Source organism: Chiloscyllium plagiosum, unplaced genomic scaffold (assembly GCF_037043375.1).
Source record: "Chiloscyllium plagiosum isolate Xiang-an unplaced genomic scaffold, Cpla_swu_hap1 HiC_scaffold_40, whole genome shotgun sequence".
In the NCBI taxonomy this organism is placed as follows: Eukaryota; Metazoa; Chordata; class Chondrichthyes; order Orectolobiformes; family Hemiscylliidae; genus Chiloscyllium; species Chiloscyllium plagiosum.
In genome coordinates, this window is record NW_028270178.1 from 21412853 (window position 1) to 21484941 (window position 72089).

At 41.0% G+C, this 72089-nt stretch overlaps 1 protein-coding gene across 1 annotated transcript; it reads left to right on the forward strand.

The window, feature by feature from the left end:
* The first annotated feature begins 34788 nt into the window (after positions 1 to 34788).
* Positions 34789 to 39589, forward strand: LOC148138397 (putative G protein-coupled receptor 139). Its single transcript, XM_087981703.1, has 2 exons — positions 34789 to 34855; positions 38679 to 39589. Exons 1-2 carry the CDS (start codon positions 34789 to 34791, stop codon positions 39587 to 39589), a joined length of 978 nt encoding a protein of 325 aa, XP_087837829.1.
* Positions 39590 to 72089: the final 32500 nt, after the last annotated feature.

Sequence of the window (72089 nt, forward strand, 5' to 3'; positions counted from 1 at the left end):
ACCCGCAAGCAAAGGTGGGATCAGCATTTGTTGACCAGAATGAGTGTATTTACTGTATGTGCAGAGGTCATTCCAAAACGCAATTTCATGACTAAAAGAATTGTAAAGAAAGTTACTCTTTTTTTTAACTTGATACGGACTATCTACAAGAAAAAAATACAAATCAAGGGTTATGTTTTTCATCAACATTATTCAAACAAGTTATGGATAGCCTAGGAACAAAACCATTAAAATGAGCTGAGTAAAGTTCATTGTTGAGAGAAAACCTTGAGTATTGTGTGCTGCCTTTGGCTTGTCAGACTGAGGAAGGAGATTTGTAATATTGAGGGAGGCCAGCAAAGGTTCACCAGACTGGTTCTCGGGATGGCAGGACTGACATCTGAATAAAGGTCCTATCGACTGGATTTGTACTGGCTGGAATTTAGAAGAATGAGGGGAAATCTCACAGAAACATATACAATTCTGATGGGACTGAACAGGTTAGATGTGTGAAAAAATGTTCCCAGTGTTGGGACGGTCCAGAAATACAGGTCTAAGTCTACAAATAAGGTGCACACCATTCTGTACCGAAATGAGGAAGGATTTCGTCTCTCAGAGAGTTGTGAATCTATGGAAGTCTCTGCCACAGAGAGCTGTTGGGTCCAGTTCACGAGATGTATTCAAGAAGGAGATAGACCTGGGCCTTGTGGCTAAATTGATAAAAGTGTATGGAGAGAAAGCAGAAATGGGATATTAAAACTGCATGATCACACATAACCATATTGAATGGTGTTTTAGGCTCAACGGGTCTCTGTGTTTTTTATTAATTTATTATCAAGAATCACAAGCAGAATTAAAATTGTATCATAAAGCGGTAAGTCCATGCTGTGGGACTATAGGCAACTACAACCAATGGACTCTGTAAAGAAATCCCATCTGCACTTTTATTTCCAATTATGTATTTACCTAGTGATTCAACTGACTTCATCCCATTTGAACTATTCTTTGGACATGAGATGAGAGGACCAGTGAGTTTCACTCACGAAAATTCGTCTGTCTGAGTTCAGAGACTATATATTTGAACTATGGGCCAAATTTTGTGAAGTGTTTAAATGGAGTGGATGAGTTGGCTAGCCCGCATTGAAAGTAGCACAGCATGTCATGAAACTGGAAGTAGACAAGCGATCGAAAATTCATAACGTTGCCAGTGGTAAAAAGTGTTAACGATATGACCAGTGGTAGGTGAACCTTTAAAGGTAAGGTTCAGTGGGCGTTTTCAATTCGAAGCGAAATTAAGTGAGCTGAATTATTTAACGAGAACAGCAGATAGAAGGAAAATTCACAGAATCTGCCATATGATGATGCTCAAATAGTATTTTGATAGTGAAGGCAAAAGGAGAAGGTATTACTGCTTAGAACACAAAGTGAAGAACAACATTCAGATAATTCTCATTCCTCGAAATAAATTAAACAATGATGATTTTTTTGTTATCTTCAAGAAGAAAATTAGAATGATCTGAAAGAGTTTTTAAAATTGCGTTGAGCGAAATGTGGGAATAATCTGGGAGGAACTAAACTGAATACGAATGAAGTAGGTATAGGATATTCTTTTCCAAATAAGCTGCATTCTTACAGGTTTAACCGACTAAAGGTTGCACGGTTTCAAAAGAGAGTGAACACATGTGCAGAGGCGACATAATTGAAGTGAATTGCAGCGATTGGAGCATATGTAAAGAGTAGTGTACTGCGCCAATACCCGCATCGCCCACATCAATCACTACAATTTGTCTGTTAAAAATAGTTACATGTTGTCAGCATTGGAGCAGTGGTCAACGCAAGTTTCAGGCTGTAAAATGCCTCTTGCAAATCCACTGTCCATTGAAATTTTGTTCATTTCTTCAACAGGTCAGTCAGTAAAGTGACAAAACCACGTGATATCCAACGATTATGTGTGGACTGTCGCAATGTCAATGGAGTTAAAGCGTTCTCGTGCATGTTTGGAAGACTGTACTGAGAATGTAGGGCAAACAACTTACATTACTGAATTGGCCTTACTCAGAGCATTCAGAGGACACAAATGAAATTTCAAAGACCACTGAACATAATTTACCAAGTTGTAGTCATGCCATTTATTGTGAAGAGTGCAACAGGCACTTTTCAAACACTAACCAGTAAGGTCATTTCAGGATTACCCAGTTGTGTCGATTACATAGACTATCTGACGATATTTAGTCAGACTTGGAAGGACCACTTAAAACATCTAGCAGCATTCCTCAACCGACTTAGGGAGACGGGTATAGTGAGATGCGTGGTTCACTCGATCAATGAGTGAATTTGAAAAGGGCAATTTAGGTTCCTAGGCTAAACCATTTGACATGGATGGATGGCCCCACAGGACGTGAAAGCACAGCGTACCGGAGAGTTTTTCATCGATAAAAGCAGAGTACTATAATTGCTGGGACTAATTGAAAATTAAATGTTAGCAGTGTGGTTGCTCTACTGACTGAACTGGTGAGGAAGTGCACATAATTTCAAAAGACAGTGGATTGCCAGGAGGCATTTGACAGTGTTGACCACCACTCTAGTATGAACAAGCTATACAATATAGCTATCAATGTGAGTGGTGTGGTTGTTGGTGCTGTACACTAACAAGAAGTCAATGAGAGCGTAAAAAGACCTATTAGATATTTGTCCTGAAAGTTGAATGTTCATCGACAGAAATATTCCACTATTGAGAAAGAGACTTAGCGTTTGATGTTACTGTTGCAGCATTTGTTTTGCCAGTGTGTATCCGAAACTGTTGTATGTCTGATGATAAGGCCTTAACAAATACCGTTTAAAAACGGGTTTTAAAATAGGTTGTTTATGTTATTGTTCAAGCCTTCAATTTGAAAAATGCTGATGTGACATGGTGAGAAAACATAACCACTGATACAGTGTCAATATATTGATGAATGAAGACTGAAGTGTGCAGTGGCAGAAGGAATGAATTTACATGGACATGTATTGAGGTTTTGCATGCTTAGGTTTGATGTAATGTACATATTTATAGTATCGCGATAACACAAAATTAAAGGTTTTGAAAATGAAGGCATCTTTGTACATTTTTGGTTCAGTTTTACTTGGTGGGAGGTGGTGTGACAAGATATGCATTTAAAAACGTTTTTTTCTGCCCCGGTTCCATTGAAAACAATTGTTGTAAACCTGGTGTAGACATGTCCACTTTACGCAAAACTGAGTAAATAACTTCGTGTTATTTTTAAAGTAAAAGAACCAAGTATGAGTGACAGGAGTCAGGCTTCACAGATACAGGATTTTAGTTTGGCTTTCATTTGTTAAAGCTGGAGTTTGAGAGGAACCTGCTAGGCACAGCTCCCTCTTTCTCTGCTGCTGAAAAAAAGCTTGAGCTATGTCTATTTTCTTCTACATACATTCTTTGAGTTTTTCCTTTCCCCTGGAGTGGAGGAGATGACAAGTTAGGGAACTCTGTTGGTTGAATTTGTCTTTGCCACGTGTGTGTTTATGGGATGCTGTTATATTGTAACAGTTAATAAGTAGTACGTAAAATACATTATTTTCTTAAGAATTTCAACCGAGTGAAAATTATTCTAACTCTTCCTTATTGTTTGTATTTTAATTGTGGTGTAAGTGAAGCGAAGTATTTTCCCTAAAGCCTTCAAGTTTGACCAATTCAGTCACATCAGGAATACAGGGATGTACACTTGCCTTCGACTAAGGAAAACAGCTTCTCGACTATCTCCTTGATATGATTTGAATCTGTTTCTTTTGCTGTAAAATAGGGATAGAATATTCTGGAAGTAGAATACATAATGGGAATGAAAGGTGAGTGAAAAAGCATGCTGAGGGAAATGATGCTCCAGTTCATGGTGCAGGAACAAAAGGAAATTGTGATTGACTGGAGAGTTCCCTCAACGTGCTGGGAGTGAAAAAGTAGACTGAAATAAACAAACGGACAGTGAGAAATGAGTCCTGGAAGTCCCTGAGGTGGTGCATGTTATTTCTTTAAAAATGAAAAGATACTTCCTCAAACTCTGTGTGCTAATGTATGCACACAAGGAGACAGCCGTGTGAGATGAAGAGATGCCTCTCGGTTCCAAAGTAAACAGTACTTCGCTGGGTTCTTTGGCCTGATAAGACGTGGATACGTAATTTTTACAAACACCTGCTGTATCAGAATAAGCCTTCCAATTTGATTTGACTTCATTTTTGTTCACGAGTACCTAAGTACAGTAAAAAGTTTTGGTTGAGAGCAATAGGTAGATCACAATACACAATGAAATGTGGATCATAAGATGAAAGAGAAAATTGGACAGAGTAAAGCATACAGGTTACTTCACAAGGCCGTGTGCTAGGCAAGATCAACATTCATAAGATCAGATTTACTTGAAGTTAGCGGGTCTGTTCAGCACTTTAACAACGGGAGGGAATAGGTAGTTCTTGAACGTGTGGATGCATGTATTCAAGGTTCTGACTTTTCGGCCTGACAGAAGTACTTGCAGGACACCATTACCAAAGTTGAATGTGTCTTTGATAATTTTGGGAACTTTTACGCGGTAATGAGATATCTAAGTAGAGTCCGTGGATGGGCAGTTGGCTTGCATGATCGTCTCTGTCGTGGACACAGCCTTCAGTAGTTTCTTACGGTCATGGGTAGAGCAGTTGCCCCACCAGGCGGTTGAAAACTTAAACAATATGCTTTCTGTAATGCATCTTTAAAAGATGTTGAAAACATTTCAAATTTCCTGAGTTGCTCGAGGAAGCAGAGGCGTTATTGTCCCTTCTTGATGATCACATTTACATGGGGAGTCCAGGAAATGTTGTCAGTTATGGTTACTCCAGAAACGTGACGTTCTCAAACCTCTTAACTTCCGCTCCATTGATGTAGCTGGGGACGTCTTCTCCTCGTTTCTATCTGAAGTTAATCGTCAGTTCTTTTTGATTCTGACCTTGAGAGAGAGGTTGTTAGTTTTGCACCATGTCAACAAGACCTTGTACGTCCTGGTTTCCTTCTGTGTGTCTAATAATAGCCAGTACCTTTCAGCAGGCATCTGAGAGTAACCGAGTTACCGCATGCAATTTATATGATAAAAAGAGACTGTTTCACCTAATAGGCTGGAATGCCAGTCGAACATAAAGTGAAATGCACTGAAATTTCTCAGGATCGTTCTTTCAAACAGTTGTATTTTCCATGGTTTCCTCAATATTTTGCAGCAATGATTACTGTTTTCCTAAGTTTTTACTTTAGTTTTGGAACTTTAAGGAAAACATCAAAAACAACAAAACTTAAAACACAGTGAAACAGAGAAAGCAGGAGTTTTGTTTGAGACCACACGTGAGGTACAATTCGCTCCAAGAAAAGCAAAGAAGCAATGGAATTTCATAGCTGACCTTACCAAGACCTCATTACCAGAATTGCTCCCAGCTGGGAGTCTAAGGATTTCAATGATCAGCTCAGTTTTTTTTTGAGAATTACAAATGATATGAATTAGATTAGATTCGATTACTTACAGTGTGGAAAAAGGCCCTTCGGCCCAACAAGTCCACATCGACCCTCCGAAGAGCAACCCACCCTGACACCGACACTTCCCCCTTCACCTAACACTACGGGCAATTTACCATAGCCAATTCAACTAACCTGCACATCTTTGGACTGTGGGAGGAAACCCACGCAGACACGGGGAGAATGTGCAAACTCCACACAGACAGTTGCCCGAGGCGGGAATTCAACCCGGGCCTCTGGCGCTTTTAGGCAGCAGTGCGAAATGTGCCACGCAAAATCTTGATTTTGTTTTTTGTAATTTCACAATATTAAGTAGGGCGAAGTTGCTTTTTATATATTGCTGAGCCATATCTCTTGGATTTCTTTTAAATTAGCAAACATAATTATTAGACAATAGACAATAGACAATTGGTGCAGGAGTAGGCCATTCAGCCCTTTGAGCCTGCACAGCCATTCAATATGATCATGGCAGATCATTCCTAATCAGTATCCTCTTCCTGCCTTATCTCCATAATCCTTGATTCCACTATCTTTGAGAGCTCTATCCAACTCTTTCTTAAATGAATCCAGAGACTGGGCTTCCACTGCCCTCTGGGGCAGAGCATTCCACACAGCCACCATTCTCTGGGTGAAGAAGTTTCTCCTCATCTCTGTCCTAAATGGTCTACCCCGTATTTTTAAGCTGTGTCCTTTGGTTCGGCACTCACCCATCAGCGGAAACATGTTTCCTGCTGCCAGAGTGTCCAATCCTTTCATAATCTTATACGTCTCAATCAGATCCCCCTCAGTCTTCTAAACTCAAGGGTATACAAGCCCAGTCGCTTCAGTCTTTCATTGTAAGATAATCCCGCCATTCCAGGAATTGACCCCGTGAACCTACGCTGCACTCCCTCAATAGCCAGAATGTCTTTCCTCAAATTTGGAGACCAGAACTGCTCACAGTACTCCAGGTGTGGTCTCACCAGGGCCCTGTACAGCTGCAGAAGCACCTCTTTGCTTCTATACTCAATTCCTCTTGTTATGAAGGCCAGCATGCTATTAGCCTTCTTCACTACCTGCTGTACCTGCATGCTTACCTTCATTGACTGGTGTACAAGAACACCCAGATCTCTCTGTACTGCCCCTTTACCTAAATTGATTCCATTGAGGTAGTAATCTGCCTTCCTGTTCTTGCCACCAAAGTGGATAACCACATATTTATTCACATTAAACTGCATCTGCCATACATTTGCCCACTCACCTAACTTGTCCAGGTCACCCTATAATCTCCTAACATCCTCATCACATTTCACCCTGCCAGCCAGCTTTGTATCATCAGCAAATTTGCTAATGTTATTGCTGATACGATCTTCTATATCGTTAACATATATTGTAAAAAGCTGCGGTCCCAGCACGGATCCCTGCGGTACCCCACTGGTCACTGCCTGCCATTCCGAAATGGAGCCGTTTATCACTACCCTTTGTTTCCTATCAGCCAATCAATTTTCAATCCAATCTAGTACTTTGCCCCCAATACCAGGCGCCCTAATTTTACTCACACACCTCCTGTGTGGGACTTTATCAAAAGCTTTCTGAAAGTCCCGGTACACTAGATCTACTGGATCTCCCTCGTCCATCTTCAGAGTTACATCCTCAAAAAATTCAAGAAGATTAGTCAAGCATGATTTCACCTTCATAAATCCATGGTGACTCTGTCCTATCCTGTTACTACTATCTAGATGTGCCGTAATTTCATCCTTTATAATAGACTCTAACATCTTTCCAACCACTGAGGTCAGACTAACTTGTCTATAATTTCCTGCTTTCTCTCTCCCACCTTTCTTAAAATGTGGTATAACATTAGCCACCCTCCAATCCTCAGGAACCGACCCCGAATCTATCGAACTCTGGAAAATAATCACCAACGCATCCACGATTTCCCGAGCCACTTCCTTCAGTACCCTGGGATGTAGACCATCAGGCCCCGGAGACTTACCAACATTCAGACCTAACAGTCTCTCCAACACCAAATCCTGGCAAATATAAATTCCCTTAAGTTCAGGTCCTTCAGCCACTATTACCTCAGGGAGATTGCTTGTGTCTTCCCCAGTGAACACAAATCTGAAGTACCCATTTAATTCTTCTGCCATTTCTTTGTTTCCCGTAATATATTCCCCTCTTTCTGTCTTCAAGGGCCCAATTTTAGTCCTAACCATTTTTTTGCCTTGCACATACCTAAAAAAAGCTTTTACTATCCTCCTTTATATTATTGGCCAGTTTACCTTCGTACCTCATTTTTCCTCTGCGTATTTCCTTCTTAGTAATCCTCTGTTGCTCTTTAAAAGCTTCCCAGTCCTCCGTTTTCCCACTTATCTTAGCTATGTTATACTTTTTCTCTTTTAACTTTCTCTGTTTCTTAACTTCCCTCGTCAGCCACGGCCGCCCATGCCTCCCCCTGGGATCTTTCTTCCTTTTAGGAATGAACTGATCCTGCAACTTCTGCATTATACACAGAAATATCCGCCATTGTTCCTCCACGATCATCCCTGCTAAGGTATTGCACCATTGAACTTTGGCCAGCTCCTCCCTCATAGCTCCATAGTTCCATTTATTCAACAGAAGTACTGTCACTTCCGACTATACCCTCTCCCTCTCAAATTGCCGATTGAAGCTTAATGTATTATGGTCACTACTTCCCAATGGCTCCTTCACTTCGAGGTCTCTGACCAATTCTGGTTCGTTACACAATACCGGATCCAGATTTGCCTTCTCCCTGGTCGGCTCCAGCACCAGCTGCTCTAAGAATCCATCTCAGAGGCACTCCACAAAGTCTCTTTCTTGAGGTCCAATACCATCCTGATTCTCCCAGTCTACCTGCATGTTAAAATCCCCCATAACAACTGTAGTAATATCTTTGCGACAGGCCAATTTCAGCTCCTGATTCAACTTATATCCGACATCCAGACTACTGTTTGGGAGCCTGTAGATGATTCCCAAGACGGTCTTTTTACCCTTAGTATTTCGCAGCTCTATCCACACTGACTCTACATCCCCTGACTCTAGGTCCCCCCGCGCAATGGACTGAATATTTCCCTCACCAACAAGGCCATCCCACCCCATCTGCCCTTCAGTCTGTCCTTATAATAGCACGTGTAGCCTTGAATATTCATTTCCCAGGCCCTGTCTACTTGAAGCCACATCTCAGTTATCCCCACAATATCGTATCTGCCAATTTCCGAAAGAGCCTCAAGCTCATCCATCTTATGTCTAATGCTTCGTGCATTCATGTATAGTATTTTCCCATCAACCCCTATTTCACTCAACCTTACAGCATGATCCCATTCCGAGTTTTCTGCCTCATTGATACAGTTGTCTTTCTTGACTTCTCTTGTCCTAACTTTCCCTTCCATTTCCTTTTTAAACATCCAGTTTGTCCGCTCCCCCCCCCCCCCCCCCCCCCCCCACACACACACACACACCGCTACTTAGTTTAAATGTAGCGGTGTTGCAGTAGAAAACCTGCCTGCCAGAATGCTGGTTCCTAACCTATTAAGATGCAAACCGTCTCTCTTGTAGAATTCATGCTTACCACAAAATATACTCCAGTGATCCAAGAACTTAAATCCTTGCTTCCTGCACCAGTTCCCCAACCACACGTTCAAGTCCATTATCTCCCTGTTTCTGGCCACACCAGCCCAAGGAACTGGAAGCAAACCGGAGATAACCAGCTTAGACGTCCTGCTTTTCAGCCTTCTTCCTAGTTCTCCGAAGTCCCCCTGTTTTATGTTCCTCCTCTTCTTCCCGACATCTTTTGTGCCGACATGTACCACCACCTCTGGCTCTTCACCCTCGTCCTTGCGGATTTCCTGCACTCTGTCCGCGATGTCTTTCACCCTGGCACCAGGAAGGCAACACACCATCCTTAAATCCCGTCTGCTGCCACAGAAACCCCGGTCAGTTCCTCTCACGATGGAGTCCCCTATTACCACAGCTCTGTGCAATGTCCGACTCTTCCGCTCTGCCTCTGCGCCAACCTTTGATTGACAGACCTGGCCGCCTTGCGAACTGGCAGTGTCATTACTCTCTACTGTTTACAAAAGTTTCAACTTGTTCCTGACAGGTACTTTTCCCGGGGTCTCTTGCACCTGTCTCCTCTCTGCCTTCCTCATCGTCTGCTCTCTTCTGCTCTCTTTGCTTTTCCGTCTGCTTTTGTTCCTAATTCAACTTACTTAACTTCATTTTCTCTTTCATTTTGTTCTGCAACTGATATCTTTTCCTTTTCCTTTTTCTATAATTCAAGCTGCTTCATTAACAATTTAATGTAAGCCATTCCCCAAGCTTACAATGGCATCTCTGCCATATTTAAATTCGAGCTATTGTTGCAATTGCCATTGCATTTCACATGGACAGGGGCAACCCCAACTCCAGTTGGCCTACCAATTGCAACAGCGTTGTTTTGCTTAATTTTTATAAACCTCCCAAACTCACTTCTTCCACATCAGGAAACTCCTCGTGACCGAAAGCACTTTGCGACACAAAGTACACCCTTTTAAAAACAATCTAATTGAACACACGAGGCAGAAAAGTGTAACAGCATCCACTGGGCGAATTTGAGGAAAATAATCCTGAACCCCAACTTAGTTTTACAGAATCTGATCCCAACGTGTGCCCACTTTGTAATGGACGAGACTAAGCACCCTTAATTTGTTGTAAAAAAATAGCATCTACCCTAACATTTTACTTATTTTGCAGGTATTTTTGAAGTGCATGATGCAGATAAGATGCATCTGGTCAAACTCCTCGATGTTAAATAAAACACAATTTACTTAAACACGATAGTTAAAATACAAAGAAAACAAACATAAATTTAGAATAACCTAACTCTCTGAAAGCCTAACGGAATAATAGGCACGGTACCTACTACTAATTTACTGTTCCAAAAAAGCAATCTCCGAGATATACGTCCTTTAGCAAGAAGACACAAATTCTAACACAAGTTCTCCAATCCAGGAGGGAAACAACTTCAAAAGAAAATTCAAACAGTCGAGCACTCAAGAGAGACTGAAGCTCCAAATCTTTCGAGACACAAAACTTGATATTACTCAAAAGACTAAAACACAGAAATCTGGAACTGTGAGAGCTAGCCACATCTATTCAGGCTGTTACAAAATACGCAAGGCCTCACAGGTTGTTTACACATGTCGTCTTCAGTATCCAGTTCTGCAGAATTGTCTTCCAACCTCTTTTCAAAAAAAAATCAGGTCAAAATAACCTGTCAAAATGACAGCATCATCACAGATATATGTCCGATTCCAAGTGATCAGTGGTGACGAGGGATTTCTGTCAGACGCACTGATAGATTTTTCTGCAGCCGACAGCAGGATATTATAATAGTGCATTTCCTTCCTGGTTCTAGAATATTCTCAGAGGGGAGAGAAATCAGCAGGGGGTCTTTGTACTCTTTGGTATCAATGATATAAGAATTGAATGGAATGACGTTCTGACAAGAGACGAGAGGAAACTCGGCCGGAGTTTAAAACATAGGTCCTCTGCTGCACTAATATCTAAATTACGCTCAGAATCATGTGCTTGTGAGAGAAGGAGTCGGAGAATAGCACAGATGAATGCATGGCTGAGGAGTTGATACAGGGATAGGGATTCGCATTTTCAGATCGTTGGAATGTATTCTGGTGTCGAATTGACGTTTGTCAGCAGGACGGGTTGCGCCTGAATTGGAAGCGGTTCAGTATCCAAGGTCTCTAGGCTTTAAACTTGTAGGCAGGGTGTCGTGGGTTCGGAATGGGCAAACCCAAAGTCATCGTGAGGATTGACATTCGTTCAAGGCTTGAGAAGTTGAGAAGAGGAGGAAGTTGAATAGTTAAGGCAATCAAGAACAAGGTAGAGAACAATATAAGACTGATGAATTAAACTGCATTTGTATCAGGACAAGAGGCATGACAGTTAAACCAGATGGAATCATGCCATGGTTGGGAATGTGTGACTTAAATATGATAGCTGCACAGAAATGTGGCTCAGGGAAGGCCAGGGCTGGGACGACATTTTAATTTTTGTCTACAACTGAAGAGAACAATGCCGTTTAACATTTTGTACTCGTTCTGAACTTTGATAAAGTTAAGTCCATGGGAGATAATGGTGCGTGGACTATCAGCCTTGATTCCCAACTCCAGAATCAGGAGTGAGAATCGGGCATATGACTTTCTACTCCAGATGGGAGAGAATGACCCAATTAATAATAGCTCATTTGACAATATATTGTTCCATTCACGGTGTGGCTTTGACTAACCTGGAGACAGTGGAAACATCCAGGTGAGATAATAGACTTTATGTGGCATGATCATATTATGTAAAACTGGCTCAATCTGTCAAGAGATTCTAATCACACCTGTGAAGACAGCTTTTCTGCACGTTTGATTGAATGCACCACATTAGTTTGCTCTCTCATTGCCCTAACACCATTTGGTGAGCTCTATATTATTATATTTCTTAATGACTTTTTAAATTAATAGATGATAGGTCAGTGCTATTAACAGCGCTCAGATTTCAAGTGGGATTGGATAATTTAGATAAAGAATGACAAGTATCCCATTGCGTTCAGATTAGAGAAGTGCTGGAAAAGCACAGCAGGTTAGGCAACATCCGACGAGAAGGAAGATTGACATTTCGGGTAGGAGCCCTTCGTGGATGAAGGGCTTATGCCCGAACCGTCGATTTTCCTGCTCCTCGGATGCTGCCTAAACTGCTGCGCTTTTCCAGAACCACTCTAAACTTGACTCGAATCTCCAGCATTTGCAGTCCTCACTTTCAGCTCTTCCGTTGTGTTGTCAATAGCAAGATTCCAGACATTCTAGGTGATGGAAGATAATTGATTGAACGTGTACATGAGCGATGAAGAGAGTGGTTCTTAACGTCAAACTGTTCTGATCCAAAAATAATTGTGTGGAAGTGTGGTCTGAGCAATAAATATTGATTTGACATGAAGTGATTATTTTTTAATATATGAGTTAACACAATGGACATGAACTGAGATCGTTGGTGAAGAAACACAGAAGGGCACTGCTGTGCCTATGCTGCGTTATTTGACAAGTGACGATGGCAAGTGTCTTCTCTGAAGTAAAGGATCCCACAGTTTAATTTGTAAGACTGCTGTTTTTCTTAATTGCACAAATGGACTGTCTTGCAATATTTTATGTGAATGAGTGGCTCGCTACCGCAGTCCAGAAGAGAGTTTCACCATTGCTGTACTTCTGGAGTCACAATGGGTCTAGACAGGAAAATAGGAATGAGAATGTGGCTATGAACTTTCAGAACAGAGGCTGATCTGAATATCAGTTTGTAGAAAGAAGACATTACATGCAGTAGGGCAGAATGCATGCGGATTTAGCAGTGTTAATATCATATTTGTAACCCTATGGGTACAATACCCTAGCAGGGACGGCAGTGGAACAACAATGGTAGATATTTCTGGGTATAATGCAGAAGATGCAGCATCAGTTCATTCCAAAAAGGAAGAAAGATCCTAAGGGGAGGCAAGGATGGCCGTGGCTGACGAGGGACGTAAAGGACCATATAAAGACAAAAGGGAAAAAGTATACCATAGCAAAGCTGAGTGGGAAATCGGAGGACCAGGAAGCTTTTAAAGAACAACAGAGGATAACTAAAAAGGAAATACGCAAAGAGAAAATAAGGTACGAAGGTAAACTGGCCAACAATATAAAGAAGGATAGTAAAGGCTTTTTTTAGGTATGTGAAAAGAAAAAATGGTTAAGACTAAAATTGGGCCCTTGAAGACAGAAACGGGTGATTTTTTTACGGGGAACAAAGAAATGGCAAAAGAGTTGAATTGGTACTTTAGATCTGTCTTCACTGGGGAAGACACGAGCAATCTCTCAGATGTAATAGTGACTGAAGGACCTGAACTGAAGGGAATTTATATTAGGCAGGAAATGATGTTGGAGAGATTGTTAGGTCTGAAGGCTGAGAAGTCCCCGGGACCTCATGGTCTGCATCCCAGGGTACTGAAGGAGGTGGCTCTAGAAATTGTGGATGCATTGGTGATCATTTCCCAATGTTCTATAGATTCAGGATCAGTTCATGCGGATTGGAGGGTGGTTAATGTTGTCTCAATTTTTAAGAAAGGAAGCAGAGAGAAAACAGAGAATTATATACCTGTTAGTCTGACCTCAGTGGTGGGAAAAATGCTGGAGTCAATTATCAAGGACGAAATTACGACATATCTGGATAGCAGTAACAGGATAGGTCAGAGTCAGCATGGCTTTATGAAGAGGAAATCATGCTCGACTAATCTTCTGGAATTTTTTGAGGATGTGAATTTGAAGATGGACAAGGGAGATTCAGTGGATGTAGTATACCTGGACTTTCAAAAAACCTTTGATAAAGTCCCACATATAAGGTTAGTAAGCAAAATTAGTGCATATGGTATTAGGACAAAATACTAACATGAATTGAAAATTGGTTGGCTGACAGGAAACAAAGAGTAGTGATAAACGGATCCCTTTTGGAATGGCAGGTGGTGACCAGTGACGTGCCGCAGGGATCAGTGTTGGGATTGCAGCTTTTTACATTGTACATTCATTATATAGATGAAGGTATTAAAAGTAATATTAATAAATTTGCTGATGACACAAATCTGGATGGCATGGTGAAATGTAAGAAGGATGTTAGGAGAATACAGTGTGTCCTGGACAGGCTAGGTGAGTGGACAGATACATGGCAGATGCATTTAATGTGGATAAATGCGTGGTTATCCACTTTGGTGGCAAGAACAGGAAGTCAGATTACTACCTAAATGGAGTCAAGTTGGGTAAAGGGGCACTACAACGAGACCTAGGTGTTCTTGTACATTAGTCAATGAACGCAAGCATGCAAATACAGCATGCAGTGAAGAAAGCTAATAGCATGCTGGCCTTCATAACAAGAGGAATTGAGCATTGAAGCAAAGAGGTGCTTCTGTAACTGTACAGGGCCCTGGTGAGACCGCACCAAATTTGAGGAAAGACATTCTGACTATTGAGGGAGTGCAGTGTAGGTTCACGAGTTCAATTCCCGGAATGGCGGAACTATCTTACGCTGAAAGATTGGAGCGTAATATATGGGCTTGTATATGCTTGAGTTTAGAAGGCTGAGAGGAGATCTGCTTGAGACGTAAAAGATTATTAAAGGATTGGACACTCTGGAGGCAGGAAGCATGTTTCCGCTGATGGGTGAGTCCCAAACAAGAAGATACAGTTTAAAAATAAGGGGTAGGCCACTGAGAACACAGTTGAGGAGAAACTTCTTCACCCAGAGAGTGGTGGCTATATGGAATGCTCTGCCCCAGAAGGCTGTGGAGACCAAGTCTCTGGACACTTTCAAGAAAGGGTTGGATAGAGCTCTTAAGGATAGTGGAATCAAGGGTTGTGTGGAAAAGGCAACAACGGGATACTGATTGAGGATGATCAGCCATGATCATAATGAATGGTGGTGTTGGCTCAAAGGGCAGAATGGCCTACTCCTGCACCTATTGCCTATTGTCTATTGTCTATTGACCACACGATTTTTAAAAAAAGATTTAAGACACAAGCTGTTTTCCGCAGATCTAGCATTCTTGATTGCAATTAGCATTTCGTATGACTTTACGCTTCATGATTTTTCTTTTTCAAAATTGGGCAGAGTTACTCAATCTCTTAAACAGAACTGGTCATTGCTGGAATAAAATCAGAGTTCTCGCAGCATATTTGTGGAGACAGAAAGCATATTTATCATTTCGGGTCAATTACTCTTTTTCAGTTTTCCGTCAATTTCTTTGCTGGAGAGAATGAAGATAAGACGATTGCATTACAAAGTGAAATGGTGTTTCTTTTGTCTGTAATATGGTGAGTAGACCCTCCTTATATCTCCGTCTTACCCCTCTCCTCAGATGTTACTCATCCCTGCAAAGAAATTGGGAAGTAATGTCTTCTCTGTTTCTCTGCTCTCATCTCCCTGGCTTTTGTTTTGTTCATAAATGGGATACATATGTCACTGGCTGGACCAGCATTTGTTGTCCATGCCTTTTACCCATCAGAAGGTACTGATGAGCTGCCTTCTTGAACTGATGCACTTCATGTGATGTAGGCTTTCCGACAATGCCCATAGGAAGGAAATTCAAAAATTTTGACCCTGCAACACTGAAGAAACAATTATATATTTCGAAAGTAAATACAGTGATTGGCTCGGAGGTGAACTTGCAAGGGGTCTTGTTTTCATGTATTTGCTGCCCTTTTCCTTCTAGATAGAATGGCTGTGGATTCAAAAGTTGTTGTTTCAGGAACTTTGGTGATTTTCTGCAATGCATATTCAACTAGTACACACTCCTGCTACTCAGCAGCAGTGATGGATTGAACGTGTGTTTAGGGATGATTTGTCAATCATGCAGGATGCGTTTCTCGGGATAGTATCAAGCTTCTTGTAGTAACTGCACTCATCCAGTAAAGCAGGGGGTGTTCCAACACAAGCCTGACTTATTGTCAATGTAGGACAGTCTTTGGGGAGTCAGCAGGTGATTGACCCGCTGCAGGATTCCTTATATCTGACGTTATGTGTAGACAGTGTAATTTATGATATGTGCATTTCAGATTCTAGTCAATGTTAACCTCAAAGTTTCTGATATTGGGGGATTCAGTGATGGCAACATCATTGAAATAACCTTGGTTAGATTGCGTATTCTTTGAGATTGTCTTTGTGTGGTATTAATCTTGCATGCCAAGTGTCAGATTCAGCCTGGACATTGTCCAGATCTTGTTGCATTTGAACATGGCCTGCTTCAGTATTTGAGGGGCTGCGAATGGGATGATGCATTGTCAAATTATTGGTGAACATCCAGACTTCTGACCTGACCCCACCATGTCCCTTCAGTGACTTGAGGAGTGATTCCCCCTCCCTGTATCCTTTCTTCCATTTCCCAACACTAGCTGAAACCTTCTTTAACATGTGAATTGTTCTCCTCTATTTCCATTCCTTTTTGTCGCAATGGCTTTCATTGTGTCAACATTGATTGCCGTTGTTAATGTCCACTTCTCACGGCCATAACGTAGAGGAATAAAAAGCACTGGTTTCCAGTCTCAGGATAATGGGTTGACTACTTTGCAGTGAGGGGACATCCTTCACTCAAAGAATTCTGCACATTTGGCGAGGTTTACTCCAGGAAGACCTTCATTCTTATTCATGTTGTGTGGAGTTCTGGTTGTCACACTATATAAAGGATGTGCAGGCTTTTGAGAGGGCTCATAAGATGCTTACCTGGGCGTTACCTGGATTTCAGCATATAAACTATCAGGAGAAGATGTAAAGTTTTGATTGTTTTAGCTGGAGCATCTGAGGCGAAGGGACTGACCTGATAGAAGAATATGGAATCATGAGAAGCATAATTGGAGAGTCGGATTATTCCTAGGGTAGAAATGTCAAATATATTGGGGACACAAGTTTGAGGTGAGATGGAGAATATTTACAGTAGATGTGTGAGTCAGGACATTTACACAGAAGTTGGTAGATGCCAGCTCTGTGCTGCTAATGCAGGGGGTAGGATCAGATATGTTAACAATAATTAGGAGGCATGTCGACAGATATATGAGCAGGCTGGTAATCGACAGGTGTGGAGCACCTGCAGGTAGATGTGGTTAGCTTAGGAAGGCATCACGGTGAGAACAGACATTGCAACCATCAGGCCTGTTCCGAAGCTGTGCTGTTCTATGTTCTGTACTGTCTCTCCTTCCTATCAGAAAGATGTTGTGAAACTTGAAAGGGTTGGGAGGTCATGTTGCGACTGTACAGGACATTGGTTAGGCCACTGTTGGAATGTTGCATGCAGTTCTGGTCTCCTTCCTATCGGAAAGATGTTGTGAAACTTGAAAGGGTTCAGAAAAGATTTACAAGGACGCTGCCAGAGTTGGAGGATCTGAGCTTTCGGGAGAGGCTGAACAGGCTGGGGCTGTTTTCCCTGAAGCGTAGGAGGCTGAGGGGTGACCTTACAGAGATTTATAAAATTATGAGGGGCATGGATAGGATAAATAGGCAAAGTCTTTTCCCTAGGGTCGGGGGGTCCAGAACTAGAGGGCATAGGTTTAGTGTGAGAGGGAAAGATATAAAAGAGGCTTAAGGGACAACTTTTTCAGGCAGAGGGTGGTACGTGTATGGAATGAGCAGCCAGAGGATGTGGTGGAGGTTGGTACAATTGCAACATTTAAGAGGCATTTGGATGGGTATATGAATATGAAGGGTTTGGAGGGATATGGGCCGGGTGCTGGCAGGTGGGACTAGATTGGGTTGGGATATCTGGTCGGCATGGACGGGTCGGACCGAATGGTCTGTTTCCATGCTGTACATCTCCATGACACTATGACTCTATGACTAAGATTATCGTATTTTTTTACGAGAGTGAGCGAATCCAGGTAGAGGGGCTCAGCTGGCAATGTCGATTGTATCAAATTGCATGTGATAACAGGCTAGAGGCGCTGAATGGTCTTCCCATGCTCCTGAATCGTTAAAAAAAACAAAATGGAGAAGTGAGAAATCCAGCAGTAAGCTGTACAAAATATTGCAGCAAAATGTGCCTCTTGTCATTGATCTCTGAGTTGTCTGATTGCACGTCTGAACTTCTGCTTTATTCTCAGGGAATTGTTACTTTCAATGTGTTTATCATAGTGATGTGATAGCGGGCTACAGATAGTTGAGAGGAAGACACATTTCCCAAATGTAAAAACAACGAAAACAAGAGTTAGGTGATCTGCAAACGAAGCGAGGGTGACATGAGGAGAAACGTTTCTGCAGAGTGAATGGTTAAAGCGTGAAATGTGGTGAGGCTTGTTTTATTGATGCAGAGAGTCAATGGATGATTATTCACATAGAAATAATCTACAGTGATGTGTAGAAAACGCAGGAGATAGGCACTGAGGATAGAAATAGTATAGGATTAGTGGGCGGAATGTTCTCTTTCTGCACTACACAATGTTGTGATTTGTTTTAACTTAAGGCTCTGATTCTCGTGAAGGTCCCGAGTAACTTTCAATGATTATTTGCATTCGATAGGAATGCATCAGTTGGAGTGTCTTGACTCTTCTGGGTGGGGGTATATTGCTTAGAGTGATTATTCAGATTTTCATTGTCCCTTGCTTTAAACAAGATTCAGAATTTCCTTGACATGTTGAGGTTCGGTTTTAGATTGCTGACTTTGTTTTGAAATGCTCGGTCTATTGAATTTTTGAATTGTTAGTTGAATGAAGGGTTTCAGGCACAATGAAAGATTTGTGATATTGGGTTTATTCTCTTCAGAGGAGAAAAGATGAAGATGTGATCTTGTTGAGGTGTCCAAATTTATAAGGAAAATCTACATTGTCAAGAATGATGTTTTGTTTCCACGAGTTCATGAGTCACTATTTAGGGATCATAAATTCAAGATTAGCAACAAGGAAGCTACGAATGAGATGAGGAGAAACATCTTTACTCAAAACGTTGTTAACATTTGTAATGCGCTGCCTGTGACAGTGGTGGATGTACATTACAAAGGACGTTTCAAAATAGAGCTGGATATATATTTGAAAATGACGAGTTTAGAGGTCTACAGCAGTAAAACTGAATGATGGGATTAAATAGGTAACTCTTTCAAGACATAAAGTGGTAAATGATCTCCTTCTGCACTATAGACTTCTATCATTCTGCAATGAATAGTCATACATAATCAATTTTAACTATTTATCTGTTGTTTCCCACCAGACTAAGAAAACAACACAGACACAGATATATGGAATTTGGTCGCTAAGAAATAAAGGCAATAATGAAACACACCTTGTTCTTCATGAAGGGTGAAAGGTTGTGTTTGACTGAGAGCAAGCATTCCTCACAAATAACTGTTTCCAGTTTCTGTTGTGTACTTCTTGTGGTTTGATTTGTATAGTTAAGCATCTGGCTCAAAGCGATGTATTTCAATAGGGAATTGACTCAGTATCGTCATCTGTTTGTTCAGTTTGCCAAAAAAAGCTAGGTTGCAATATCTAGTGTTCCCCACAGAGATCCGAGAGCGTATAAATTAGAGAGGAGGAGAACATATCATAGTTAACTGCAATTCTGACTGAAAGCCTGAAACACGAAGGAGCAGAAAATTTAGAACAGCCGATGGACCTTCTTATTGACCATATTGAGAAAGTGTTCAACCTGATGTTGGCTATAATTGGTGTTCCTGGTAGGTAGCAACTACAACCCAAATTGTGAAAGCGCGTTGGTGAGTCAGTTTGTATTTTCCCTATGTGATTTTCATTGCCACATGCTAAACTTGTTACCACCACCATTGCAACAATTCTGACCTTTTTTACATAAATGTCTGGGCGCAGTGCACCAGAGAAACACCAGCCGACAAACAGAAACGTCAAAAAATAGTTTGTGTGTGTGTATTTGGGTGTGTGCGTGTGTGTCTGTTAATGTGAGTGCATGTATGTGTGTATGTTCGCGCGTGCATAGAAGCAGTACTGTAAAAGCTTCCGATGCTTTTCATCTGCAAACTCCCATTTCCGGAAGAATAAAGCACTTTCAAATGCAGTGAAACAACAAATTCTCAATCACTGAATAAAAGGTATCATTGGTGTGCAAACAACTTTGTATCAACAGGAGAGAAAATCTCTAAAAAGAAATTGAAAGAAGAGAAAATTGGTCCAGACTGGTGCAATGTAACTATATTTCTTCAAATTTATTTTATTTTCCCTTCATATTCGGGTAGTGTCTATCTCGATATGCCTGTTTGCGAAATTGGGAGTGTAGGCTGGGATAGAGTTGAGGTTGTGCAGTTTTGCGTTAGCAATCCATATTGCTTTATTGCCTTCGGTAAAAGGCAATTTGCTCTTATTAAATTGATGTTTCCTTGTTAAATACAGAAACCTGGTGAAAGTATTTTTTTTCTTTAAACTGAGACCAGCAGTTAGCAAAATAGATGGAATTTGATAATTTTACTGAAGTTCTTCATATTTGTGCTTTCTCTGAGAATAGTAGAACTTGATTTCCAATATATTACCCGGTCATGCATGACAGCGATTCAAGTCTATTTGATGGAAGTAGCTTTGGAATAAAAAGAAGATACGGTTAGGGTGTAGCATTGACTGTGTTGCAATCAGATAAAAAAGTATGACTCGCTTTGACATGTCAAAGTCTAATTTTGGCATTTAAAAACTGCTAACACTTTCTGCAAGAGGAACAAATGACCTTCGCTCGCTCACAAAAAAAAAGAATGACTAAATTAACACATAACATCGATGTAGAATTGTCCACCGGTGTTTAGAAGATTCGACTATATTGAAATTCAGAACGATCAGATTCGCCAAGTAAAGAGATAGCAGAATCAGGTCCCACTAAGTTGCTGTTGAAGTAGCTGTAACATGAGGAAAAAATAAAGTCGCTGGAGATAGAATTGAAAAGAATGTAAATAAAAGTGGAATGGAAAAAATGTTCAAAATATTGGAGGCTGAAGAGATAGAGAAATTAAGATCGGAATGATGTATTAATTTTCTTTCATTCAAAATGAAAGGCTGTAAAAGGGCAAAGTCTTGTCATAATCTACAATCTTTAAGGAAACGTTTATATTTGTACAAGACTTACAAAAGTGTAGGAAAAGGACGCAGAGACATTTTTATATCTTTTACAGAAAATGTAAAACCAAATGAATTCGCTGAAAGGAAAACTGGATATTGTCCATGCAAGCTGAAAGTTAAACGATAAGAAATTGATGCCACATTCTTAAAGCAGGTTCCTCCGGATTATGTTGGTACAAGAGAAGAGCTTTCCAGGGTTCATAACAGTCAAAACTTTTGAGGCAGAGAGACAAAGTTCCAGAATTTCAGGGAACCACCTCGACAAACCCATATGGAGTATGGACAACTTAAACAAAGAGATTTGGATTCTGGATGTGACTGTTAGGGGGTGCGATTACATATGAAGCACTTAGACTAATTTTTGTTTTGGAAGAATTTTTTTAAAAACTCTACATTTTATCATAAGAACCTATGTTGAAGAAGAGTTGCAAATGCTAGGCAGACAGTAGTAATGTGTACCGCAGGAAAAGCACAGCCGGTCAGGCAGCATTCGAGGAGCAGGACAGTCGATGTTTCGAGCATAAGCTCTTCATTAGGAATATGTGAAGAGCTTATGCTGCAAATGTCGACACTCCTGCTCCTCAGATGCTAGCTAACCAGCTGTGCCACTCCAGCACCACACGTTTTGATTCTGATGTCAAAAGTATTTGCAATCTTTACTTTCTCCGAGACAGGAGTAATAGCCAATGATTTGGACTGATTCTTAAAACTAAACATTTTCGAGTTCAATCTCATAAACTCAATGCAATTAAAAGATAGGAGAGTGAAAGGGAGGAAAGGCAGTGGGGTAATGTGAGGACATCTGGAAACCTCCTACATATTCCTGTTATATCACAATGAAATAAACATACGGTGGAATGTTTAAAACGTCTAATGCCTGATCATATCCTTTGTAATAAAGATAGATAACTTCTTTCTGAATGCTTCAAGTTGTGAACCAAGCCCATGGGAGTTTTTGGGACATGCAGGAATACGTCTGCAAAGGAAAATCAAATAGCAAATGCCATAGATTGAACACTCGCTTTAGCTACAACTTTAGAATCAAATATGTACAGTGCTATGTGAAAAGATGAAGTGGATAAGGTAGCTGAAAGATACATAGGTTTCATTTCGTCTAAAATGAACTTCTTTCACCTCAAATGATGCAATGTATTCGATCACTACGCTAAGGATCAAAGGGGCTGCTCAGACTCTTTTGGCAGAGATTAAGGTAGCCTTTCAGTTATTCATTAGTTGATAAATGGGATAATAGTCACATTGTACATGGTCAGGTTTGAGTATAAATTGTTTAAGAAATTACACATGAGTGCATCTGAATAAACCTTTGCCCATACTAATACAGATCAGCTACTCGATGAAATGAAATTTCTCCTCCAATCTGAAGAAATAGCTGTTGTCAAAGAAGATATGAGCAAAACATTGATTGTTTACTTCTTTAAAAAATCATTGAATCAAAAATGCTGGTACTTTTACAGGAGTTATCATTGCAGAGAGGATCCAATGACTCTTCCTGTTGTTACTCTCTGTGGTGAAAACCAGAAAGTTTGATCAATTAATATCCACTCTCTATTCTCTTCTCTGTCTTACAGTGAATGTACTGGCGATTGTGATCCTGTCTCTGAATAAATGTGGCCTCTCCATCTGCACTACTCGTTACCTGGTGGCCATGGCAACGGCTGATATGCTGCTCATTGTCACAGATGTCATATTACAGAAGATTAATTATTATTATGTACTAGTGTCGTTCCTGCACATTACCCCAGTGTGTAGTGTCATTGGTGCATTGGCTCGTACCGCCACAGACTGTGTTGTGTGGTTCACTGTTGCTTTCTCCTTCGATCGTTTTGTAGCCATTTGTTGCCATAAACTGAAAAACAAATATTGCACTGATAAAACTGCAGCTGTGGTTCCAACAACTATTAGTATTCTGCTCTGTTTAGAAAACATCCCTGCCTATTTTCAGTTTGAACCTGTTCACATAATTGACAATGTATCATGGTTTTGTAAGTTGAAGTCAGTGTTCTTTACAGATCCAAGATGGGTCGGATTTGAATGGTTTGATAAAGTTTTAACTCCATTTCTTCCTTTCATTTTAATTTTGGTCCTCAATGCTGTGACAGCCAGACAGATATTGGTGAGCAGACGAATCCGTCAGGGACTCAAGGGGCAGAGCAAGGGAAAAAATCACAGAGACCCAGAGATGGAGAGCAGAAGGAAGTCTGTCATTTTACTCTTTACCATTTCTGGCAGCTTCATACTTCTGTGGTCAGTAATTGTTATCAATTTCGGTTATTACAGTCTAGCAAGGTCAAATACAATAGATTATCATGGATTCTTGTATACTTTCAGAAAACTCGGATTTATATTGCGGAGTGTCAGTTGCTGTTCAAACACTTGCATTTATGTAGCAACTCAGCCCAAGTTCAGACAGCAGGTTATGCATGCTTTGAGATATCCAGTCACATTATTTGTTCTGAACGTTAAGAATAAATGCAGATGAGAACACCTGAGTCTGATACTACTCATTCTAATCAGAAAGAATTATTGACTGGTTTATATGTTGTCAGACATCTCGTACTTGCCTCTCTCAGTGAACTTGTCAAACTGGATGTCTACGAGCAGAGAAAATAGACAGCTGTTTGAATGTAAATCAGACCAATTGGATTCACTGATGGTCCATTACAAAATTATTTCTACATGAACAGAAGTTGGGCCACACGAATCTAGTGCACAATGCATCCCAAGAAACAGGCAAAAAGAGGGCACTCATTACCAAATATTCGAAACTCACCTAGAGAGTGAGTACACAGAAAGTACTAGATGCATGCACATAGAGTAAAGCATGCTTTCCCTTATGCATGTACACCGAAGAATCCACTCTGATAAAAAAAAACACACACACACACACACACACACACACACACACACACACACACACACACACACACACACACACACACACACACACACACACACACACACACACACACACACACACACACACACACACACACACACACACACACACACACACACACACACACACAAAGACACACTCTTTCTCAAGCACTGTAAAAACCACACTCAAGCAACAAATTAAACCATACAAATTTTCTCTCTTGGTGAAAGTGAGGACTTCAGATGCTGGAGATCAGAGTCGAGAGTGTAGTGCTGGATAAGCATAGCAGGTCAGGCAGCATCCGAGGAGCAGGAGAATCAACGTTTCGGGCATAAGCCCTTCATCAAATGACCCGTCATTTCTGATGAAGGTCTGATGCCCATAACGTCCATTCTCCTGCTCCTCTGATGCTGCCTGGCTTGCTGGGCTTTTCCAGCATTGTACTCTCGACAAAGTCTCTCTCTCACATACACATTTATGATGACCTATGTCTTTCACGCTCTAAAAAACTCATGCAGGATTACACATACAGATACACACACACATAGACACATGTAAGCACACACTTACACCAAGACACAGTCACACACACACACATTTTCTCACACACTGAAAGAAACACATGCAGGATTTCTTTCTTATTCGCGAACACACACAGCCTTTCTCACAGGCAAAAGGAAATACATAAAGGCTCTCTCTCCTTCTCTCCCTCTCTCTCAGACACTCTGACAAACGCACACGCATTCACATACTCACACAGGTTGAGGGCTGTGGAAGATCTGTAATGTTTGTGGTCAGTACTAAGGGCATACTGCATGTTACAGAATCAGCACTGAGGGAGTGCTGAACTGTGAGAGAGTCAATTCTGAGGGAGTACTGCAATATCAAAGGGTTAGTACTGAAGCAGTGCTGAGGGAAATGACTGTCGGATTGTTAAATTATAGTGTGGAATTGCTAGTTGAGGGTGTCTTTGGCATGAATCATTAATTCCTATTGCCTTCTACCTCCAGTGGGTTTCGATGTTTCTGACATGGTTTTCATGAATATGTTTGTACAGTTCAGCTTTTGTGCTTGTCCAACCTGAATCTGGACACTACCACTGTCTGACAAGAGGAAACAATTCTGTTGCAATGAAAATGCAGACAGTGAGTTGCACAGCGAAGGGAATTTATTTGCTCACAATTTCTCCCAGAATAAGGAAAAAGATTGTCTGACGAATGAGTCTCTGTGGGTGGAACCGCCATAGGAATTAAAAGTTCCGAAAGTTCTGGAATGATGCCACATTATTTGGCTTCACTTTAAATTTATTCGTGAAATTGTCTCTCCTCACCTTACCCAAATCCCCCATTCCTAATGCAGTTGCCATTGCCCCTCACACACTCCCCCACATCTGACAACTTTCCGTTACTTCTTGCCTATGGCTTTTCGTGTGGAAAAGTGTGGACTGACGTATGGACCTGCTGCTCTTCTTGTGCAGCACATGTGAGGGGATGAATGGCCTCCACTTATTCCTCTTTCACATCTCAAAATGAATGGTCTCCTCCTGATCCTAGGTTACAGTCTCAAGAAGTGGTTAACGCTCTCCTCCACTTCCTGTGTAACATGCTGGAGAAAAGGCTGAGTGGACCTCCACATATTCCTGGGAGACAGGTTGGAAAAGAGACTAACTGACCTCCTCCTGTTGCAACCTTGTCACGTATGCCTTTCTCAACAAAATACTCGTTCAGTAATTCAAACTAAACAACGTTTAGTCTGTTCAATTAAATATGTTCACATAAAATTTGTCAATGAAAGTTTCAAACTCACATTTGAGAAATATTTTAAGTAAAGATTGCTTACAGCATTCCATATATTCCAAATATTTAAACAGTTTACTTACTGGGCTATACCTGTGCACCTTTGTAATTGACGATTTCAACCACAGTTGGATCATCAGGCCTGATTTGAATTTTCGAATATTGAAAGGATTCGAAAGTTCTAAAATTAGGCTGTAGCCTCATTTTGAGAATCTCACTTGAAGGCGGATGTAAATGCTTTTGAAAGGGCTGGGATGATGTGATGAGTCAATGGAACATAGCAATATGGAGTTTGGACCTTTGAGTATATTTTGGCATTCAATGGCTGATCTGTGGTCTTAATCTATATACCTAACTATATGCGTTACCTCTGATTAACTTTTTGAATCGGAGATAGATTAATATTTGTTCAGAAATCTACTACTGGTTCAGCATCTAGTGCCACTTGTGTAAGAGATTTCCAAACATCTAACAAATGTTGACTGTGGAAGTGCTTCCTAACATCTCTCCTGAACGGCATGGTCCTAATTCTCAAACTATGTGCCCTTCTTCAAAAATCCCTGAACAATGGGAATAGTTTAACTTTCGCTACTCCAACTTCCAAAATCTCCACATAATGTAACCCATGAATTCCAGGTATCATTCTTGTAAATCTACACTTCTGTCATTCAGTGTTCGGATTATCTTACATACCACCAAGTCGGGTCGAATGAGAGGTTTGTATGGCTGCAGCATAACATTTGCATTCTTATGTGGGAGGGGGGCGTCACTGGCTGGATCATCATTTATTGCTTCAGAAGGCAGTTAAGATTCAATCACATTGCTGTGTGTCTGTAGCCACATGCCGGAGAGAGCAGATGAGGATGCCCATGTCTTCGCCAAAAGGACATCAGTGAGAAAAAAGTCATATTTGTTTTTATTTTTCTCTCCTGTAAATACAGAGCTAAAATAATTATTAAACACATCTGCCATTTCCACGTTGGCAATGTCTCACTTTCAGAATCTAGTGGTGCGACATTGCTCCTGACTGTCTATTTTTCTTTTATGAGGCACTGAGTATGGGTATTGGGAGGTCATGTTGCGGATGTACAGGCCATTATTAAGCCGGCTTTTGGAACTTCCTGAGCTTCCTGCTGTGGGAATGATGTTGGGTAACTTGAAACGGTTCAGAAAATACACAAATATGTTTCCGGTGTTGATGCATTTGAGCTATAGGAGACGCTGAATCGTCTGAGGCGATTTTCCTCAGCTAATCAGATGCTAAGGGGTAACGTTATAGAGGTTTACACAATTCTGACGGATCTTTTCCTCAGTGTAGGGGAGTCCAAAGCTAGTGGGCATAGGTTTAGGTAAGAAGAGAAAGATGTAATGGGACCCAAGGGGTAGCGTTTATGCACAGAGGGTTGTGCGTGCATGGAATTAGGAGTCTGGCAAAATTGCAATATGTAAATATCATTTGGACGGGTACATGATAGGAAGTATTTAGTGGGATCTAGGTCAAATTCTGGTATATTGGACTAGATTTATTTAGGATAGCTGGTCAGCATGAACGAAATTAACCCAAGGGTCTTTTCCTGTGTGTGCATCTCTTTGAATATGACTATATAATTTCTTCTTGTTGCTTAGGTTGTCCCTGATAAGCTTCCTTTCATAATCCATTGTTGCAACACACACCAAACTCTCATGCTTAATTTAAAGCAGCAACACAAAAGTCCCGTGCAGTAATCTGTGAAAACTCAACAGGACAAGAACTATTTTAAAGTAAAAATTAGCAATTTTATTTCTTAACGTATAACAGAGAATAATCAACTAACATTAACTAACAACTATTTACAACTCCTTCCTTAAAGATAAGTTTAATTTGCCCTTCTATCGTACTAGTCCAATAAAAACCCCGATTAAGGTTTCCCAAAATTCAACATTTCAAAACTAGCCAGATGTCGAATCTTCTTGTTATGTCTTCCTCTGCCTTCTTTTCTTCCTTTTGAGGATTTCTGCCTCAAAGATTACTGATCGATAAAGCTACTTTTAAGAGAGGTATTCTCTGGGCAGTCTACAGATGTTAGTGTTTTGGCAGTTCACTTTCCACCTGTTCAATTTTCCTTAGTCTTTTACACCGGCATCGGATTGTGTCATTAACTTTTAAGATTGTCAATGTACTAAATTTAAACTTGATTGAAGTTTAGTATTTTTTCGGGGTACAACTTAAATTGATGGCCTAATTCGAATTTGTTTTGTCACCTCCAGGCAACCAGCTAATCGAGTAGTTCGACCAAATGTTGCATTGTATCTTGTTCAGAACACTTGGTGGTGTGTCAGGCAATTCTGCTCGCCTTAAACTCTCTAAATATACAGTACACCCACATCTTCAAACACTCTTATAAGTTGCTTTATAGCCCATGATAAATCTTTGTATTTTTCGCATTGACCAGGTCATGGAAAAGTATACCACAGGAATGTCTGAGTTCTGTTTATGTGACGAGTTTGGTGAAATTAGGACTGTCTTCAGATTAGATTAACAGAATGTGATACATCATAACAGGTGGAATGCAGCGAAGATGTTAATTTTTGTCGAAAATCCAGGAACTACTTCAGCGTTTCTGAAATGGTGAGTGAGAAATGTGGGGGTGTCTGAATATCATACCGCAGTTTATATTGTTGCTGATGTCCCCTTTTACAATGATGAATTTCTATTTCTTTTACTCTGTCTCAGTCTCTCTTTTCCTTTTTCTATGCTAATCTGTCTCAGTGTTCCTGAGTCTTGCTCCCTCTCAGTCTGTCTTCCACTTACCTTACCACTTTCTGTCTTGATTCTTTCTGAATGAATCTCTCTGATGCCGACTAATTGTTTCCTATCCCAGTTCCTCAATCTGTGCCTTTTATCCGGAAAGACTGTTCTACTCTTAGTTTTGATCTGCCTCTTTCTGATCTTGTATCTTTAGGATTTTGACACTTTTCAAATGTGTTTACCCTGGTTATCTCTCACTTTCCCGTTTGCCTTCGTTTTCTCTCAATCTCTGTCCATCTCTTTCGTCTATTTGTCTGCTGCATTTTGATCTCTGATTTTCTGCAACTTCGTAGCTATGTACTTTTCTAGCAGGGTGTGTTACAATCATCCTCAACTCCGAGAATTGACATTTTGTAGTTTTGCCTATCTGACTCACTGTGTCTCAGTCTCTGCACCATACACTCTCACAGTCTCTCTTTATCTGCATGTTTCTGTCATTTCCTTAACTTCGTCTGTCATTTTGCAATGATTTATCAAACCACTTGTTTTTTCTGAAGCTGTCTACTTCCATTTTCCCTCTGTCTCTGCCTCTTGGTTCCTTTCATCTCTGTCTATTTCTCTCTTTTTCTCACCATTTCATTTTTGTGCACTCTTTGTTAAGAGTTGCGTTCCTCCCTCCATATGATCTCGTTTCTGCCTCTGCCTCGGTTAACGTTTGTGACTGTCTTCAGTGTTTTTATTTGTCTAGTGTCTTCCAATATTTACGAACTGGAATCTGCCACGCATTTCATAGATCACTATATCGTTACCCTCCATCTCTATTTATTTCCCAGTCCTTTTTCGCTCTTTTTTCAGACTATCTCTTTCACCATCTGTCCGCTATCTCTCTTATTGAGCCGACCAAAGTCCATGAGACTATTTCAATAGAGTAGCCTAGACGTTAATAATTTGTTACAGGCAAGTAATGCAACAAAGGCTGCATTCCAGGTGCGATTCGAGACAACGAGCCTTTCAGCAAAACACACTTTATTCTGACATTGCAGTAAAAATGAAAACAAAAGAAGTTATAAATTTAAAGTGATCGAAACACTTAATTAAATAATACATTATCTAAATACTATTTATAACAACCAAAAGGCCATCAACACTTCTCCTGTCCTAACGGATATCGAACATCCTTGAATATTACAATACTACTATCAAATTGTCTACTGCTCTATTGCCCGTCGGTATTTTGGAAAATCAGATCACAGTTTTGTGCTTCTCCTTTAAGCTTGCAAGCAGACATTGAAGCGGGAGAACACATTATAGAAAGTAATACAGTCTTGCTCTGATAAAACAAAACAGCTTGTACAGGACTGCTTTGATTCGGTGGACTGGTACATAATCAAGAATGCAGGGGCTAATAACCCTAGTATGCCACGATTTTCACAGATTTCAATACTAGATAGGCCAAAAATGGCCTGCTGAAACGGTTGATCTGAATGTTTCCCAACTGAAAAAAATGTACGAGCTTTAAAATTCACTCTCTAACGAAATTTCATGTCTGAGATGGTCAGTTCGGGCAACTCTAACCTATGGAGGAAATACAGATACAACGTTCACAAGGCTATCAGAGACGCCATGAGATAATACTTCAGATGCAGACTAACTACGTAAAAAGAATCTGTCGCTTGTGGCCAGTTTTGCACGACATAATGACAACAAAGTGAAGTCAAACACAATCACGAACAAAACTGCATTCCTTCTCAATGATCTCAATGCAAGTTACACTGACTTTGTAGAAACGGCATTGAAATAATGACATCTGTTGCAACCGCCTCGAAACTAACTGTCCCAGTCTCACTGCCACAAGACGTCAAATTGGTCTTATTGTGAGTCAATTTGCATAAAGTGATTGGTTTGGATGGAATCCCCGGCCTGTACTCAGATCATATACTGACCAGTCGGAAGGAGTATTTACTGACAGTTTTACCTTCTCCTAACCTCGAACTGAAGTTCCCACCTGCTACAAGATAACCATTATCAATCCTGGTGCCAATGACCAATCATTCAGCCTCAATGACGACCACCTGGTGGCTTTACCACGGGATAGTCATGACTCACATTGTCTCCTTCATCCATGATTGCCTGTATTCTTTGTACTACCGCGACAGTCAGATAACATCCCTTTGGTGCTATAGTTACAGATGGAACTTTTGGATAAAAACAAAACCGATGTTTCACTATTATATATTGATTGAATCTCCACCTTCAACGCCATATTTCCAAGCAAATGTTACTCCAAACATTGAGGCCTTTGACGCAGCTGCCCCCACTGTAACTGGCTTCTCGACTTATAGACCATTTAACCGAAATCATTATGCATAGGCGACAACCTCTCTTCCAAAATCATCCTAAATACAGGTGCCCGAAACATTGCAACTTCAATTCCCCTAATACACGTGTGATACACTGACGACTGTGTGGCCAAATCACACTGCTACTCCATTTACAAGCTTTCTGAAGACACCACCGTTGTACTTTTGAATGCCACACAACGATAAGATAGAGTGCAGAAAAGAGACTGAGTGTTTAGGGGTAGGGTCTAATGACAATATTCTCTCCATCAATGTCAGTAAAATGAAAAAAACTGGTTATTGACTTTATGAAACGGAGGGCAATTCTCTGTCTGCATCAATCATACTGAGGTGAGGATGGTCGAGAGCATGAAGCTCCGAGAAATAATGGTCACCAGCTCTCTGTCCTGGTTTTTCCATGTCGACACAAAGTTCAAGAAAGCTCAACAACTCCACCAGTTCCTCAGGAGGCTAAAGAAATTCTGCATGTTCACAAAGTGTCTGACTAATTTTTTATAGATGCAAACCAGAAAGAATCTTAATTGAATTCATCACAGTATGGTATGGCAAATGCTGTTTCCAAGACTGCAAGAAAGTACAGACAGTTATGAACACAGACCAGTCCATCACTCAAAGGAACCTTCTTTTCAACTGACTCTGTCTCCAATTTCAACAGCCTCGGGAAGCCACCCAACATCATCTAAAGACCTTCCACCCTGGTTATAATGTCTCCCACCCGCGTTCATCGGTCAGAGGTATAAAGGTTTAAATACGTGTTCACATATGCATTCTTCGCCGACTCTGACTCAGCCCGTTGCCAGTCTTTGAACGCACATCTCAATTCTTAATGATGATTCCTCTCTCCGCACATTCTTCACGGTTGTAATGTTGTGTTCTGTGCTCTGTTGCATTGTTTTAGTCTGATGCATTTTTATGCAAAATATGCTTGTGTAGCATGTAAAACAATACTCTCACTGAATCTCAGTACATGTGAAAACATTCAATCAAATCAAGCCAACTGTTCTAATATCGTAGTATCCAATAAACACACTTGGAAAAGGCAAACTCAGCCACGCATTGTTGTTCTCACATGCGTTCTTCTCACTCTACTCTGTGAAAACGTAATACTGAAAGATATAGTCTAGCAGCAGGGAGAGAGAGAACTCAAGCTTTGTTGTATCATTCGAGAGAGATCTGTATCATTCAGCTCTGAATTCCAAAACAAAACATAACTTCAACACCTGAAAGCAAAACTAAAACCTTGGGTCTGTGTGAGCCTGACTCGACACACACATGAGATTCCCTAAAATTAAAAATAAAATAAAGCTAGTTTTTCAGCTTTCCATGTAGCCAATAGCTTCCCGCCAGATTTTCAACTCTTCTCTTCTCGTGAACCAATATGTGTCTTAAAGGCATATTTTATCAGATCTCTCTCAGTCTGCTTCGTAAATTTGAGGTCAAGGAGAATAAATTGCAATCTGGAATGTAGAACCCGTTGATTTCTAATGATTGATATGAATTCATTATTTTGCATATTGGCGTTTGAGTCTGTAGATTATAATGTGGATTTGAACAAGTCACTGCTGAGTCAAATCACCTTCAACACGTCTACATTGTTATCTAGCTCAATCCATCTGCTGTTATCTGATGACATTATTATCAAACTTAATTGCAGACAATAAAATAAGCACTTTTACTGATTAATTATTGAACAGCAGAGAATGAAAGTGCAGAATGCATGCATAAATTCAAACACATGAAATAACTCTCTCATTAAAGGAATCTGAACTTGGACTTTTCCTTTGGCTTGGAAACAACTCTATGTAACTTCTAATGTAGTTTCCACATGGTGACATTTCAATCAGAATGTAGCACAATCTTCTAAACACAGATACATATCAATATGTGAAAGTCACTCATAGACGAAAGGATGGAGATGTAATACTGGAGACCACGAAACTGGCGTTGATCGACGTGTCATCCCTTCCTGGTTCAGCAATGTCAAAATGAAGACTGGACGACATAAGGCTGCAGACTCATCACTGTGTGGTTCAATTCTGAAGCCAATCCCTGGGAGGGCACTTAGTGGCAGATGAAATTGGTTTCGCCAGTGCTTCAACAGAGAATGAAAAATCAAAATAAATTAAAATGCTCTGAATAAAAGAAAACTCAGTATTTACACTCTGACAGTGTAGCGTTCCCTCAATATGGACTCAAAATAGTGCAGTGCTCCCTCAATTCTGACCCTGTGACAGTGTAGCACTCCATCAGTGCTCATCCTCCGACAGTGTAGCACTTCATCAGTACTGATCATCGACTGTGCAGTGTTCCCTTCATTTATATGAAGCCTCAGAGAGAGTTCACTTAGATTCTCAAATATAGATTTGTCTCCTTCACTAAGGATATGTATACTTTCAGTGGAGGGATTGCACTGAATGATAAGAAAAAAGTAGCTTCTGAGATGGAAGAAATTTCCTTTGCAGATGGATTTGACAGATTCGACTCATATTCTGTACAGATTTCGGAATAAACCTACAAGAAAAAGCATAAAGTCAGCACGTAAATGCTCAATGTTTGACGATGGAATCAAACGATTCTCCAATATGTGGAAAAGGGAAACACAAAGTTTTTGGAAGAAGGATGGAAAGAATGTGTGACTGCAGCATGTGGGAGACGGGGTTTCATGTTTTGGAACGAAGTCTGACAGAAGCTGTGAGGGAGATTTACTGTGTGTATGAGAGTAAGACAGAGGGAAGTAAAGTGTGCCAGACGGGCTACAGAGCTGATATCTGACCTTTTGTTTGCAGCACCACTTAGACCATTTACAGAGTGATGAAGTGGAACGTCAGATCAGTCATTACCAATTGAATGAAGGAGCAGGCTCATGGGGTCGAATTGTCGATTTTTGCTTGTTTTTCAATGGGCATAGAATGTTAACTCGTGTAATGCATGGGTAGCAGAGTGGTTATTTGGTCTTCATTGCTGCCTCACAGCGCTGGAGCCCCGGGTTCGATTCCAGACATGGGCAACTCTCTATATGGAGTTTGCAATTACACCCCGTGTCCACAAGGATTTCCTCCTCCATTTCAAGATGTGCAGGTTAGGTAGATTGGCCATGATACATCATCCACCCTGTCCAGGGACATGTAAGCTAGTTGGGTTGGTCATAGGAAATTGAAGGAATGGACTGTATGGGATGATCTTCAGAGGATCAACGTAGGCTCTTTTAGCCAAGTGGCCTGCTTTCACACAGTAGAGATTCTTTGACTGCATGCTACTCCCAACATCTGGCATGCAAGTCAAACGAAGTAAATTTCAGCATCACATCTTTGTTTGTGTTGATGCTTCACTGAAAGCATTCCACTAGGCTGAGGTGCTTTTAGCGATGTTCAAATGCTTTAGATTTGTATACTAGCAACATTCTGCAAAGCAAAGACGTAAGTAAAATTATTTAATAGCAGCATATTCAGAGTTAAAGAGGATTGTTAAACCTTAGACTGCAGGAGAACATTTCTGAGAGACAGTGTAACATTTTAAATCTAATTTATTGAGTGGTCACAAATCAATACAAGGCAATGATGAGACAGTGTGAAATCTAGTTTGGGTAAAGAGATAGGGTAATGAATGGATAACACAATTTCTGATTTAATATTGGTTGCAATTGGTGCTATTTTCACAATAGTAGATGATTAAATTTTTTTTCGCTTCAAAATATACTCAATTGCAGCAGGAAATTAACAGAGTGTCGTAATAGTTTCCTCCATATTGTTTATGGAAAGAAAGCTAAATTTAAAACTGTGTTGAAACAGTGACCTCTGGGAGTCTTTGAAATGTAATAAATGTAAAGTTCAGGAAAATATCAGTTCAGACAATATCACTTGCCTCCAGTTATAAGGGATCGATCACTTTGGATTATAAATGCATTACCCAATGCAATACGGGTTGAAAATATATTACGTGATTCTTGCTGTCATTGGTGTTCCCGGTAAGTCATTATGCACCTTATCTGTCTGTGAGGTTCATGATATCATGATTTTCTGCTGTGACTGGGAACTGAGATGACTGATTGCCAAAAACCATGACCATCTCCTTTTGCGTCAATTATGGAGAATTTTCCCCCATTAACCTATGAATCCTGCTTTGCAGCAGTCCTTAATTCCAAGCTCGCTTAACGGCTACTTGGATATCACTCTCACCTCACTTCTGATTTTCAGCTCTTTTTGTCCGTGTTAGAACCAAGCCTAAAATGAGGTTAGGACTTCAGTGGCCCAGGCCGCATCCTAACTAGGGATCACTGAGACGGTCATTGCAGGGGATGTGTTGCTTGATAACATTGTTGCTGGCATTCTTCATCACTTTGCTAATCAAAGTTTGTGAGAAGATTTGTAGTTCGGATGCTCGTTGCTGTAGTTCTGTTCGCCGAGCTGGAAGTTTTTCTTGCAAACGTTTCGTCCCCAATATACCGGCCACTACAGCGGACAGCTGAAACGGACAAACGGAAGTGGCAGGGACAGGCCACTATAAATGCCGGGGGAAACACCACAGAAGCGCTTCACAGGAGGCTCCCAAGCACTGAGGATGTCTCCTAGACAGGGGACGAAACGTTTGCAACAAAAACTTCCAGCTCGGCGAACAGAACTACAGCAACTTTGCTAATCATTGACAGTAGACTGATGGGACAGTAATTGACTGAGTTGAATTTGTCCTGTTTTTTTGAGTACGTGACATTCCTGTGTCATTTTGCATTTTGTCGGGTAAATGCCAGGGTTGTAACTTTACTGGAACAGTCTGGCCGGAGAGAGGGAATTTCAGGAGCACAAGTCTTCAGTACTACTGTCAGAATGTGGTCAGTGCCCATATCGTTTGCAGTAGCCAGTCTCTTCAAACATTTCTTGTTATCAGGTCAAATGAGTCAAATTGGTTGAATATGATATCTGTGTTGCTCGGGACTTTGGAGAATGCCAAGACCGATCATCCACTTGCCATGTCTGACTGAAGATTCACTGCACTCTCCTGTTATTGAGGAAGGGGATATTTGTGGAACCTTCTTCCCCAGTGATCGATTTAATTGTTCATAACCATGTCCAACTGGAGGTGGCAATACTGCACAACTGAGATCTGATCTATTGCTTGGCATTGTCTATAAATAAAAAGTGTTTGATATGCAAGTCAGAGGTATTCAGTTTGGTTGCTTCATCAGGCTGACACCCCATCTTCAGGTGTGCCTGGTGCTGCTCCTGGCATGCAGTCTCCATTGGACGAGGGTTTATGTCCTGGTTTGATGGTAATGATATGGTAGGAAATTACCGGGCCATGAGGTTACAGATTGTGCTGGAGTACAATTCTGCTACTGCTGATGACCTGCAGTGCCCAGACTTGAGTTGCTAGATCTATTAGCAGTCTAACCAATGCAACGCGGGAAAGCTGCCAAACAGCACAGTGGAGGGTATTTGCAATATGATGCTGATGCATTTCCTCCACAACTACCTCAGAGTATTGCTCTACGTCCACAAATCTTCAGCTGCTTCATCAAATATCTTTCCTCTGTCATACTGTCAGAAATGGGGATGTTCGCAGATGATTGCACAGTGATCAGCACCCTTTGTGACTTCTAGATGGTGAAACAGTGCGTGCTCAAATGCAACAAGATCTGGACAATTTCCAGGCTTGCTTCGTCAAGTGGCAAGCAACATTTGCGCTATACAAATGCCAGACAATGACCACCACCAATAAGCGAAACTCTAACCACCGCCCCTCGACAATCAATGGCATTACCATCATTGAATCCCCCATTATTAACATCCTTGGGGATCTCATTGACCAGTAACTCAACTGGACTCAGCACATAAACATAATGGGCGCAAGATCAGGTGAATTGGCCATGCTAAATTGCCCATAGTGATAGTTGCATTAGGAGGGAGTATGGGAATGGGTCTGTGTGGGTTACTCTTTGGAGGATCGGTGTGGACTTGTTGGGACGAAAAGCCTGTTTCCGCTCTGTAGGAAATCTAATCTAATCAAGAGCAGGTCAGATACTGCGGGATACTGCTAAGAGTAACTCACCTCCTGACACGCCAAAGTCTGCCCACCATCTTCAAGTGAAGTGATGGAATACTCTCCACTTGCCTGAATGGGTGCAGCTCCAACAGCACTGAAGAAGCTTACACCAACCAAGACAAACCAATCCGCTTAATTGACACCACATCTAAAAATATTCAATCCGTCCTCCACTGGCGCTCAGAATCAAAAAAGTTTGCTATCGACAAGACGTACTGCGGAAATTCACCAAAGAACCTTCGACTGCAACTTCCAAATTCACGATCAATTCCATCCTGGAGGGCAAGGTCAGCAGGTATTTGGAAACAGAACCACCTGCAGGTTCCCCTCCAAGCCACTCACCACCCTGACTTGGAAATGTACTGACTTTATTTGGATTTTATGCCTTTTGCTTACAGATTCTCGCACAAGGTAAACAAAGGAAGTGACAAAAATGGTTCTTGAGGAAAACGCAATGAATATTGCATAATGGTCGTTATTATGGAATTTAATAAGTCACCTTCTGGTTTGGTTTTCCTGCAAATTTCATTAGAAACAAGTTGGATACAGACCTAACTTATTCGTAAAAGTCAAGCGCAGTTATGGAGCGATGCATTTCTGATTGGATTTGGAGATGTCGGTGTTGGACTGGGATGTACAAAGTTAAAAATCACCCAACGCCAGGTTATAGTCCAACAGGTTTATTTGGAAGTACTAGCTTTCGGAGCGAGGCTTGGTCACAACTAAAAGATGAAGGAGCGGCGCTCCGAAACCTAGTGCTTCCAAGTAAACCTATTGGACTATAACCTGGTGTTGTGTGATTTTAACTTTCTGCTTAGACGTCTATATCAATTGGCTTTTCACAAGGCGCAGTGCTGCTTTCTTTATATCTGTCTGTCTGTCTGTCTGTCTGTCTGTCTGTCTGTCTGTCTGTCTGTCTGTCTGTCTATCTATCTATCTATCTATCTATCTATCTATCTATCTATCTATCTATCTATCTATCTATCTATCTATCTATCTATCTATCTATCTATCTATCTATCTATCTATCTATCTATCTATCTATCTATCTATCTATCTATCTATCTAACTATCTGTCTATCTATCTATCAATCTTTCTGCCGATCTATGAATGTGTGTATTTGAGTGATTTATATATATAAAACGCACAAACAAATGTGATTTACCATAAGATGCTCGTGGTCTGATGTGCAGTTTTTCAGATGACATAAAAATTGGTTGCGTTGAGGATAATGGGAAAGGACGTCAAAGAATGCAATGGTATGTAGAACAGAAGGAATTTTGAGTGGAAAAGTGGCAAACTAAACTTGTCCAGACATGTATGAGTTGATGTGTTTTGGGAATCATTTTTTTCCCACCTTGCCCTGAGCTTCACTTGTGTACTTCAGCAAGCCTGGGGCAGAGTTGTTGGCTGGGCGACAAGATGGCATGTTGCAGTTGCAGTCACAATTAAATGACAGCACCAACCTCATTCGTCCTCGACACCCTTCGCCCTAGCCTTCTAACTTCAGAAAATCCAGAAGGTCAAATGTTTTCCAGCAATGAGAAAATTCACGAGGGCACAAACACCTGGCATGAGTATGATATTTTGATAACGATCTTCAATCCTGGATATTGAGTGTGTTATGGGATCCAATGGGGAACCCAGCTGTTCAGAGTTAAGCCTGTCAATAAAGAATAAATAATAGGCTCAAACATAGAGTACAATTGTTCATTACTATCTAGTTTTATTTCTCTTTTCTCTCTCTCAGTTAACTTACTAGGAATTGTGATCCTGTCTCGTGGAAAGTGTGGCCTGTCTACCTGCACAACTCGTTACCTGGTGGCCATGGCAACAGCAGATCTACTGGTTATTGTCACAGAGGTTATATTATGGCGTATTAATTATTACTATTTTCCCGGCTCATTCCTCGAGCTAACACCTGTGTGTAGTGCTAATGATGTCTTGCTCCGAGCAGCAACAGACTGTTCTGTTTGGTTCACCGTCACTTTCACCTTTGACAGATTTGTGGCCATTTGCTGTCAGAAGCTAAAAGCAAAATACTGCACGAAGAAAACATCATCTGCGTTTCTCGCAGCAACCACTGTGCTATTCTGTTTAAAAAACATTCCTCAGTACTTTACATACCAACCATGGATCATAGTCAACAATGTTCCTCGGCTCTGTTATCGAAAGCCTATCTATTATAGTGAACCTGGATGGGTGGCATTTGGCTGGCTTGACAGGGTCTTAACACCATTGTTTCCTTTCTCTTTAATACTGTTGCTCAATGTTCTGACAGTCAGACACATTCTAATCGCCAGTCATGTCCGCAAAGGACTGAGGGGTCAGAGCAGAAGAGAGAATTCCGGTGATCCAGAAATGGAGAACAGAAGAAAGTCTATGATTTTACTATTCACCATATCTGGTACCTTCATAGTTCTATGGTTGGTGTACGTTATAGAATTCTTATATTACAACGTGAAAAGAATAAATCCCTGGGAGTACAGTGATTCTGAATATGTATTTAGGGAAGTTGGTTGGATGTTACGGAATTTAAGTTGCTGCACAAATACATTTATTTATGGCGTGACACAGTCAAAGTTCAGAGAGCAAGTTCTGTGCGCTGTGAGATATCCGGTGACATCAATTGTTCAATTAATAAACAAAGAAAACATGTAGAGAGATTTACGGGCACGCTGGAAGCTCTGTCCTGTGTCTGACAGTCTCCTCAGTAAATCATCTAGCTGCATTCAGTGATTTTTGAACACATTAAATATGTCATTTTAGACAATTAGTGGCAACTTCTGAACCCAATCATGCATATTCATTTGATGATCGAAAGCAGCAGCATTCATTCATGGAGCTATGTTTATCTAAATTGACTACCCGAGCCCTGTGATTGACAGTTATCTTAGTAAATCAGGCTCTCCTCCCTTCAGCATCTTGATTTGACCAAGCAGACAGCAAAGTCTCAGATGGACCAACCCAGTACCAATGCAAGGAACATCTACTGAAGGTCCTATAAGACACATTGTCCTTTCTTGAACAGAGACGTCAAAACTGCACACAATGCTTCAGGTGTAGTCTCGCTAATGTCTTAGATCACGACATTAAGACATTCTTATTTCTGAACTCAGAATCTCTTGCAATGCAGGACAGTATATCATTTGTGTTCCATTTGTTTACTACACCTGCCTATTTACTTTCATTGAATCATTCCCACGATCAGCTATTCATGCACAAGGTCATCTAAATCTATTTGTCCAACTAGTTTTCTCAAAATATCATACTTTAGCAATACTCTGACTTCCTGCATTACTTTTTAGACTTAAGTGCAAACTTTACTTTATTGCACATTATTACTGCACCCGCCACTCACTCAAATGTTCTTCATTGCCCTGAAGCCTTGTTACAAATTATAAACCTGCTTAGGTTTGTGTCCTTGGCCAATTTGGAAATATTGTCTTTGTTTCTGTCCTCTACGTTGTTAATATACACAATGACGAGATGGGCACAGGCTATCACGCTACTTAATATCTGCCATCCGGGAAATAAAATACATCCCCATTATCTATGTATAGTCTGCAAAACAATTCTCAATACATGGCAATTTATTACTGTCCAATCTATGCAATTAAATTTGTCCATTAACTTGTCCTTTGAACCTTTATCAAAAGACTACATGTCATGCAAATCCACTCAATCCACTGTTTCATCCTTCTCTATTCGACTGGTTTCATCATCAAAAAATGTTTTTGTCTAATCCTTTTAATGCTTGCTAAATGGGCTTTTCATCTTTTTATTAATCACAGATTCGAGAATTTTCCCATTACTGTTGGGCGAACTGCTCTATCATTCTCTTTCTGAGTTCTCTCCTTCCCTTTTTAAACGGCATGGTTCCTCTTACCACCCTCCAATTGATAAGAACTGTTCCATTGCCGACAGAAGTTTGAAACATGACAACAATATTTCCAGGAGCACTGTCTTTAGCACTCTCCAGTGGAGAATTAAGACGCTCTGGTGATTTGTCAGCATTTAAACCCATTATTTTCGCCAAAATGCTTCTTTATATCTAAACGAGTGTCACATTTTAATGACAGAAACCTTCTGGAAGGATATTTGTGAAGAGAGAACCGCAATACTTGTTTAATTTTTCTACCATTTCCATTGTACCCTTCCGTTACGTTTTCCCCGATTTTTGTTCTTAAGGATTCGCATTTTACATCCCAAATCAATATTTTCTTTAAAGCCAGGAAGGAGCTGAAGAGAGAGCTAAGAGCAGCAAGGAGGGGACATGAAAGGTCCTTAGTTGGTAGGATTAGGGAAAACCCTAAGGCTTTCTATAGGTATGTTAGGAATAAAAGAATGACTAGGGTAGGAATAGGTCCAGTCAAGGATAGTAGTGGGAAGTTGCGTGTGGAGGCGGAAGAGATTGGGGAGACACTGAATGAATACTTTTCTTCAGTATTTACTCAGGAACAGGACATTGTCGTCGATGTGAATACTGAGACACAAATAAGTAGAATGGATGGCTTTGAGGTATGTAGAGAAGAGGTGTTGGAAATCCTGGAAAAGGTGAAAATAGATAAGTCCCCTGGGCCTGATGGCATTTATCCTAGGATTCTCTGGGAAGCAAGGGAGGAGATTGCAGAGCCATTGGCCTTGATTTTTATGTCCTCTTTGTCTACAGGAGTAGTGCCAGAAGACTGGAGGATAGCAAATGTGGTTCCCTTGTTCAAAAAGGGGAGTAGGGATAACCCTAGTAACTATAGGCCGGTGAGTCTCACTTCTGTTGTGGGCAAAGTCTTAGAGAGAATTGTAAGGGATAGGATTTATGCACATCTGGATAGGAATAATGTGATCAAGGATAGTCAGCATGGTTTTGTGAAGGGCAAGTCGTGCCTCACAAACCTTATTGAATTCTTTGAAAAGGTGACGAAGGAGGTTGATGAGGGGAAAGCGGTAGATGTGGTATACATGGATTTTAGTAAGGCGTTTGATAAGGTTCCCCATGGTAGGCTACTGCAGAAAATACGGAGATATGGCATTGAGGGTGAGTTGGAGGTTTGGATTAGGAATTGGCTGGATGGAAGAAGACAGAGGGTAGTAGTTGATGGCAAAGTTTCTTCATGGAGTGCCGTCACTAGCGGTGTTCCGCAAGGATCTGTTTTGGGACCATTGCTGTTTGTCATTTTTATAAATGACCTGGAAGAGGGGTTAGAAGGTTGGGTGAGCAAGTTTGCGGATGATACGAAAGTCGGAGGAGTTGTTGACAGTGAGGAAGGATGTGGCAGGTTACAGCAGGATATAGAGAAGCTGCAGAGCTGGGCAGAAAGGTGGCAAATGGAATTCAATGTAGCTAAGCGTGAGGTGATTCACTTTGGGAAGAATAACAAAAAGATGGGGTACTGGGCTAATGGTCGGATACTTGGTAGTGTGGATGAGCAGAGGGATCTTGGTGTCCATGTACACAGATCTCTGAAAGTTGCCACCCAGGTAAATAGTGCGGTGAGGAAGGCATATGGCGTACTGGCTTTTATTGGTAGAGGAATTGAGTTCCGGAGTCCTGAGGTCATGATGCAGTTGTATAAGACTCTGGTGCGGCCGCATCTGGAATATTGTGTGCAGTTTTGGTCACCATACTATAGGAAGGATGTGGAGGCACTGGAACGGGTGCAGAGGAGGTTTACCAGGATGTTGCCTGGTATGGAAGGAAGATCGTATGAGGAAAGACTGAGACACTTGGGGCTGTTTTCATTAGAGAAAAGAAGGTTTAGGGGTGACTTGATTGCGGTGTACAAGATGATTAGGGGGTTAGATAGGGTTGACAGTGTGAACCTTTTCCCGCGTATGGAGTCGGGTATTACAAGGGGGCATAGCTTTAAATTAAGGGGGGGTAGATATAGGACTGAAGTTAGGGGTAGGTTCTTCACTCAGCGAGTCGTAAGTTCATGGAATGCCCTGCCAGTAGCAGTGGTGGACTCTCCTTCTTTATGGGAATTTAAGCGGGCATTGGATAGGTATATGGAGGATAGTGGGTTAGTATAGGTTAGGTGGGCTTGGATCGGCGCAACATCGAGGGCCAAAGGGCCTGTACTGCGCTGTATTCTTCTATGTTCTATGTTCTATGTTTACATATCCTCGGAAAGCTTCACAGTAATATGTTGATGCTCCCTGCATTTTATTCTTGTGTTCGATTTTTCCGAACTTAACCAATCTTTTTGTTTTCTCTTTCTGAATTCTGAAATGCTCCTCGAGCTCAGGTTTGACTTTTTTTGATCATTTTATCCATCCCCTCTTTGGATTCAATAGTATTCCTAATTTCGTGTGCAAGCTGTAGCTGAGAGGAGGTTGTTTCGGGGAGCAATGTAGATGGAGCTGAAGGTAAATCATTTTAAATGTGGAAAGGCTTTGGAATACTGAAGTAGAAATCATCTTCAGATTCGTTGTTCAGGATCCTCTTAAGGTTAGTGGGCGTGGTTCATTTGGCAGTTAGGCAGGCACTTGCAGTGTTAGCACGTGTTACAGGAGGTCTTGCGTATACGAACAGGGACGTACTGCTGAAGCGATATGAGACTCTCAACAGACTGCATTTTGCACAGAATGATCAGTTGTCGGGCTCATAGCTCTGGGAAAAAGTGACGGCTATGGAGGGAGTCTATAGAAAATTTATAACAAAGATCCGAGGGATGTTGGGCTTATCATATGAGAAGCAATAGAATCCTTTGCGTCTGCATTCCATGGAGTTTAGAAGGATAAGGAGGAAAGCTCTTAAATCTTACACAATAATGGGTGGCTTGGATAGACCGGACATAGGGAAGATGGTTCCAAAGATAGGAGAGTCGAGGGTAGAAGGCAAAGCCACAGAGTGAAGGGACTTCACTTTAGAATTGCGATGAATAGGAATTTCTTCAACCAGAGGGTGGTGAATTTGTGACACTCATTGCCGCAGAAGGCTGTAGAGTCCAGGTTACTGAGCGCACGTATGATAAAGATAAATGGGTAATAACCAAAATACACGAAGATGCTGTGAATCAGAAACAAAAGCAGAAGTTGCTGCAAATGTTCAGCAAGTCTTGAAGCATCGGGGGAGAGAAATCAGAGTCAACACTTAGGATCCAGTGACACTTTCTCAGGAAGTTTCTAAAGGAAGAGATAGATAGGTTCTGAATTGGTAAAGGGATAGAGACTTTCAGGAAGAAGGCGGAAGAATCGTATTTTCAAACTTATCAACCATGCTACAAAATACGTTTTACCTTATTTGAGAACAGACGAACTGGCATTGGAGTGGTTGGCGTATGAGGAGAGATTGATTAGATTGGGAACATGTCAATTGTAATTTAGAAGCATGAAGAATGAATGTTATAGATTTATTTAAAATTATGAAGGGAATAGACTGTATAGAAACATGCAGATTGTTGCCATTGGCAGGAGAAACTAGACCTCGGGGGATTACCCTCAAAAGAGGCAGAAAAGATCTATGGTAACAGGCATACAGCACGGAAACAGACCCTTCGGTCCAACTCGTCCATGTGACGAGATAGCCCAATCTAATCTAGATTAGCGTGATTAGATAGAGTCCCTACAGTGTGGAAACATGCCCTTCGGCCCAACAGGTCCACACCGACCCTCCAAATAGTAACCCATACAACCCCTTTTCCCTCTGACGAATGCACCTAATTGACAAATTAAGCATGGCCAGTTCACCTAACCTGTACATCTTTGGTGCTGTTGGAGAAAACCGGAGCACCTGGAGGATTTCCACGCAGACACGGGGAGAAGGTGCAAACTCCACGCAGATAGTCACCCGAGGTTGGAATCGAACCCGGGACCCTGGTGCTGTGGGATAACAGCGTGAGCCACCGTGACGCCACAAGCCCCACCTGCCAGCACCTGGCCCATATCTCTTCAAAACCTTCTTATTTATATACCCATCCAGAGGGCTTTTAAATGTTGCAATTGCACCAACCTCCACCATTTCCTCTGGCAGCTCATTCTGTACACGTACCAGCTGCTGCGTGAAAAAGCTGCCACTTAGGTCTCTTTTATATCTTTCCCCTCTCGCTCAAAACCTTTGCCTTCTAGATCTGGACTTCCCCACCCGAGGGAAAAGACTTTGTCTATTTATCATATCCATGCCACTCATGACTTTATAAACCTCTGTACCGTCACCCCTCAGCCGCCGAAGCTCCAGGGAAAAACGCTCTAGCCTATTCGACCTCTCCCTATATCTCAGAACCTCCAACCCTGGCAACATCCTTGTAAATCTTTTCGAACCATTTCAAGTTTCACAACATCTTATCGACAGGAAGAAGACCAGAATTGTACACAATATTCCAATAGTGGTCTAACCAATGTCCTGTAAAGCCGCAACATGACCTCCCAAAGTCTGTGCTCAATACTCTGACCAATAAAGGAAAGCATAACAAAACGCCTTCTTCACTATCTCACTTAACTGCGACTCCACTTTCAGGAGCCTGCATTCCAAGGTCTCTTTGTTCAACAGCTCTCTCTCAGAACTTATCATTAAGTGAAAAGTTCTGCTACGTTTTGCTTTCCCAAAATGCAGCACCTCACATTTATCTAAATTAAACTCCATCTGCCACTTCTAAGCCTATTGGCCCATCTGATTAAGATACCGTTGTAACTTGAGGTAACCTTTTTCGCTTTCCACTACACCTCCAATTTTGGTGTCATCTGCAAACTTACTAACTATGCCTCTTCTGGTCACAACCAAACCATTTGTACAAACGATGAAAAGTAGTGGACTCAGCACCATCATTGTGGCACTCCACTGGTCACAGGCTTCTAGTTTGATAAACAACCCTCGACAACCACCCTCTGTCTCCGACTTTTGAGAATGCTTTGCATCCAAATGGCTAGTTCTTCCTTTATTCCACGAGATCTAACCTTGCTAACCAGTCTCCCACGGGGAGACCTTTCGAAAGCCTTACTGACGTCTGTATAGATCAAATCTGTCGTTCTGTCCTCATCAAACTTCTTAATTATTTCTTCAAATAACTCAATCAAATTTGTAAGACATGATTTTACTATCCCTAATCAGTCCTTGCCTTTTCAATTACATGTGCATCCTACCTCTCAGGGTTCCCTCCAGCAAGGTGCCCACCATCGACGTCAGGCTCACTGATCTATACTTCCCTGACTTATCCTTACCACCTTTCTTAAGGAGAAAATTCTTTTTAGATTACATTACAGTGTGGAAACAGGCCCTTCGGCCCAACAAGTCCACACCGACCGGCCGAAGTGCAACCCACCCATACCCCTGCATTTACCCCTTACCTAACACTACGGACAATTTAGCATGGCCAATTCACCTGACCTGCACATCTTTGGAATGTGGGAGGAAACCGGAGCACCCGGAGGAAACCCACGCAGACACGGGGAGAACGTGCAAACTCCACACAGTCAGTCGCCTGAGGCGGGAATTGAACCCGGGTCTCAGGCGCTGTGAGGCAGCAGTGCTAACCACTGTGCCACCGTGCCACCCACAGAGATAGAGAGGTCAAAACAGAAAGACATGAAGATGCGGTGAATCAGACACAAAAGCAGAAGTCACGGGACATCGTCAGCAAGTCTGGTATCACTGAAGGAGAGCAGAGTTATCACTCCACGTCATGTAGTATTTCCTCAGGAACGTTCTGAGGAAGACAGAGACATAGATTATTCATTGTTAACGGGATTGAGGATTCTTTGGAGAAGGAAGTAAAATCGGGTTTTCAAGCTTATCAAGCATGATAAGTTTATATTTACCTTATTTGAGAAAGGAACTACTGGCACGAGAGTGCACGGCGTTTGAGGAGAGACTGAGTCATTTGGGATCATACTCATTGAAATTTAGAAGAATGAACGAGGGATGTTCTGGAAAAAATTAAAATATGACAATCATAGGTAAGATAGAAGCAAGGAGATTATTTACACTGGCTGGGGAAACTAGATTTGGGGTCATAGCCTCAAAACAAGTGGAGCAGATTCGGGCTATTAATTCAGGGGAAACTTCTTCCAAACATGTTTTGAATGTATGGTATTCAGTAACATGTGAAATGTTTAAGGTTACTTCGTTGCATATTTTTACGTCAAAGACAGAATATTGAACAGTGGAGGAATTAGTGGTTGTGCTGAGCGGCATATTAAGTGGTGTTGAGTCCTGGAGAATATCAGCTGTGAAATTATTTAATAGAGGAAATGACTTGATGGGCCAGAGACGATGCGCCTGTTTCTTATGTTCCTACGATTGAAGGTTGGGACGAGTTGACGGAGTGAATGTTTGAATTCGGCTCCGATATGCAATGGTTGGAAAATGGACAGCAAGGAATGGAGACAGGGAGGCTGCAAGGATGGAAAGGAGAGAGTCTGAGTGAGAGCAAAATGAAGGAAGTGGCAAGAACTGGAGAATGTTAGAGAGGGGTATCATGGAAATCAGAAGCCTGGATGATTCAAAATCAGAAAGGAAAGTAATTCCTTGAAATGTTCTTTGGAAAGTAACAGTTGTTCCAGCGACACAATATAGGGCTTGCCTGGGGAACATTAGCTGTTCTGATAAATGTTCGATCAATTGTTAAATTAAGTTTGAGATTGCGACCTGACATGTGGCAACCAGCGTGCAAATCATTAGTTTAAGTATTCCAGCTATGCGAAAGTTCATTGGAATGCATCCAATGTGATCCAATTCTGTAGGAAACGTATTTAGGATGATGGCTTTCGGTGTGCAAAAATGCGTCCGAGATTTTGGAGAAAGATGAAGATATTGCTGATTGCCAACATATGTGCTCTTAAATCAATTCAATGTTGCAAGATGCAATGCATTGGTTCTCTAAGGTGTGTTGTGTCTTCAAGTTCTCGGTCTCGAGTCGGTGAAGATATTAATGTTTTCTTCAAATCTGTTTCTGTCCACATACCTTACGTGTAATCACAAATAAAAGGTGATATTTCTACAGCAACTGTATCATTAAGCGTATATGTTACTGAGAATCTTCCGAAAATCAAAGCTGGCACTCCAAACAAAAACACGGCTATAAAGTCATAGAAACTTGTAGTTGTACAACACAGAATCAAACTTCCAGAAAACTATACTGTAGACATAAATAGCCCTAGGAAACGTCGATGAGCAGAGACATCTGGGAGTTCAGGTCCATTGTACCATGAAGGTGGCTACACAGGTGGACAGTGTGTACAAGAAGGCATATGGTACGCTTGTATTGATCGGAGAGGGTAATGTGTATAAGAGCTGGCAGGTCATGTCAAAATTGTATAAGATTTTGGTTTGTCCGCATTTAGAATACTGTTGTCAGTTCTGGTCACCTCTACCAAAAGGATGTGGACATTTCGGAGAGGGTGCAGAAAGTGTTTACGAAGATGTTGCCTGGTATGGAAGGTGCTATCTATGAAGAGAGTTTGTGAATGTTAGGATTGTTTTCATTTGGTAAAAAGAGATTGAATGGGGACCTGATTGAGGTCTACAAAATCATGAAAGGTATAGACAGGATGGATAGAGATAAGCTTTTTTCCCAGGGTGAGGGATACAATAAAGAGAGATGACGCCTTCAAGGTGAGAGGAGAAACGTTTAAGGGGTATACACGCGGACAGTACTTTACGCAGAGGGTGGTAATTGCCTGGAATGCATTGCCAGCAGAGGTAGTAGAGGCAGGTAGATTCCTTTAATGCGCCTGTGGACAGATGCATGAGTAGGTGGGGAGCAGAGGAATATAGATCCTTAGAAATTGGGCGATAGGTTTAGACACTGGATTTGGATCTTCACAGGGTTGGAAAGCCGCAATCATTTTTATTTTGTTCTTTGTTCTTTGATCTCCATAAGACCAGTATTATAAATAAATCTAGTCTAATTTGCCGGCATTTGGCACATAACCTTTAAAACATTCCTATTCGTGTACAGTCCTAATACCTTTGAAATTTTTGTAATTGTACTAGCTTCCACCACTTCCTCTGGCAGCACATTTCATGCAGATGCTGTGTGAAACATTTGCTTCTTAAGGACACTTTATATCTGGCACCCTCACCTAAAGCTTGTTTTTCTCTTGTTTCGAATTCGCCTACTCGGAAAAAAGACATCAACTATTCATCGCTCCTAAGTAATGGTGACTCAGTGGTTAACATTGCTCCTTTACAACATCAGTGACTCGTGTTTGATTCCTCCCGTGGACGATTGTCTCTGTGTGGCGTTTGTACATTCTCTTCGTGACTGCGTGGGTTTCTTCTGAGTTATGCAGTTTCCTTCTACAATCCAGGCATGTACATGTAAAGTGAATTGGCCGTGCGACGTTTCCCATAGAATTAGGAGTGTTAGGCTGAGGTAGGGGATGGGTCTGGGTGGGCTACTTTCCGGAGTGTAGATGTGGACTTCTGTGTCAAATGGCCTGATTCCACACTGTAGGCAATCCAACTCCCGTTTTATTTATATATACATCTCCAAGTTCACCTCTCATCCTCCAATGCTAATGCTTAGTGATGAGATGTCAGACACTGAAGACGTGTTTCACAGCCAAATAGTGTTTATGCTAGTCTAGACTGGGACTACTCGGTCTTCGCTTTCCACAGTTTCCTGTCCTGGTCCCTGTTCCAACTCCCCTTCTCCCAAATCGCTCCACCCCGCCTGCACACCACCCACTCCCAATTCCAAATGTCCTGAAGGTTGTATTTTTATATGGTATCCGTGAACTTGGCACTGTTGAAGCAATATGCCTTTCTCTATTCAATCAAATCAGGACTGATACGTCAGAAGGAGTTAGGACATTTGAACAGCTGCAACATTACCCTAAGGCTCCGAAACTCGATCCTTCTACCAATAAAAGCCAACATACCGAATACCTTCTTGACAACCTATCAATCTTGCTGCCAATTTTCAGTGATCTATGTGTATAAACACCGAGATTTCTCTGCTCAACTACATTATCAAGAAACCTATCATTAGCCCAGTACTCTGCATTCATGTTACCCCTACCAAAGGCAATCATCTCACCCTTTCCCGCATTAAACTCCATTCGTAAACGCTCAGACGACCTCTGCACCTTACCCGTGTCCTTCTGTAACCCACTCCATCGTTCGGCACTGTCCAGAACTCTACCGAACTATGCCGCCATCCAGGTCACTGATAAAAATGACAAACCACAGCGGACCCAAAGCAAACCCTTGCAGTACACCACTAGTAACTGAACTCCAGCATGAACATTTCCCATCACCAAAAACCTCCATTTTCTTCCAGCTAGCCAATTTCTAATCCAAACCATTAAATCATCCTCAGGCCCGTGGCTCGGTATTTTGCATTAGCTTGCTGTTGGGAACCTTATCAAACACTTTACTGAAATCCATGTGCACCACATCAAACGCTTTACCCTCATCCTGTTTGGTCACGATCTCAAACACAGTCAGGTTCGTGCGGCACGATCTATCCTTCACAAAACCGTGTTGAACATCCTGAATCAAATTATTCGTGGCTGGATGGGTATAAATCCCATCTTTTATATTTATTTCCAACATTTCAACCAAATCCGAAATAAGGCTCACAGGTCTATAATTACCAGTATCGTCCTACTCGCCTTCTTGAACAAGGCGATAACGTTCGCTATCCTCCAGTCTTCTGGTACTACATCTGTAGACAATGACGACGTAAAGAGCCAAGCCAAAGGGTCTGCAATCTCGTGCCTAGCTTCCCAGTGAATCCTGGGATAAGAAACATCTGGCCTGAGGGATTCATTTATTTTCACACATTCCAGAATTGCTAAAACCTCCTCCTCATTAACCTCAATCCCTTCTCCTTGGACAGCCTGTATCCCAGTACTCTCCACGAAATCATCGTCATTTTCCAGTGTGAATAGTAACTAATATAATCAGTTAGCGTTTCTCCTATCTCCTCGTTTTCCATGAAAAACGCCCCAAAATTTTCCTTGAGTGGCACGAATCTTACTCGAGCCATTCTTTTCTTCCTGACAGAATGACAGCTGGTCTGCAGTGGTTCAACGATCAGTGAGTGAAATTAAACAAACCAGTATTGTACACCTAAATTTGGAAGAATCTCAGAGGAGTAAAGTTACCATGGTATTACCGAAACACTTTGAAAAGAATGGAAAGCAAGATCTTTTGCTCCGTTATGATCCAGGACAAGAATCATGATCTATAAATGTATCAAATGTTGGAAAGCCTTCAAGGCTAAACATAATGAAAAAAACCTTCATAATTCCACAGAATATTTAAGAGTTACTCACCCAGTCACTGAGCCTATCCTCCCCTTTTCAGCATTTCTGTGTCATCTTTATATTTTATTGACCTACCAAGCACTATTTTATTCGAAAACGTTGCACTTAATCCATCATCTCAGTCATTTGCTACAGGTAACAGGTCTCCAGCTGAACAGTTCATGTGTGCCTCAAAGTCAGCTCTGACACATTGCCTTTTCATCCTGGTAGGAGGAACTGTACTAATTGGAGTTTATGAAAACATTCAGGATAAAAGTCATTGTATTACTTAACAACGTGAGGAATTTTATTGCAATGTTGGATTTGTTAAAACCTGCAAGGTGTCGTCTTAAATTGCCAATTAACATTCCTTGTCGGAACAACCACTGTTAAACAGGATGTGGAGGTGGTTGTTGTTGAATTGGGGTGGACAAAGTTAAAAACCACTCGACAACAGATTGTCGTCCAATAGGTTTATTTGCAAGTATTAGCTTTCAGAACACCTTATAGGGCAGGATCATAAGACACAGAATTTAAAACAAAAGATGAAAGTGTCATGCAATTGAAACGAGATATTGGCTCACAACTACGCACACTCTGTCAAAAAGGCTGAGACTCCGTCACACTCACTCTACCAACGATGCACACACTTAAACACGCTCTCTCATGTCCACTCAGACTAGCACACACACACACACACATGCACTCTCTCTCTCTTCTATCAGGCTCTATTCCTCACATGCACACACGCAATCACACGCAATCACACGCAGTTAAGTCTATGGGGTGAAATTGCATTCACAGAATTGCATTTGCAGACACATTCTATTTTTGCTCAAAAACAGACAACCTGTAGGTAGTCAATCTATATAACGTTTTATAAATTGTAACTTTGGAAATAGAACCATTCTGACCCAAGAGTGGAATATAGACAGCCTCTAACCTCACACTCTGAATACTTTGTCTCAGCAGAGATATCATCTTTTATAAAAATAAAACCTGAAGGTATTTCGAGAATGTGACTTAAAAGGAGTTCTGGGATTTATATATCAATGAACCAAAACTTGCAACACATTCTAAAAGATGAAAGAGTTAACAGTAATCTAGATTTCTTCAATATGTCGGTTTGATTGCTATAAATTCTGTGTCTTGTGATTCTGCCCCACGTGTTACCTGATAAAGGAGTAGCAACCTGAAAGTTCGACTCCCAACCAAAGCTGTTGGAGTATAATATGGTGATGTTTGATTTTACTACTGTTAAGCAGGGAGGCCAAATCCCTCTTTTGAGGAGAACAGTTCTCAAAGAGACAGTAAACAATCAGAATGTTATTACTAAATTGTCAGAGTCAAGGGAAGAACGGTACTGAAATGAAATCTCAACATGGGACGGGTAGTGTTTGGTATCTGAGATGGTGCATATGCATTTTACAATGTTTGTTGTTAACTAAATGAGATTCACATACTCCAATAAACATCAAAAAAGTTCTGTCACTCCTGTATTCTAACTTATTGGCGTCACCTCTTTGTTCAAATGCCTGAAGAAAAATTGGAGTGCAATGTGACAGTTTCCCTAGCAATGTCAGAAGGATAAAGGAAAGGCTTTAAGAAAACATTATATAGTTTATTAATATAGAGGGAGATCTCCTGGATTGAAGCATTCGTGCAGAAAATGATCTTACAAGTCAGAATGCACAGCAAATGTTTTACACGGTCCTTCTGATTGTACCAATTCCTGGTGTGCGGGTTTTCGCACTGAATTGCGTAAATCTGTCTGAGGGATCCCTACGGGTTCACTCTGCAATTCACAATGATGCATGAACATATTTTGGCTGCTCACACACAGGTAGATGATAGGTGATATAACAGATGACCCTGCAGAATCCCATTACTGCAGAATCCGCAGAAATTGCATGGACAATTGAATTTTCTATTCGGTGTATCTTTTCGTCCTGCAACCTTCAAGTAATCTCTATTTCAATGGGAGACTATAGAATGTTCCGATGGAATTAAGTAAAATATTCACTTTGTTTATTTTTGTCTGAATAACCGTAAGGTTCCTCTGTTTGTGTAAAGATAATCGGTAACTTGTAGGTATTTCTGCAACCACAGATTTAAAGTAAAAACGCTTTTACACACTGGCTCTCGGATTATTGGGTTTGTGGACCAATAAACTTGCGTTCTTTCCGACTCTTTGCAACCCAGCCTTCTGGAATCTGAGTTTCAGCATAACATCTTTTACTGAGAATTCTTAAATTTCACTTTTAACTGTGGGTCACTTACTTTGGCCCTTGGAACACTCTGGATATGGGTAGATGTATGGGTGAGTGCTCATGCGAAGACACTTGGAGATTTAGTCATTTCGACGACCTTGAAGTGAAATGTTCGCATACATCCCAGACCAGAAGTGTTGGAATTTTTTAAAAAATGAAGAGATTACTTGAAGATGACAGTCATCTTTGTGTTAGATTAACATTCATTAATAGTCTACTGTGTGTTAGATCCCGGAAGAAGTTACTGCAGTTGCGTTTTTAGAGTGGAATTCACAAATACTTTACCAAGTATTAGATACAGGGATCCTGCTGTCAGTATTAAACGAAGGATGGCTTTTGGAAATACACCAGACGTGATAACCTGTATACTCTATAAAACTTGTTTTCATTCTTTCAATTTATCGAGTGTTTTTGGATTAGTGAGGTTATGCATTTACTGTGTGTTCAATGTCTCTGAATCTGTGTTATGATCACACAGATTGCATTATTCCATTTAATCCTCATTTGTTTTGTAATGAATTGTTGTTTTGATGTTGAAGTAAAATTTGTAGCATTGTGTCTCTATGAATTGGCAAGAGGTTATGTGTTCAAAACCAACGTCGTAGGGTTGTGATCCATCAGGTTGTGTGCAGGTCCTGCTTCTGGCTTGTTCTGCAGTTACATCAGCTCGCATCAGACAAAAGAAATGCTATTAAACTCGTAGTCTATCTTCTGAGTAAATGATTAACTGATCCCACAAAGGATCAAAGACACACAATAGCAGCCCTCCAGGTCCATTTTATGGCTCAAACCTTGGCCAGACATCTACACTGGAAATCAAATCCACCTTCAATCATCCGAAAAAAGACTCATCCCTCACCCTGAACCTCACGCAAGCAAACACAAAATCCCTGACCACCGCAAAACCTGTAAAGCTGCAACGACATAAGATAGTGGGTAGTTTACAGCTGCAATGTCATGCACATTTTTGATCACTGCAGAAAAGCTATGGCAGAATTGAACTGTGGTGAACACAGAGGAGCTTTACAAACGAATTACGAGCTATTGGAAATGACAACAGCATTGGAGGAAGATTGGATAGAGCTAGACTTGTTTTCCAGAGAGTAAAGGAGAATGAGAGGTGATGTAATTGAGGTGTACAAGCTTAGAAGGGTGTTGATACAAACTTGTTACCCCTAACGGAAAGGGACAGTTACCGGGGGACACAGATTGGGGCTGATTGCTGAAGCATTATATAGGTCATGAGAGCTAAATATTTCATCCAGACGGTGGTGGTGCGACTGGACTTCACTTCCCAGTTTGCGGTCTTGAGGTGGCAACTCTAAACTCATTTAAAGACAAGCAGGATCTTGAACTGAAATGGAATAACTTTCAAGACTGTGGGCTGGGTGCTGGAAATGATATGAGAACAGGTATCTAGTTTTAATTTCTTTGAGAAAGGAACACTTGTGTTTTGTTTGCGATGATACGACCTTGTCAGTGGAGAAAATGGAATTAAACGATTGAGTCCTATGTCCCTTATTCAGAAGAATATGTTCTATTCAGCGTGATTCCAGACACGAAACATTGCCACAATTTATCCCCTCACCAATGCTGCCAGCCTGCTGAGTTTCTTGAGCCTCTTTTGTTTCTGCTCCACTTTTCCATGATCAACAGCCATTTGATTTATGATTACAATTTTTAAAATCCTAAACAGTCATTCAGATACAATTCCTCATTTCGTTTCGTAGACACCTACCATGCAGAACAAGTCAGTCATTTGGTCCGTCAAGCTTGTGCTATCAATTTATACTAAAGCAAGACTCGAGTCTAGATTAGAGTGTTGCTGGAAAAGCACAGCAGGTCAGGCAGCATCCGAAGATCAAGAAAATCGACTTTTCGGGCAAAAGCCCTTCATCAGGAATGAAGCACGTTTGTCTAAAGCAAGATCCGTCACAATTTCCATAACCAGGCTCATGGCTTCGAATGTTATAACACTTCGAGTCCTGATTGAAGTAGTCCTTGAAAGTTTTAAAGATTTCTTGCCTTAGCGACCATCCTAAGCAGTGCAATCTAGATCTCAACCCCTCTCTGGGTGGCAGCGCATTCCTCAAATCCCAAGATTGTGCAGCTTCGGAATGATTTAGCCTTGAAGAAATCCTTTCAAGATTTGAAATTTGAACCTCCCAACTGAAATATTCAGGTGCTGAGAGCTTTTCTTATTCTCACGAGCAGACACACATCATGTTTGATCAGTTGATTACGATTCCTGTTTTACCGTCTGTCTCTTCTAGTTAAATTCCTGGTGGTTTTTGATTCTTACACGAGGTAAATGCGGACTGTCTAAATATGCAAAGCGATGTCTGTTGGCTAGAGCACTGTTGTATCCGTTTTTCATTGTCACGGATACCGTTCTAACGTGATTCAATATCTGTTATTTTGAACCGTCTGTTCTGGACATCAGCTCTGTGTGCAGTACTACCTTTATCCTGCTTCGTACAGCCACATACTGCTCCATCTGGTTCACTTTCCATTTCTCCTTGAACGATTTGTGGTGATGTGTTGCCAGGAACTGAAGATGAAATATTATGCAGAGAAAACCTTGGCCATGGCTCACGCGACAACTGGCATTTTGTTCTGTTCAAAATGTATTCCTTTTTATTTTGTGTTTAAACCTCGGAAGATAACAACGTTCCACGCTATTACAATATAAAGTCAAGCTATGTTACAGATCTGATGTGGCAGGGATTTAAGTGTTTTGATCGAATGTTAACCCCTTTCATCCCATTTATGGTAATTCTATTGACAAACACTCTGTCAGCCATATCATAATGGCCAGCACAGTCCGTACAATGCTGAGGGGTCGGAGGAAGGGAGACAGGCACAAAGATACAGAGATGGAGAGCCTAAGGAAGTCAGCGATCTCCCTCTTCACTATATTAATAACCTTTATAAGTCTCTGGTTAGTGTATAGTATAAACTTGTTATCCCACATCATTAATGGAACTGCGGTCTACTTTGGATAGAAAACATGTTTCCATGTGTCAGAGATATGTTCAAGGATTTCAGCTACAGCACGAACACATTATTGTATACATTGACACTGTCCAAGTTCAGAGAGAAGTTGAAGAATGCGGTGCAACAAATGGTCAAGTAAATTTTTCACTTAACTTTGTCACCAAAGCAACTGAGAGAGATCCATATGTTACTGCAGTGTTCCAGTTCAGGATCTGCGGATGTACAACCAAGATTCTGTCAGCACAATCACATGGATCTGAGTAAATGACGCAGTGATGAATGGGGAAGGCGGCAGTATGATGAGTTTATATTTGCCAGACTCAAGAACACGTTGATATTGCTTAATGACTGACAGATTGATGGTCACGGGAACACACAGACAATGAGCAACAGTGGAGCATTCAGCCCAACGAGCCTCGTCCGCCCACCATCTAAGGAGATCAATGCTGACCTAATTTTAGCATTAAAACTGCCTCTGAGGATGCCCCCTCCCCAAACTGATGAACAAGGAGCTATCCATCTCAGTCTTTAAAACATTTTTGAGCATGACTAAAGCACAGCAGCTAAGGGGAAAAGAAGTTACTGTGTGGGTGGGTGGAGTGCATGGTGAGGGTGACGATGGTAGAATGGAATGAAGCTCATGGAGGGATTAGATATGACAGACTCGCCGTAAGTGATATATTCAGCTGAAATATCAGGTCTACATGAAATGCCTTCTGGACAAGTGTTAAAGATCAGCAGGAGGACCTTCTGCATTTCCCCTGCATGGGTGTAGATGTTGGGACAGATACTTTCCCACTACAACGATGGTGATTGTCGGACTCTCTCCGTTCAACTTGCAATGAACACTTTATTCCAAGTGAAAGTCTCCCTGAGCTAGTGTTCATATCCCCTGAATTGATTGTTATTTCGTGCACTTCTGTTTGTTTTTCTGAGATTTTGTTGAACCCACGTCCCATCTGCTCCCATCAAAAAGATGTTTCCTCTTTCCGTCTGCCATTGTAAGTATCCCTTTCTTCCTCTCTCACTTACTCTCCATCTCTATCTCCATCTTCCTCTCTCAGTTTCTCTCTACCTGTCCCTCACTCTCTGTCTCTTTCTGTATGTCTCTCAATCTTTCTGTCACTCTCTCTCTTCCTCTTTCTCTGTTCGCTCTCTCCCTATCTTATCACGCCTATCTCTCATTTTGTCTCTCTGTGTGTATGTATTACTGATAGCATGTCATGATGATTCTGTGACCCCGTGTGTGTGCAATGTATTGCTGTGGGAGTTCAGGGTACTTCATTGATTGTCTGCACTCCTGTTCAATTAGATGGGTATGTTCCTAAGACTGTAGTTGTCTTTTTGTCTGTGTCTTCAGATCTTCCTGTACTGCCAGCAGGATCTCTCTGTGCATTTGTGCGTGTGTGTCTCTGCATTTGTTAAATTGGCAGTTTACCTCAGCGAATATTTGTTTGTATCGTTCTCTAACTGTATTTGAGTGTTCTCATTTGGGTGTATAGCAATATTTCTCTAAGTCCTTGGATACTGGCATGTATTGTCTCTCAGTATGAATTCATTTCCATACGTGAAAATGGGTGTCTATGTATAGATGTGTTCCAAAATCGCAGGCTGACTGATTTTCTCTGTGTATTGATGGATACGCATTCGCTTTGTATGCATGCATGCGTGCATTCCTATAACTGTCATTATGACTGGATTTCTGCCTGCGTGTGTGAGGGTGTGAATGTATTTAGATTAGATTAGATTACATTACAGTGTGGAAACAGGCCCTTCGGCCCAACAAGTCCACACCGACCCGCCGAAGCGAAGCCCACCCATACCCCTACATTTACCACTTACCTAACACTACGGGCAATTTAGCATGGCCAATTCACCTGACCCTGCACATCTTTTGGACTGTGGAAGGAAACCGGAGCACCCGGAGGAAACCCACGCAGACACGGGGAGAACGTGCAAACTCCACACAGCCAGTCGCCTGAGGCAGGAATTGAACCCGGGTCTCAGGCGCTGTGAGGCAGCAGTGCTAACCACTGTGCCACCGTGCCGCCCACAAGTATTAATATATCATTGTGTATACGTACTCCCATACGTCACTACTACTCGGTGCACATGATGTCTTGTGCTTGGGAGGGAGGAGGAGTTGGTGGTGTGACCTTGATACATTACTGTTTCTGTCTCATCCTTTTCATGTTTGCTAAATAGGTTGTTTCCTGTTTCTAATCACAGAATATAGAATTTGCCCAATATTTTTCGACAAACTGCTCCATCATTCTCTTCCTTCTCTCTCTCCAGCCCTTTTTATATCGTGGGATTGTTCTTAACATCCTCCAAGTCATAGGAATTGTTCCAGAGCCTACAGAAATTTCGAAGGTGATCATCAGAATTCAATATTTCTCATTATACGATCTTTAGCAACTCTGAGATAGGGAATTATTACACTCAAGTGATTTAGCATCATTTAAATCCATTAATTTCGCCTTTTTAACTTAATGGATGCTCTTGAATACAACACTTTTCCTGAAGCCTTGGCAACAGAACATTTCTTAGAGGCCTTGGTTGAAGAGAGAACCGTAATACATGTTTAATTTTCTATTACTTCCTTTGTCCATTCCTGTTACAATTTCACCCAAATCTGATTTTGAGGGATTTATATTTGAAAACACAATTTTTTTTCACATAACCTCGGAAATCTTTACAGTCACTTTTGTCATGCTTTCTGTACTTTTATCCTCACGTTAGACCTTTCCAATCTTGACCAATAGTTTCATGTTTTTCTTTCCTGAATTCGGATCTGCTCCGAGAACTTAGGCTTAACATTGTTTTCTGACCATTTTATCTATCTCATCATTTGATTCAGTTGCATCCCTAATTTCTGCTGCAAGCTATAGCTGAGACACTGTTTCTTTCTTTGATTTCAAAAATATAAGTTATCCAGTAAAAAAAAAGTCTTCATATGCATGCGAAGGAGATGAAGCATTTTGCTTCATTACAATGGCATGTGAAGAAACAAAATAAAAGAGATTTACTCGATCCAGGAAACACACCATTCCTATTACTTTGTTACACAAGATTATATGTACACACATCAGGACAGAATCATGCGTCACGGACCTGCTTGAAATTAACTTCGACAAGAAAACAAAATTGTAGCTTTCTTGAAACTACTTTTGCAAAGGCATATTCCAGCAGTAAACGTATAACAGTCTGTATGTTCCTGAAGCCACTCGAGGGAACAATGAGGAGGTGTGAAGAGTCAGGATGTACATGAAGGACCTCCCAATGAGTGCTCTTAAAACTAGCCGTGCGATTTATTGATGCCTGTTAGAAAGTTCTGGCCCTGAGCATTTCTGCTGAATGACACTTGCTTGATTTATTGCTGCGCCAGAGAGTACTAATAATAGTTTCATTTCATGTGTACATTTCTTAAGTATTCCAAAACAACTAACAACCCCTTTTGAAAGTTTGTCCAATTCATCAAGGCCAACTCCTCCTTGTTCTCTTTATTTAAATTAAGGAACCTCGTGTCAGGTTCAATACATTCACTTTCCATTGGAGTAACTAATTCTACCATTTTATCGTCACTCTTCCAATTGCACCCGATACAATAATATTAATTATTACTATATCATTGCAAGTAAACAATCCAGAACATCCTGATTTCTATTTCCTTCCTCCACATGTTGCTCTAAATCAACATCATTTCCAGATTTCAGGAAAGTGTCCTCCATGGCATCATTGAGATCTCGGCTTGTCTGAAAAAAAAACGTAGATTAAAGTCAATCAGGATTATAGCTGCATCCTTCTTGGATCCAGTTAATTGCCTTTCCATATGCCTCCAGTACTGTTTGGTGACAAACCCGACCAGTATTTATTGTTTCTTGATATTTCCTGTCTCCATCCATGAAAGTTATACTGAAATTCACACAAGTGAAAAGGGGAAAGGGAGTATGCTGGACTCAGATCGTGGAAGAGGGACACGAGGAGGTTGCTGTGATCGATGTCAATAGAACTGAAAGCATTTGTTTAATGGGGAAACGCTTTGAAAATCTGAAGCAGAGACCATTTTCAGAGTCGCAGTTCAGGATCGCCTTAAAGTTAGCGTGCACAGTTCATTTGGCAGTTCAGAAGGTATATGCAGTATTAGCATGTATTCCAAGAGAACTAGAATATAGGAGCAGACACGCACTGCTGAACTTACAAAATGCTCTGGACAGACTGCATTTAGGATATTATGAGCAATTGTAGGACTCATATCGACAGAAAAGATGTCCTGGCTTTGGAGGGGTCCCAGAGAAGGTTTCCAAGAAGAAGCACAGGAATGAAGAGCTTGTAATGTGAAGAGCATTTGTTAACTCTGTGTCTGCACACGATAGAGTTCAGAAGGATATGGGGAAAATCTCTTTGAGGCTTACAGAATACTGTGAAGTCGAGATAGATAACGTGGAAATGGACAAGATGTTTCGACTGTACGGAGAGACATGTAGAGTGAAGGGATGGCACATTAGAATTACATTGAGTCGGAAATTTATCAATCATAGGGAGGTGAATTTGTGCAACGTATTTCAACAAAAGGCTGTAGAATCCAAGTCACCGTGAGCACTTATGACAGTGGTAGATAGGTTAATTCCGAATTACCTGAGGAGATTGTGAATAAGAAACGAAAGCAAACGTTGCTGGAAATGCTTAGCAAGTCTGGAAGCATCTGTGGAGAGAAATGAGAATTGAAATTTCGGATCGAGTTACACTTCCTCATGATGGTTCGAAGGAACAGATGGATAGGGTCTTGATTGGTAACAGGATGAAAGTTATAAGGAAAATGGGGAAGATCGGGTTTTCAAACTTATCAAGCATGATATGTTTTACGTTTTACCTTATTTGAGAATTGACCTACTGGAACTGGATTGGGTGGCTTATTAGGACAGATTGGGTGCACTGGGAACATACTCTTTGTAATTTCAATGAAGGAAGGAGGGATCTTATGGAAACATTTAAAATTATAAAAAGAATAGATTAGATAGATGCACGGAGATTGATTCCACTGGTAGGAAAAACTAGATTTCGGAGGCAAAGCCGCAAAATAAGTGGAAAAGATTTAGTGCGATATTTGGGAGAAAAGTCTTCACGAAATCTAAATTATTCACTGCCCAGTAAAGTAGTTGAAGTTATTTCGTTATATGTTTTGAGTCAAAGACAGATAGATTTTTGAACAGTTTAGGAATTACAGATTGTGTTGAGTGCGGTAATAATTGAAGCCAAGTCCGCGAAAGGAGCAGCCACGATCTTATTTAATGGAGAAGTGGGCTTCATGCACTAGATTGACTGTTGTTTCATATGTTCTCATGATAGAAGATTCGGAGAGTCATGGTGGAGCGAATTTTCCAATTCCTCTCCTTTATACTCTGAGTAGAAGATGATAACGAGGAGACAATTCACGTGTAATAAAAAAACAAGAGAACTGATGTTTCTACAGCAACTGTACTATTATACAAGTATCTTAGTGAGGATCCGCCTCACAATGAAAACTAGCACTCAAAAATGAATCCTGTCATAACGTCATAGAGTCTTAAAGTTGTACTGCACAGAAATATACACCTCAATGTAATTCTTCCATGCGAACAGGTATTATACATTAATTTAGTCCTATTTGCTAGCATTTGGTCCATATCCTCCAAAATCTTCCTGTTCATGTAAAGATCCCGATGCCTTTGGAATTTTGTGATATTACCAGCACTCAAGCACGTACCACATTTTGCGTGGCAATCGACACATAGATACCATTATATTAATGCCCTGTCACTTGAAGCCTTTTTCCTCTTGTTTAGGACTCCCCAATTCATGGTTATATTTAGGATCAGCCCTCAGCTTCTGCTCCTACAGAGAAAATTGCCCCAGCCAATTTCTTCTCTCCCTATTGCACAAAAACATGAACTCTGACAACAGCTCTATAAAAATAGTCTGCATCCGTTCGGGTTTTACAGCATATTTCCTATAGCGGGAAGAGCAGAATTGTATGCAGTATTCCAAAAGTTGCCCAACCAGTGTTCTGTCCAGGCACAATTTGATATCCAAACTCCTCCACTCAATGCAATCATCAATAAAGGTAAGTAGACCAAACACCTTCTTCAATCCCCCATCTATCGCTGATTTCACGAGGAAATATAAGTTTGCACACTATATTCTCCTTATTGAACAACAATCCCCAGGACCTATAAGTCCTACTCTGATTTGCATCACTAAAATTCAACACCTCACATTTACCTAAATTGAACGCCGTACACAAATCCTTGGACCATCATCTTCGGTTTGTCCACTGCCACCATTTGATATTCGCAAAGTACAACATTGAACTTGTAAACATGTCAAAGCAAGGAAGAGTGTGGACTTGTGTGTCAATGGCCACTTGAATGCGACATACTTTCATCAGAATGGTAGCTGTTCAGCAGCAGTTCAATCATGAAGGAGCGAAATAGCATAAATCCAACGTGAGACGTCTGAAAAGCAGATTGGTCTGAGTGGCGTACAGTTACCCAGATAATAATGTATACCGATAACGTGAATGAACAGAGAGGTGTCCTGCTCGGACTAGGATCATCATCTTTTAAAGTAGCAATAGTCTGAAATCATTTATAGGCGAAACTGAAGGAACAAAGCGTCAGCTTATGTCTTACCCATTCAGCAACGGAACCAGTTGTGACGACGTTGCACATTTAACAAGGTTAATTTTCCTTTATTTTTAGAAAGTTCGTAAAAGCAGAGCTACTGAAATGTCGAGGAGAAACTCGAGTTTAACAATGGTAGGGAAGTATCCAGTTCTCTCAATTTGGGTTTGCTCTATCTTAGTTTAGTTTTTGAAGGCACTTGGAATCTGCAACTGTAGACAAAGGTTAACGTCTACAACAAATTGTTCCTAACTGCTTTCTCTGTGAAATCTCTTCGGAAGTGGTTTCGCCCTGCTTGTAAGAACCAGAGTTTGAATTTGCCTTTTCCTGAGAGAAGTGTTTAGGGGATATTCTGGGAATTAGCACAGCTGTTTAGTTATGTTGCCATATCAGTCGGTTAGGTTTTCAAATAGTTCAGTGATTCTAAATTTTAGAGTGTAGGTTTGCTCGCTGAGCTGTAGGTTTGATATCCATACGTTTCATTACCTGGTTAGGTAACATCATCAGTGGCGACCTCCAAGTGAAACGAAGCTGTTGTCTCCTCCTTTGTATTTTGATCTTTCTCCTGGATGGGGTTCCTGGTGTTTTTTTTTATCCGTGTGTAGGGCTACGGGGGAGAGCGTGTCGTGTCTTTTTGTGGATATCTGGTGTTCGTGTATCCTGGTGGCTAACTTTCTTCCTGTTTGTCCTATGTAGGGTTTGTGGCAGTGCTTGCATGGAATTTTGTACATGATTATGTTTTTGTCCATGGCATGTACTGGGACATTTCGACTGGGACAACACATCTATCCTGGGATAGGCTAAGCAAAGGCATGCCAAGGAATTCCTAGAGGCCTGCCACTCCAACCACAACGCCATAAACAAACACATAGATCTAGATGCCATCTATCAACCCCTCAGAATACGAACAGGAAATGACACCACCACAAATCCCAGGAACCCCATCCAGGAGAAAGATATAAATAGAAAGCAGGAGCTAACAGCTTTGCTTCACTTGGAGGTCGCCACTGATGTTGTTACCGAGCCAGGTAATGAAGCGTCTGGATATCAAACCTACAGCTCAGCAAGCAAACCTACATCCTAAATCTCAGCCTGAGCTACAAACCTTCACAAACCTTGCATTCTAAATTTTGTTTTGTTTCTCCACTGTAGTATGTCAATAAGTTTTGTTTGCTAAACATTCCGTAGTCTGAACTTCTGCATCACTCTTAGAGCATCAACTCAACATCTGCGATTAAGGTAAGAAAAGTTAGGGTCTAGACTACCTCCTTAAAATATATTGAGGAGTTCTGGCCTGGGCCATAATGCTGTCCCTCCTCTTTACAGCTTTGAAGAACGTACAGGCCTCCACTCTCGATGCTCCAATCCCAACCCCACCATCAAACCAGTGGATTAAGAGAATGCAGTACTAGTTTGGTGCACAGACCTCTACACCGCTGAACTCGAAAATACCTCCGTCATCCGCCCCCTCGACCATGACCTCACATCCCATCAACAAATCATCATCTCACAGACCATACACAACTTCATCACGTCAGGAGATCGCCCACCCAAATCTTCCAATCTCATAGTTCGGTAGCCCCACACTGCGCAATTCTATTTCTATGCCAAGATCCACGCCCTCCACCTCCGCCAGGCGCCGAATGCCTCATTTTCACCATGGATTTCCAATCCCTCTACACCTCTATCTGCCATGACCAGGGACGCCACGCCCTCCGTTTCTACCTCTACCGATGTCCCCACCAGCTCATTTCTACTGATGCTCTCATTCAGGTAGGAGGAACTGAATTAATTGGAGTTTATGTAACCATTGATTATGTCATTGGGTTAGTTACTTAACTCATCTTAGGTTTTGTATTAGTTTGAGTAGTGATATTGGATTGTGATGCTGCAGGCCGATAAGGCAAGGAATGTGATTACTATGTTGAATTAGTTAAAACATACATTGTGTCGTCTCAAGCAACCAAATGAACTTCATTTCACGGAACAACCACTTTTAAACAAGGGAGCTGCATGCCTGTGTTGATGGGAGCCATTTTCAGAGAAACACTCAACAACCGGTAGTCAATTACCAAACGGTCAAAGTCAAGTGTTGGTTGGTGTTTGGTATCAATACTAAAATATACGCATCTTCCCATGTTTGTTATTGAACGAATGAGATTCCACAATTCAATAAACATTAAAAAAAAAATCTGTTACAACCCACGTTTGACATCTGTTTGTTAAAATTCTTGAAACAAAAAAATTGAAGAGCGAACGTGACATGCCCCCATCCGTTAATAGTTAACAGCAATTGCAACCACAGCAATTTTTTTAAGGAGTCTACTTTGCAGACTGGCTCGTGGATTAATAGCTTTGTGCACCAAGGAACCTTTGTTTCTTTCTGGTTGTTTCCAAATCAGCATGGTATTAATGCAGCGTCAAAGATTTGTTCGAAAAATCTGGAATCTGATCTGGAGGAAACCACCCAACGTTCATTTCACTTTTAACTTTGAGTCATTTCTTTTTGCCCTTGGAATACATTGAAGCTGGGTGAATGTATATATCAATGCTAATGAGACGGAAATGAGAGATGTATTCAATTATATTAACTTTGAGTGAAAAGTTTGTGTTCATTCATGACAAGAATTGTTGAGATAAAAGAAAAAAAATCAGAAGAGATTAACGAAAGCTGCAAGCATTGAAGCTCAACTAGTGTTAGCTCGGTCAATAAGCTATTCTCGTTACGTTTTAAAAGTGGGAGACAGAAATCTGAGCTGATATTCGTTGTATATTTGCTGGACTTAAATAAGCAGGTCGATGCTGTTCCACACCCTCTCTGACATCTCTCCTGCAAGAACCTGTGTAGGAATATTTCGGCGTAGGGGTGTTTATGGGGATTGGTACAAAGATTTGGAACATCATCGTTAAATTGGAATAACGTGCTGAGGTTTCAAAGAGGTTAACATATTCTGTATTCAATTCTCTTTTGTTTGTATATCATTCGGTAATCTTTAAAATAAGGTATGTTATTTTTTAAACTAAATGGTTGGGATAGCTGCATCACCGTGAATATCCACTAGATATCTGCTTGAAACAACGAGCAAAGTTGGGTCCACGCAATTTCCTTGAAATGTTTTGAGGGAATCTGGCCTTATCCAAACAGATTGGGGGATCTTTGCGAGATTTGTTCTATAGTTCCAAAGTGGAATTAGGGTTGGCGGACTCAAAGGCTATGAGTGGCAGGTGGTAGTGTCTTTTGTTCTGTGTGTTGATTTCAGTAAGTTTAAATAATGCTTAGGTTATCAATGGCTCCTTCATCAATAAAGGCTTTTTTTTCTGCGGGTGGAAGAAGTGACTTTGGTGATTTTGCAAAAGTTGATTAAGGCAAATATGCTGGAATTAGCAGACAATCTGGAGTTCAGTTACCTTCTTCTGTAAGGATAGGAGAGATAATTACAGTAATAACTGGACATTTCAACTTGGGGAAAACGCCATCAGAATCTTTAGAGATGACTAATGTTCAATTGGAAATGAAGGAGCTTGAGTTAGAGGCAAAAGTCAAGGAAAGAGCAAAAGAATGAAGCTGTTTGAATTACGATTAAGATCCGAGGAAAGATAAATGAATGTAAAACCCTTGCAGAACAAAACGCAATGGACAGAACCACCATACCAGAAGAAAAGGGGCGGGTGTGGGGAGAGAGAGAGAAAGAGAGAGAGAGAGAGAGAGAAAGGAAGAAATAGAAGGTGTTTGAACTCCAGAACATGGTAGTTAAACATGAAAGTCAGCTTGACAGATGGAGATGAAGACAGATGTTAAGCTTACTAAGGAACTGAGTGAGGATTAGCAAATATTTGGTAGCCAAAGTACTGGGGAGGAACTGAGTCAATATATTCAAATATTACCGAAATTTGATGAGAAAAATGCGGTAGCCTTTTTCATCTCATATCAAATGGTGGCTGCAAAAATGTGATGGCCAGGGACCATGTGGGTTTTGTTGATGCAAACAAAACTTGTAGGTAGAACTCGTGTGGAAGAACGGAGAGTTAAAATTTGCAGCTGAATAGTTGAGAAGTTAACTGAGAAGTTAAAAAGCTGTAATGCTTTCATTGCAATAAGTTAGGACGCACGAAATCACAACGCTGATGGTTTATGAAAAGCACTGAGAAGTAAGATATAGGAAAACATGATTAGCTAATGAATTTATTTGCAGTAATAATGGAAAGCACCGTGGAGGCGAGAAAGTTGAATTGGAAGTTACAACTTGGTCAGAGGTTGGTTGAGGAGATCGGACCAAATCTTTAGAAACTATGTACGTGAAGATAAAATTTACTTGCATATGCCAGGAGCAGCAGGTAAGAGGTTATAATATGAAAAGATGCAGGCTGCTCTCAATCTTTGATGTTGAACGTTGAGGTGACATGTACTTCTGAGGGACTGTTCCCAGGTAAGATATTGGTAATGGGAATTCAGGGTGAGACACAAATCACTCAGTTATGTAGATTAAAGTTATAATGCCTAGTGAAGGGTTGAGAAGTAGTGATCGGAATGCAGGCCAAATTTTCAGCTCCAGAAATACAATTTGTCTCTCCAGAAGATTTAGCTGGTTCACAGGAAGTAGTTATGCCTACTGTATTGAAAAACCAATGGAAACTTAGGCAACAGAAATACTTGAGGATATATGTTCTTGGAATTTTTCCGAACGTATGGTAACGAGATCACAAAGTCACCAGTTCAAACAGGAGAGATCAAAGATTAAAGAAAACAAAGTAGACTTGGAAGTAGCAGAGAAACTGTTTCATCAGATAATTGACACAGCCCAGGAGCGATAGATGGCAACATAGACATCTTTAGCCCAAAAAAGTGAACCGATGACAGCAGAAAGATGAAACTTTAAAGTGATGGTATCAAATGGCATCCACAAAAAAAAAATCAACGTGCTTCCTTGAATACTACTGTCTTAAAATTGATGCTTTAATGAGGAAATCGAGACCATCATATATTCAGACAGATAGGAAATAGGCAGAAATTCATCAAATATGATTGCCAATAGGTTGTAAAAGACGTGTTGCGAGTTATGCATGAACAAACAGTTAGTTGTAAGAAACACCAAGCTAAAATGCAAAAGAATAAAATTACTATTGGTCTCGCCTGCACAGGATGCAGTTGATATTTGCCAGTCAGGTCATACGTGTTAATTAATTGGAAAGCCACAGGCAGCCGTAAAATCTGCACCTGTGATAATTATTCCTGCATTTGAGGAACCACTTGCAATAGTCTGATTTGATTGCACAGGGACTGTACCTAAAACAAAAGGTGGAAATTAGTCTTTGTTATAATTAATGGATATATCCATTAGCTTTCCAAAGGCCGTAATAATACACAATATCAAAAACGCAGGATTGCAGAGCAATTGCACAATTCTTTCACAAAATATGGAATACCGACAGAGATCCAATCGCATCAAGATTCAACCTTCCCATCGAAATTATTCAAGGAAGTTATGGACAGGTTAGGAATAAAATAATTAAAATCTACTGCATACTACCCAGAATCGCAGAGAGCGTTATAACAGTGGGATGAGACATTTGGAAGCGTATTGAGGACTTATAGTTGAAACTATCCAGATGATTGGGATAAGACAATTCAGTTTGTACTTTTTGCGTTCAAGAAATATGTCAAACGAATCGAGCAAACTCAGTTCATCCGAATCAGCAGTTGTGCATGAAGTGGGAGCACTACGAAAATTGATGAACGAGAAATTATTAAGTCATAACTCAGAGCTCACATATTTGGATCAGTGTAAAATTGTAGGGCACTATTATAGACCGGAGAAAGTGTTCTGCAGTTTCAAAATATCACAACATATAATGCAACATGAAGTAGGCAAGAAATTTAGAAAACAAATGTTATTTTATTGTCAGAGATAACGTGTTGGTGTTTCTTCCAGTGACAGGCGAACCTCGAAAAGCAATGTTCAATGAACCTTATCAAATTGAAAGGAATTGGCATAAGGTGAACTATTTCATAAGGACTCTAAAATGTCACAGAGTGTGTCAGGTGAAGATGTTCAAAACGCATTCTGACAGGAAAAGAGAGCCAAAGGAGATTGTGTTATTGTTTACAATACAGAGTAAAGAATCAATTTCAGAGGACTTAGAATTGGGAATTCCTCAATTAAATTGGACAATGACGAATTCGTCAAAAAATGTGATAAATTAATGAGTTGCCTTCCATGGGAGAATGGAAATTATCGGAAAGTGTAACCAATACCATCTGAGGAAACATGTGGAAAAGAGTTGATAAGTACAAATATAATTCTGCATGACACAGATATAGATAGGTCGAGAGTGTGGTGCTGGAAAAGCACGGCAGTTCATGTAGCATTGGAGGAGCAGAACAGTCGAATATTCAGGAAAAAGGATGCCTAGAGGCATAACCTTCTGATGCTGGCAGGTATTCAGTATAATTACATAAGCGAAATCATGCATAATGAGATCCTTGTTTGGGTCTATTAGTTCGAGTCAATCACGGAGCCCTGTCTCAGAGATATAAACAGTCATTTTAAGAACTGGATCTGATCAAGCTGGTCAGCGTCCATGTATTGTGCATGTGGACAAAATGTGACTTAGTGACGGGGATGCCTGCCTACTTAGAAGAGCGACACGGTGGCTTCGTAGTTAGAACTGTTGCCTCACAGTGTCACGGACCTGACTACAATTCGCGCCTCGGGCAACTGTCTGTGTTGAGTTTGCACATTATCCCCGTGTCTGCGTGGGGTTCCTCAAGGTTCTCTGGGTTCTTCCGTCAGTCCAATAGCGTGCAGGTGAGGTGAATTGGCCATACGAAATTGCCCAAAGAGTTATGTGCATTTTGTCTGGGGTAAACATTGTGGAGGGGAATGGGTCTGGTCGGGCTACTCTTAACAGAGTCGGTGCAAACGTGTTGGGTCAAATGGTCTGTTTCTACACTGTATGTAATTATAATCTAATATATTTCACCCTTCAATGTCTATCACTCACGTCAGGTTCATTGGTGTATGCATTCCTGATTGATCCTTAGAATCTTTCTTAAATAATGGCACACATTAACGACCCTCCAATGTTCTGGCACCTCACCCATGGCTATCGATAATGGAAATATCTCAGCAAGGAGCCCATCAATCTCTTCCCTCGCTTCCCAGCAAGGTTTAGTGATATACTTGATCAGGCTACAGGGATTTATCAAACTTTATGCATTTGTGATGCCCAGTGTCTCCTCCTCTGTAATAAGGCCAGTTTTCAAGATATCATTATTAATATCTCCAAGTTCTCTATCTTCCATATTTTGCTCCTCAGTAAATACTAATCCAAAGTACTCATTTAGTATCTCAGCCATCTCCTGCAGTGCCTCACATAGGCAGCCTTACTGATCCTTAAGGGATCCGATTCCCTCCATTGCTACTCCTCTGTCCTTAATGAATTTGCGGAATACTTTTGCATTATTCTTAAAAGCCAAAGCTGTCTTACATCTGCTTTGCCCTCCGGAACATATTGCAACAATCCATCTACACTTGGAGGAATACACCTGATCCCGTTTGTATATAGCTGATATATGCTGCCTAATTGAGGAGCGGGATTGATGGGTCACTTAGACAGTTCCTGTTGCGTATGTTCCTAAGATAGAGTGTTGGACAGACTTCATGGAGCGAATGTTCTAATTCTGCTTCTATATGCAACGGGTATAAAATGAAAAAACCGGCAGATGAGCGGGCAGGCTTCAAGGAAAGGTTGTGAGTGAGGGCAGAATGAAGGAAGGAGCAAGGACTGGAGAAGGGTTGAGAGATGTGTCTTGGAAAACAGCGAGTAAAGGAATTCCTTCAAATTTTCTTTGCAAGTTTGCATTTGTTCCAGTGGTGCATTTTGGGCTTTTCATGGCAATAGTTGCTGTGATAAAAGCTCGACCATTTTAATTATGAATTTGAGATTGAGACCTGAGATGTGGCAACAAATGTGCAAATGAACCGCATAAACCGTCCAGATTTCGGAATGTTAATTGGAAATGCGTCCACTGTCATCCTGTTATGTAGAAAACTCGTTAAGGATGATGGTTTTCTCTGTGCAGAAGTGTGTCCATCTTTAGTTATTTTTGGAGAAAGAATAATAAATTCGTGCATGCTAACATCAGTGTTTTTATGTCGATTCAATGCTGCACGGTGCAATACATTTGTTCTCTAATGTGTATTGGGGCTTCAAATTCATTGACTTGAATATGTCAAGATATGAATATATTCTTCACATCTGTCTCTATCAAAGTATCTTACCTGTAATTAGAAATAAAATAAGGCGACAGTTTCATCAGAAGTAAAACTGGACTGCAATTGTTCAATGATAAGCATTCTCTGCATTATGTCCCACAGACTATTTCCTACTTACTCTTTCACTCGCTAAATCTATCCTTCCCCTCTTCAGCGTTTCCATGTCCAATTTACATTTTATTATTCCGTGTAGCACTGGCTATTGTAAATGTTGTACATGATCCATTACCTCAGTCATTCATAGCAATTAAAAGAGCTGTTGTTCGAGTAACAATTCCTGTGGCATCGATTACTGTCAGCCTGATAACCCGAAAATGGCATGTTTACTTCACTCTCTTTTTTTCTCCTTTATCAGTCTTCGCACAAAGACTTCACACAGTCTTCCACATCATTTCATTGGCTCACTTACAAAACTAATTACCTCCCATGTAAACGGTTAAGACATTTGACAGCTCTGTATCCTTCTAAGTGTAAATATTTCCCTCTGCTTTCCCCCTCCATCTCCCTTCTTCCTGGAGGACAGTGTGGAATGAGTTCCCGCAGGGCTCTGTTCTTGGGCCTCTGCATTTTGTAGATTTTATAAGTGACTTGGATGAGGAGGTTGAGGAGTAGGTTAGTAAATTTGCAAATGGCACAAAGGATGGAGGTGTCGGCGATAGTATTGAGGGCTACTGTAGGCTGCAGCGCAACATAGACAGGATGCAGAGCTGGGCTGAGAAATGGCAGATGGAGTTCAACCTGGATCAACTCGAAAGCTGAATACAGG

What these genes read in the sequence shown, in the direction of transcription:
- LOC148138397 (XM_087981703.1), top strand. Translation starts at nt 34,789, where the DNA reads ATGCATTACCCAATGCAATACGGGTTGAAAATATATTACGTGATTCTT. An exon ending in TGCTGTCATTGGTGTTCCCG is followed by an intron (nt 34,856 to 38,678) that starts GTAAGTCATTAT and finishes TCTCTCTCTCAG; the next exon opens with TTAACTTACTAGGAATTGTG.